This window comes from Lepisosteus platostomus, chromosome 21 (genome assembly GCF_059453375.1).
Source record: "Lepisosteus platostomus isolate fLepPlt1 chromosome 21, fLepPlt1.hap1, whole genome shotgun sequence".
Lineage (NCBI taxonomy): Eukaryota > Metazoa > Chordata > Actinopteri > Semionotiformes > Lepisosteidae > Lepisosteus > Lepisosteus platostomus.
The window spans coordinates 14,934,677-14,995,058 of record NC_142631.1 but is presented as its reverse complement, the minus strand read 5'-3'; the positions used below and the strand labels follow the sequence as shown (position 1 = coordinate 14,995,058).

Sequence of the window (60,382 nt, the reverse complement as noted above, 5' to 3'; positions counted from 1 at the left end):
CTGAAAGCACGACACAGCGCTCTGGTTTGAGAACCCAGGGGTATGGGCAGCATGAATTCTGACCCGATTACCCAACGCGGGCGTCTCGATTTCTTAAGGATGAGACGGGAGACGAAAGGGCCTGTGAGATGATGTTCGTAGTGCAGTTGAGGGGAACGAGAGAAGTGAAAGCTCACACCCGTCGAGGGGGGAGAGCTGAAAGGCAGAAGCCTATTTGTGCGAAGCACCCGAATTTGGGTCGCGGTAAGACAAGGAAAGAGCTGAAGCTGAGATCCTGTGCGGTATTTCAACCAATCTATACTTCCATAAAGCTTTTCAGAGCCCATGGGAGACTGAGTCTCCCCACTGTCGGTTCCCCACACTCACCTGTTCCACGCACAGCACAGCCCAGCCGATGGAACCGCCTGCCTCTCTCTTCCAAGACAACCATTCACCTTTCCTTTTACAGCGCTCTCATTACACTTATTTGACACCCCGGGACTCTGTTCACAGCGATAGTCAAGCGCATCAGACACCCGCAGCGTACAGGGCATGCCGCCACAATACATTTTTCCAGCCGTCTCATTCTCGAGCTTCAAACTGGCCCAAAGCCCGACCAAACTCACAGAAACCTGCTCCCCCCGTCGTCCTCCGCTGACAAGTTCCTACGTGCTTTCGTGTAGGCATACCCTAAAAAAAGATAAAAAAATCTCTAGGGGCAGCCGCTGGTGGACATGTCTGATAGGTGATAGGATAGTGAATTATTGTCTAAATAAAATATGTGTTTGAAACCAGACAGTCACTCCAAAACTAAGATGCACATATTGCTGAAACTGCCTGGGAAGTCATCGTCTCAAAATGTCAGTGAAAAGGTCAAAGTAGTGGCAGAAATCACAATATTGGGTGACTAAGCACAGCCCAAGATTGTCTGCCTTAGAGAGCTAATGTTGGAAACATTCAGATCACTGCCGATGTGACTCACCATCAACTCAGATAATCTGATCTTCCTAGTAAAGAGGAATAGTCATTGATGTGCTCCTGAGATTCCTCCATGATTGGGTGGATGGTTTTTACTGTTTGTGTTGAAGGTAGGAGAAGCTGGGCCTGGTACTCTATGTACTGGGAAGAGAGTCTTCCAAGGAATTCTGCTGTACAATAAGTGGTATTGTTGTGAGTCTCCCCTCTAGACTAGAATTTCCAAACCAGTTCCAGAGTACAATGACCGGGGTCACTGTACTGTCGAAAGAAAACTCCCTTGGATGCGAAATTAAATTAGGCTCCCAGTGTGCTTCATTTTTAAAAATCCCATGGCACTAATACTGGACTACAATAATAAAGTTGACCTAAAAATCCCCCTTAATTCAATGGTTGATGTAATTTCTCATTTCCAGACGCAATGGACTGTGCATTGTGTATCTCTGAGCCATAATGGCTGCCAAGTCATTTCAACAGTGCTGAAGCCAGCTTCCTAGTTAACATGCTGTGGAGATTCCTGAGGACCCATGATGGAATTGTGGAAGTGCTTTGGGATTCTTCCAGATAAAATATACTTTATAAATACATACCGTATGCAAGGGTATATATATATATCTTAATAGGACTTATAAAAATAGGTAATTGTACAATTCAGCTGCCTGTCTGTTGTTGGATGTGATATAATCTTGATATGTAGTTTTGGCTTTGACCTCTCACATCTGTGCACCCACCCAACTTTCCTTTTTCCGAAGTTATGTTGTTTATGATGGATCCTTTGCCTAATTTGTATGTGTCGTGGATGTAGAAGTGGACAGTAGACCAAGAAAAGGAATCAAAACATCACAGCAGTAGGTAATGCAAACACAAAAAGCAGGAACAGAGGTCGTAGGTGAAAACACAATCAGTTTCAGACTTGTGAATAATCATGCCCACTTATATCCTGAGAGCCTTCAGCAGGACCAAAATGAAATCTCAGAAATTGAACTTTCAGGTCAGAAAACAACAAAATACAGTGGCTTGAAAAAGTTTTCAGACCCTTGCACAAATGTTGGTATTTTGTTACTCTGAAACTTACACTTGGAAGAATAAACACCATATACACAAACTAAGCCAGACATTAAAAGCACAAAAACATGTAAATTGAAAAAATGGTATGAAAAGGGGAAATCTCATGATTGCTGTGGCAAACCTAAATTAATTTAGGTGCACAAAATTGCTTTAACGAGTCTCATAACCATAAAGGCTAAGTAGTTTTTAGAACAAGTCAGGGATAAAAAAAAAAACATTGCAAAGTCATTGCAAAGCACAGATCAGGAGAAGGGTAACACAATTATTGGACTTGCTGAATATCTTGGTGGGCAGTTAATTCAGTTACCAAAAACTGGAATGTTTCAAACACTGACTAGATCGGGCTGTCCCTTCGAGCAGACAGGAACAGAGGAAACTGGTGAAGTAGTCACTGTGATGCCGATAACAACTTTGAAACTTTCTCTCATTGGCTGAGATTGGAGACAATGTCTTGAGCCAACAATACAGACACTCCACAAAATTGGCCTATATACGAAAATGGCAAACCCATAAAACCTCTCATGTAATTTGCCCCAAAACATTTAAGTGACACTGAAAACATGTGGCAAACACTTTTTTGGTGAAATTTTCTAGAGTGATTGCCAAGTGTTATCCAAAACAATGCCTCACCCAGTCAACACTGTCCCTATAGTCAAGGAGTCAAGCATGATGATGGTAGTATGGGAAGGTTTCTCAGGAAGGACTGGGAAGCCTGATAGGACTGAAGGAAAAATGGACAGAGCAAAGTACAGGCAAAAACTAGAGGAAAACCCTGTTCCAATCTGTTCCAAAAGACATAAAAATGGGGTGATAAATTAACCTTTCAGGGAGACTTGAATTGGTTTTAGAATATGAAAGTGAATGTTCTAGAGTGGTGCAGTCCAAGTCCTGAATTGAGTTCCATTGACAATCTCTGGAAAGACTGTAAGGGGAACTGCTATCAATGAATTCTTTTTTTTTTACTGAAATTTAATAACCGACCTGAGAAGTTAGTTCTCCCTCAAAAAACGGCTGTTCAAAATCGATCCCCAAGAAGATTGGCAGAAATGGCACCAAACAGGTGTGCAGATTTGATAGACTTGTGACCAAAACAACTTGTGTCCAACAATTGCTGCAAAGGGAGCTTTCTCGTGTCTCTAATTGAACCAACCACTCGGGTATATTCTGGAGAAACACTTCCAAGTTGGGGGCTAAGAATATTTATTTAACTTATTGGCTCAACCAATTATTGAGTCAATTCCTGATTCGAACCATTTTCATACATTTGTAACAACATCATAATAATACCCCCTAAATTATCCTAAACCCCTGGTAACAGGGGAACATCTCATTGCTTTTTCCTTCTACAGTAATACCCCTGAAGATACACAAGGGGTATCGTTTTGCAGAGGAGCTGTTTGAATCTCCTGGAGTTAAAGAACAACTATCCAACAGTCAAGTGGGAGAGGATAAAACTAGAAAAAAGACCCCTTTAAAGAAAAGCAGGAAGGATGGATTCCTGCAAATGCTCAGTCTCACCAGTGGCAAGACCAGGGCTTTGTGACAACATGGCAACTATACAGTACTTTCAGGAACTTTAAAAATGTGTGGTTAATTCAGAATTTTTAAAGTGTTAAAAACAAACAATAGCCTAGCCATACAACAATGCATCTAAACACACACACATCTCACTCTGACCATATTACATTAATTGGATAGCTTCATACTGATAACAATCATGTTAACACAAGTTTAATAATGCACAGGGGCAAAAAGATTTCATGTATACATTTTTCTTGGCCATATGCATTCTAAAATGCCTACCTTTCATTTGTCTCTGTCACTCCCACTAAATTTTAAAAGCATTCGCAGATTTACAGTACCTATTTTGGGAACTATGTCAGAATCTCAATCATTGACAAAAATCAGGATGATTAATGGGATGAAAATGGATCTCTGCAGTACAACCATCAGTAGATCTACGCTGTTATTGTTTCGCAACTCATGTACATCAAAACAATGGTTTCTAGAGGCATTTAAATTTGAGTATTAACCATTTATAAGGGGTCTTATCAAAGTTTTTTTTTGACTTGTAAATGTATCCTGTCATACGTTTTTGTGAAGTGTTCTAAGAACTGACTTCAATAAGACCTGTTTTCGAATCTGTGCTGGGCTTTTCTTAAAACTATCAGTTTTGAAAGTGTTACGTTTCCGCAGTTTTATCAGTAGCAGAAGTACGACTCTGAGGTCTGTAGTTTCCTTCCTTTCCATCTTTTTATGAATTGCAATTCTTCAATCAGTGGGTACTTCTCCCTTCCGAAGTGAGCACTAGGGAGTGAATGAATATGTTTCCTTTGTTTTTTTGGTAAGTACAAGATCAATATCAGGCTCCAATAATCTACTAGTTTAAAATTGGCCTAGACTCTGTAGAACCTTCCAGGGACATCACTGGGCATGATGTTGACATTTGTAGTAAAAACTGGTGCGAATTAGTAATTTGGAACGTTTAGTATTCTTTTTCATGTCTTGTTATTAGATCCCTATTGTACTATAAGCTACTTCTGCTCTTGTGGTTTCTGTAGCCCTAAAAAATGCTTAGGATCATTTATTTCTGCAGAAGTCTCTTCTGTTTCCCACTTGGCAAAGTGTAATATTCTTATTTTTTTACCATATGTGCGAATTGCATTTTCACCTTTCCCATTCATGCAAGAATAAGTTCAGAAACAAATCATTTACAGCTGAAAGTTTCAAATAAGATTTAAAAAAAAAGGAAATGAGATTTTAAAATTCACGTGCATCCATGAAGGGAGGGAACCCCGGCCTTTTTGATTGAGACTGAGCTTTCTGGGAAATGAAGCTAAGTGTCGTTCTGACTGTGCCCTCCACATTTACCACAGACAACAGTGCTTTTCTTATGGGTGGTCTTGTGTTTGCGTAATGGGAAATGAATTCCTTGCCAAGAAAAAAGAGCTGAGTTTCAATACAGTTTTCCACCGAAACGACTGCAGTTTGTCGAGGTGCTATGAATAAGTGAATAAGTTACCCCACGAGACGGAAAAGATTTGTTGCTGCTCTTCTATTTTCAGCGGAAAGTATTTTCCACTTTGGATTTGTTTTGTATGTACGCGGAGGGAAAAGGCAAGCTGTATAAACTTTAAAAAATCATAAAAGAGAACCCTCCAGCATCTGTATGTTCAGCTCTGAGCTGTTGTACAACCAGCTGTTATTTCTAATTGGCATCAGGAGAAGTATGATGGAGGCCTTGGTTGGAATCATATCTATACAGAACACTTAAGCTTCTTTATCTGAGAGTGCCGTCTGGCATCGCTCTTAATTTGATTTCCGTTTCTGGTTTGTGAAGCTGACCGACATTGCTTGTGAATGTGTCGCTGGGACGTGCAGTAGCACAGTTGCGCAGTGCCGCTCATGGGTAGCTCTGATAACACATGATAACACATCACGTCCCCTGGGTCAAGTCAAGCTCAAATGCTAGTTATACGAACGCAAAGCGCTTCTTCTCAAACAGATTTTAGGAGAGTGCCAGTTGCTCGAGCAGACAACCAGAATGCAGGATTGAATCTCAGCTTTCCGGCAGACACCGCCTGTGTGAGAAGCTATTACCTGCAGATTAAAACAATGAATTCAATTAGCATGATTAGAAAAATATCCAGACAATTACACAGAATGTGCCCAGCTGAATTAAGCTGAAATATTGTCATTCGGGAGGGAAACTAACAACTTTGCTTTACTGTATATGTATATCTAACTGTGTATGTATATAGCAAACACGTCCTTTTTGCATTTTGTGTTGTATTTATCTCACCTTTGTGCCATCTTCACCTTATATCTCCACCCTGGTTAACTTCTCTCTCTTAATGGGGAGGTCAAATCTACCGTTAATATGTCCATGAGGCTACCTGTTAACTGTGCAGGTTAAGCCAAAATTGAATATACTTAAAAACTCGGTAGACATTTACCAAGCATCTGATTTTTGCTTTCGTTAGCGTTATTCCTGTTTTGATATTATAATATTTCTGTTCCAAACGGTGCTCAAGATTTACCTATGTAAAAACAAATTTATTTTTGTTTGTAAAGTGTGTTAAATGTGGAATACTGAATTGGCGGCCAGCTCTTCTGTGACAGAATGCTTTAGAAAATTCTTAAAGCAGTGTATCTACCTGCTGAACTCAAGAATGTCAAACAGTCACATTTCTCAAATGAGAAAAGAGGACAATAAAAGTCTTTATTTATACTGTGTGTCCAGAAATGGTAAATTGTGTCCGGAAAATGCATTTGGTTAGTCTCTTTTTGTGGTAGCAGTTTTTGTACAGTATAATATGCTCTGTTACAGTTCCAGTATTACACAATCAAGACATGACTCAGTATAACACAGTGCCTTTGGGAACAATTCTGAACTTTAACTGATTATTTTCCTTTAACTATTATTACTTATGTTATTTTTCAGACATCTCTCATTTTTCCACTGCAGAGACACTTCAAGGTGCAAAACCTGAGTCATAGCACTGGTTCTTTCAAGGCTCAAAAGGCTGCACTATTAAAATTACTAAAAAGAAAGCAGTTCTTCAATTGCCATTACACGCTTAACTAAAACAAGGAGAAACTCTAACTGTTAAAGTATGTGTGTAACATACAAAATAATGTGTCAAAGGCTGTTTAAAGCCTTTGCAGGATTTGTGGGTTTTGCTGCCTGCTGTCATTTTTGTTGACTGACTTTTTCTTTATTTCTAGAACTACAATATTCTTAAATATCAAATCCATTTGTTTTGAGTTGTTGACTTTATTTCCTTATCTGTGTTGTAATGGAAAATTGTTGTTTTCTTTTCTGGTTGAGGTAGGTAAAGTTTGCAGGAAATTGTGTGTTTTGTCCGTAGTTAATCTATGAAGAAGCCTGAATTGTTCTTGAAAAGCTGTTGTCTTTGAATATTTTTTAGCTCTAAAATACTTTAACAATATGTTGGCCATAGTCATTTACAGGTACCAAATTTAACAATATTAGTATACAGAGTTCATTTTTCAGAAGGCCAAAAATTACCCACACGAATCCTCATCTCTTTAATTTACATTTTGGTCAGTTTAGTTGTAGAAGTAGTAATATTAATATTATTATTACACTACCACAACTAGACTTCAATTAGCTTGATGAAAATAAGTAGGCAGACTGTAATCTATTATATTGGTACAAAAGAAAATGTTTAATTAGCTCTAGTTCTTACAGCAAGGGCCGGATTTTGGTGTTCGTAGGCCCTAGGCATTTTCATTCCGAAATGTGCAAAAAGAGGGGGAAACTCCAATTGAATTACATAGATTGACATGAGGCAAATGAATCTAGTGTTTAACCTTGTGATTGATGGAGCGAGTTGAGCAACCATCACTTTAATACTTCTAGTTTCTAGAAGAGCCACTGGATAGCGTGTGGTTTTTGATTTGGAGCACCTAGAGTCGATCACAAGCATGTTGTTTCAGCTTGTTTTTCGTTAGTCACTAGTGTTTCCCTCCTTCGTAGGCCCTAAACATTCCGTAGGCCTTAGGCACTGTGCCTGCAGTGCCTGATGGGAAATCTGGCACTGCTTTGAGCGGGGCTGTTCAATCAGATATATCAGAAATTAAGCCAGTTAAATCAGGTATAAATCAGATTTATGTGGTTCTGTTTTTCAGATGTGTTGAACAGCATTATTAAACATTTCAAACGTTGGTGAAAGAATTTTCTACATCTACAATACAAGCAAGGCATGATAAATACAATGAAGAAATGATGAAATTTCTATTATAAATAACTCAATATCCACTTGTTATGGAAAAAGGAAATCCTTCACCTATTTCATTTTGTCGCCTCCAAATCCGTCAAAAAATGGATTAAAGAATTTGAGGATCAGTGTTGGAGATCATGGCTTTAACCTGTTTGTATAATCATCTTACATACAAAAACATTGGCCCTTTAAGACATAAATTTGAAACGGGAAGGACTTGTCTAAATCAGAATTCTTTGAACAAGCAACAAAATCATACCATATGAGACATTTACGTGTCCTGAGAATTTTGAGAAGGTTAATCCTCAAACTAAGAGCTATAGAAAGCTGAGGCAATATATGCACGTGGTTTAAGAACTGCTGGGGGCGTACCCTCTGGCTGGAAGCTGCAAACAGTGGTGTACAGCAGGGATTTCAAAATAATGTTCTTTCTAATCGACAGCATATTATCCATCTAGATTGCGTCATAGTCCGCAAATGACTAAAATCTGCTGATGGTACGTGGAAGCACCAGCGATAACAACACCCAGGTGTTGAAGTGTACTGAAAGGATTAAAAAAAAAATCACAATCTGGCTTTGGGCTGACCTCCTGGCTACAGGATGATGATGCTGGGACCCCCTGCAGAGATAGGAGTGACATGCTAGGACGAGAAGTGGGTTGCGGTCAGTATTTCTAAGTTCTACGTAAAGAAATGACATCGGGGGTGATTGCAAATCACAAACAGATGAGCCTGCTTGAGTTTTGGCTGTTGTCATCCCACCCAGACTTTTGTTACAAACTCGATTAGCAGGAGTAGCAGGCAGAGACTCCGAGGCAAGGGCACTGAGGAAAGATTTTAGACAAACTTGTGGATCGGAGAGACCCCTGAATTCTAGTATTCTACCTGCCTTCTGCTTTCCTGTCTTTGTGGATCGCCCCCCACTGATTCTCACTGGAGTTTTATTTAGTGCTCTAAACTCCACGTACATGCAATTCCACACCGGATGAAAACAAACCCCAAATGAATTATTCTAACAGATGTCAGTTGGTTTATAAGACATCGTCTCTAGGATATTGTTATGGGAGGTCCTCACATTGCCTGTTTGTCAGGAGATATTTTAGGGGATGTTTACTCAGATTTTGCACTCACACTGATGTTGGAGTACATGCCTATACATGCACAGTATTACTTAATACAGAATATCCCCATCATTTCTTTCATATAATTATTGAAAGCAGAGCAGCTAAGCTGCTGACATAATTGAGGATGATATCATCACAAGTTCCCTTTTTTCCACTGAAAGTGTACAACCCAACCTGTTCAAACTTCAAAATGGGAAGTAAATGCTGAAACCTAGGCCTCAACAATAAGTGCCTTTATAATTCAAAAATGCAAACACAGAGAAACAGCAAATGAGCACACAATGCAGAAAGTGAAACTCACAACGAAGAATTCAGAAAACAACTGGGGGTCAAATCAAAGCAAGATTCAGACCCATTTTCTTTTCACCTGTGTTTTTTGTATTGTAGCAGGAGGGTCTTTACAGATATTGTACAGGCAATTCTGATTCTCTGCTTAGACAGATCTTCTCAGCATTTAAGAATCTGGGTAGTAGATGACAGCAACACTCAACCATAAAGCAGAAACAGAAACCCCGAATCTTTCACTGGTCTCCAATTTCTCTTATTTAAAACCTCCCATTGAGCATCAATTTAATAATTGGCATTTTTTTTCCACTGCGCCTTTCCTGTCCAGTGCAAGAAGAAGAAGAAGGTCAAGACTGGAGATCTGCTCTCACTTGAATGCGTTTTTCATCTCTTTGTGCCATCCGAGTTTCGTGGCCGATTTTGTCATCTTGTTACAGAAAAGATGTTGCTTCCCGGGAATCAATCTTAATGGAATATCCTACACAGGCAGGCTGAAGGCACCGACTTATTTAAGTCCTGAACAGAGAAGGATCTGAGGGGTATTCAAAAGCCTCAAAGACATTGACAACATCCCCACCTAAGAGGACCCAAGTTGGGCCTATGTGGAAGCATATTTAAAACTGAGAACAGGAGGAACTTCTTTAGTAGGCTTGAAGGACGTGTTTGTGGGAGTGTGGAACAAGCTACCCAGCCATGCTGTTGAAGCCGATACCCTGGATTTTTATGTTCTACTGCCTGCAATTACTGTACATTGGTGGCCATGCTAATTCTAGTGCACTTATCCATTGACTTTTATATAAGAAGCAGTTCATAAAAACCTCTTTCATCCCGATAGTGCTCTAACATGTGAAAAATCCCCTTGTTGTTCATCCGTGTTTAAAATCAACCTATCTGTAGTCCTCTTCTCATCTATCAGACAAATGAGATCAATGACCTTTTATCCTTGACCTTCACATCCAATGACGTCCTCTTCTGTGTTCATCCGTGCTTAAAATCAACCTGTATCTGTAGTCCTCTTCTCATCTATCAGACAAAAAGTGGAAAAAGGAAATAAATGACCTTTCATCTAAATCCAACCTGTAATCTAAACCGGATTTTAACATGAACAATGCCGTCATTCGATCAAGAACATTCCAGAAGAAATGGTGGGGGGAAAAAACAGGTTGGTTCCTCTTGAGAAGCTCTTCAGCCTTTTTCTTGAAGGAGAAATGAAAAACTACTTTTGGTGTTTATGCAGTTTTTTTTCCCCAGCTAAATCTTGCGCCATCCAACTTCCACTTTCACATCCAATCACGTCCTCTTCTGCAGGATTAGTGTGAGGAGGTTTGTGTAGACTGGCTGTGTTGTGCTGCAGAGTCTCTTGGCTGACACTAGGGGGTGTCAAACCGTGCTTCATCCGCGAACTACAGTAACACACCGAGAACAGCCTGATGTGGCCTTTTCTCCAACACCCACTCAGAGGTGTAACTGCGTAAGGGAGATGTGTGCCGCAGGCAGAATATGTATTTCTAACAATTCAGACACTTCGTTTTTGAAAGAAATGCATCAGTACAAGCAGTAGGTGCCCACGAAGCAGAATCATGAAGTGATACCTAATGAAACCCGCCTACTTGTGGTTTCTCTTAGAAACAGAGGGATTCCCATTGATTTTCACTGAGATAATTAATTTTCATTTTACAGTTAATTTACAGTGACTTCCCTCAGGATCTCACCTCACGCATCTAGAAGCATTAAATTCTCAGTGGCCTAACATTCAAATCAGGCGGTGTTTGTTTCATCTATATTGTGATGTATACTTATCATACACTTTACCCAGAAGTTTAATTAATTTTATTACGTCTGTGAACAGGTACCTACCACCTCCAACTTGCCTTCCAGCCTTTCGTTTCCAATGGGAAAGAGGTCAAATTAAATTGAGAATCGTGTGAAATGCCAACTGTTTCTCATTAGACGTTGTAGCCTTGTTAAACACTGATTGACTAATGCATACTACTTATACAGTATATGTAGGGGACAAACACACTTTAAAATTCACTTTGTGGTCATTACATTGTTCACTTAATGAAATCGGACACAAGACTAGCATATTGACATCTTGGTTTGAATGACGTTTTACACTTTCCTGTGAAGCCTCTAATCATCTACTGTGGTTCTGATGTTGAGTCCTTCTCAGCTCCAGGGATGCTGTGAATGCAAGCACCAATTTTAAGGCAGTGGTTTGATTCCGGAGACATAACTAGAAATCCCTGGCACACTACTTCATGTGAAGTGTTCCAGCTGAATACATGGGGTACAAATGTAAGTTTCTGTAGGCAAAAGTGTCAGCTAAAGCAATTGCTAAAGAAAATTAATAATATACAACTAAGTCTTTGTAAAGTGGATTAATTCCCCGAATTTACCGATCTCACAGAGGAAGGAAGACACTGCCATTGCTGAAAGAACCCTCATTAGCATTTTGTAAGAGAGGTGACTGTTACCTGCTCAGGGATGCCAAATTTGATAAGTGCGAATCTAGGATGACAGCAAAGAAGCTTGAACAATATGGAGTCACCCCCCCAGTTTCACCGTACGCGGAGTTCCCAAGCAACAGATTCTAAAGCATTGGGCCTCTCGCTGCAGGGCATCTGGCTGGGTGAGGATTTCAAATTTTGCAAACCGAATCCACGAAACTGAAACTCGGTTGCTGTCCTTCAACAAATTTCAATTTTCATTCGATATTTAGGAAAATAGGTTTGTATCCTATGCTTCTGTTTCACTATTGACTACGCAACGAGATTGTTAATTGTTTTAAGCATTCTGTGCCCTGGAGCTGTCGGATTCCAGCTCTCTTACTCCTCACTGCAAGCTGTCCAGGAAGATGGAGCTGACTTTATCATTCTCACTTAAACTGGACAGCCAGTATGTACATTTCTGTGCTTGAACCTATTTTGGGTCAACGTCCATTGAACCTTAGATCATTGTTAATTATTGCTGTTGACAATCACCATCGTAGATCCCACACTCCCTGAAAAGGCCCTGCAAGTCCTTCATTTGGAAGAAAAAAATAACTTTTGGCCCTTTGGTCCAGCAACAATCTTCAGGAAGACTGAAAGGAGTTGTGATGTGGCAAGCAGGAAGAGGAAACTGACAGGTAGAGGAAACTACAAGCTTGATTCCAGTGAAGGCTCAGAGAGAGATGATTGCAGACGGAGATTGCCAAAGCAGGTCAGAGAGAGAAGGCTGGAGGATAGGTGATAGCACATGGGTTGAGCTGTGATTTGCAGGCCATCGTGGCTATCAGGGCTGATCGGAGCAGGACAGTTGTGTCCCTGCACAGGATCGGGGGGAGGATTAGGTTCTGTGTCGCTGATCCGGTGCTTGGCTGGACAGATGGGGAGCTGACAGGCAGAGGTTCGAGACAGGCGTAGATACAATCAGGCACGATTCAGGGCTAATGTCCCTCAGGATAACTTGTCCACGTCCTTCTGGGACACGGACAAGTTATGCTGAGAACTCTGTCCTGGTCAGTGTGTAGCTCAATGACAGAGCACCGGATCAGTGTTGGATCGGGGTTGAAATATCCTGCGCCGATGGAATAATTGCCCGTTTATTAGTAGCAGGTGGCCGAGAAGGTCCTCACAGACCCAGGAGGGGTTTGTCCTCGAGCGAATGTGCCTGCTTTCTGAGGAGACTGAGGGCCGTGAGCTCGTGCTCTCCCAAGCATAACAAAAATAAAATGAATTTACATTTTAAGATTATAAGGAATTATATATCAGATATATTTGGTTGCTTTAACACTGCTACTGTTAACGCATCCAGTATTCTTTCAGATCTTTGATATTGTCAGTTATTTACATATGTTCTGATGAACGTTAGTAATGCTGTCTTCTTGGCCAGGTCTCTGAGCTTTTGGTACAAACTGGAAGTGTGATGTCAGAGGCAGTGAAAGCCTTCTTATGGGAGCAGGTGGGACCATTGGCCATGATCAAATTTTAATGCTCCTTAGTTTTAATGTGTGAAAACAAAAATGTTTGTGTTTGACAAATCTATGAATTGATCGCAACAAATGCGGATTTTAAGCGGCTTCCTGATAAATAATATTGAGGACCGATAATACAATGACAGACACAAATGTGCACTTTTAGATCACCCTGGCTGTGTTTTCAAATACATATCATGTGTTCCTCATAAATTGTGTGTGGGTAATCCATGTTAATACAAGCAAAATTTAAATGCTAGCATTGAGCCTCCAGCTAGAATCGCACACCCCCACGTATTCACAACTTGCTGAGACTGAGGCCTTGTCAAAATATGTTGGAAGGAGAATTCTTCTGATTTTCTTTCCAATACCCCAGGGACAGAAACAATTTCTGGGTCCTTCAGTGGCATTTTCTGTTTTCTGTGATTTTCCAGAACTTGGGTCTGTATATAGTATTAAGGATATAAAAGTATTATGGATTATGGGATAGGCAGGTTAATATCAGGGTTCTGAAAATCTCTTTTAAGTGTGGATTCTTCAAATGTTTTATAACTCTCTTACCTCTCATTAGAGATTTTGCCTCAGGATTAAAATAGTTGCATGACTTCAAGCTTTATTCATTTGGTTTTAGAGGTTCTTCTTCATTGACTGCCTTCTTAATTCAAAAATATAAAGGTATGGAAGATGACTATTTTTTTTTACCATTGATATGGGAATCTTCACTCAGTTTTTACTTTCATTAGAAGCAGTTGGGGATTACAAAATAAACTGTAGTAAAAAAGGGGTTACATTTTTAACAACACAAAAGGTTCAGCTGACTTAATTAATTGGAATCTCAATGCTGAAAAGCTCTCAGAAGTGTTGACTTGTGTCATCCGGATCATGTCCATCTGTTTGGAAGCAGTGGAAAATGGAAGAACATGGGAAAAACTAAGGTTGCTGCTGGAAGAGGTGTTAGTGGGGTCTGTGTGGGTCCTAATGCCCCAGTATAGTGATCGGGACACTATACTATACAAAGGCGCCACCCTTGGGATGAGACGGAAAACCGTGGTCCTGACTCTCTGTGGTCATTAAAATTCCAGGGCGTTTCTCGAAAAGAGTGGGGGTGTTACCCTGGTGTCCTGGCCAAATTTCCCCCTGGACTTTACCAGTCATGGCCTCCTAATAATCCCTATCTTTGAACTGGCTCCATTACTCTGCTCTCCTCCCCACTGATAGCTGATGTGTGGTGAGCGTTCTGGCGCACTATGGCTGCCGTCACATCATGCAGATGGGGCTGCACACTGGTGGTGGTGGAGGGGAGTCCCCATGACCTGTAAAGCGCTTTGAGTGGAGTGTCCAGAAAAGGGCTACAGAAGTGTAAGGAATTATTATCAATATCCATTATTTTTGATTCAAAGAACTGGATAAAGGGGGGAACGATAGGCTCGGTTGTTTCCTTTGCCTGTGAGTTAAACTTGTCAAACAAGTCAAACGAGTTAAAGAGTCGGAGAGTGTCCACATCACCCTGTCATTCCCTGAGCCTGCTGACTGTGCGCCTCTCACATCCTGCGCTTTCCAGGTACTCATAGCATCGTGGGGCGTCTTCCGCCTCGGCTTGGCCTGTGTTGGCGATACCAGACGCTGCCACAGAAACCTGGCGATCCAGCTGTGCTTGTGGATCGCGCAGATGCTGCCGTCACTCAGGTTATACCGATGAGGCAACTCCTGGAGGAGGAATGCTGTTATGTTATTGTCCAACGCAGTTTCACTTTCAAGCGAGAAGAACATCTTATGAGGAACCTGACACCGTAGGGATTTTCTGCACCTCTGTGGTGTGTGTTAGGCATTTTCTCTCGGCAGTGATGATGAAACTAAACCGAAAGTGACAATTCCCATACAGGTACACACAAACGTCTTCCTGGTTGTGACAGCAGCTATTTCCTTCAAGGATAACCAGAACTAGAATCAACGGTGAGAGCTAACCCGAATGGATTGACCTATAAATGAAAATATATGCTTGCGGATACTGTCACACTGGCCGTGTGTATTCCAGTATTTGGAACCCAATATACTATTTTTACAAACAGAGAACATTGGTATACCTGATGTAAAACAATATGGTATGAAACATAATTAGAAATACAAAAGTATTTCACATCCACCTGTTTAGTTTGGAATACATTTCTAATTCTTTTCCGGACTCATTACATTTAGCCATTTTCTAACTGCTTTATCTGATTCAGGCTCTCGGGGAAGTTGGAGTCTATCTTAGCAAGTAATGGGAAGGCAAGCACATAGACATACACACACTGACACTGGGGCTAACTTCCCTGGAAGCCTGATAGCCTTTGGACATAGATAGACTATGTACTAAACTATAAGTTTAGAGAGTTTTATATTCTTAGCTGTTATAGAAAAAGGTTGGCTGAATAGTTTGTGAATCAGTGGGAAAATAGTCCTGAACACACAATTGGGGTTAATTAAACCCAGATGGAAGAAGAGCTGTATTGAAAAAATGAATCCACAGGTCTTCTCCAGTTACCTTAATATAATTAGAATTATATATACAAATGCAGATTTTTGCATATTTATCTCCTTATACACTGTTCCCTTGCTCAGGTTGTGTAACAGAATGCTGCACTCTGTGCGAATGAGGATTGCTGGGATGAAAGATGCTCATGGGAAAATGTTAGCAAAATAATTCTTTCAGAGTATTTTATTTGGAGGCGATCAACACAATGCCTTCAGAATGTGTATACCTCTTTGAACAATTGCAAATATTGTCGTGTTAATGATTTTTCCCTTGATTAACACGACATAAGCGACAAATCGCAGGGGCAAAAACCTTTTTACTGTGTGACAAGAACAAGAAATATTCTCCCAAGGACACAATTTCCTCACCATGGTCTACATGCAACATGAGATGCACATAGGCTCAATCTAGAGTGACATAACAAAGGAGTTGAATATTTATCACATCAAGCCATTTCATTGTTTTCTTGAAAAGGTACGGGAAAAAAAAAACATAATTGGCATTACACTTTTGTATCATAAAGTCATTTGTGTGGAGCAGTGACAAAAAATGACATATTCATTTTTTTTTATTTAAGTTTGCAACACAAGGAAAGTTGAGGAAAAAATACACAGGGGTGAATCGTTTCTGAAGACACTGTACACTTCACGTGAATGTGTCTTAAATGTTTTTCAACTTCCTGGAAAAAAGGTTTGAGACACCCACCCGAGAATACCGCTGCACAATCAACAAATGCTGAATTTTTCCTGGCTTTAGGTATGAAATTCCAAGCATATATCTCCCTGGTGCCTTCCTTCCTGACAGACACACATTTCTACTGTATAGGTGAGTTATCATTGCATTCCATCTGATTTCAGAATAAAGCTCTTTGTCAAAGCAAGAGTTGGGGGGCTCCAATTTAGATTGTAATATGATGTAATCTATGAATGCACAGTATCACCAGACAGTTTGGTGCAGAATTTCTGAAGACTGTACATCATATACTGTATATTATCCATCTCCTACAGAGATCATGAACATTTTATTTCTTTACCCAACTGCTTCATAGCACATTTAACGGCTCACATAAAAAAACAGGTGTTGGTAAATTCTACTCGTTTGTAACATACCCTTAACAATTTCTGGTTCCGCGCTATTCAAGGACATCAGAAAAGTAGATCAAAGTTACGTCCGGTTATGAATGCTTGGAACAACTTGGCAAAAACAAAGTATTTTTAAAGGAAATTGAATGCTGCTTCTCCTACGAGCAGAAACTTTGAAATCAATGGCGCTTGTCTGGAAACGGATGAGTGTACTTATAAGTTTCCTTTGTTTCACAAATCGGAGCATGTCTGTTTACACTGCTAAAGTGTAGAAATGCCCTTTTCAGTTTCCAGTGAAGGGAACTGCAGGTGAATGAGTGCTTACGCTGTAAAATCTGTTGAAGAGTGTAACAGCCCCAGGACTTTCAAGACGTTCCTTTTGTTTTCTGTGTCCCTTTCTGACAGCGAGTAATAAATCATGAAATAACAACATAACCCAGCACCTGTGGTAATAGACCATAACAAACAGTCATTTAGAGCGGAGAAGTCTTTCAAGATATCATGTGTTACTCTGGAGTATCTTCTGCCCACTAGAAACTCTGGAAAAAACTGGCTCTGGCACATCATTTCCCTAGAAAACTTCCCTAGGAACTTGTTTGTAATAAACAACAACAGAATGGAAAGCAAAAACAATGCAGTGAAGAGCCCTACATGTCACCTCCTTCTGAGCTCCATGACGTGTTGCAGCGTGCTAAATATACTTTTCTGCAATGTGAACCTGTAATTTGAAGAAGCCTCACATTTGTTATGAAGAAATCCCGAGGGCGTGCTGCTTTGACACTTGATAGGGCGTGCTAATTTTTTTCAACTTTAAGTAAAGGAAGAAAACTGAATTGAAAAATTGCACCGATTATCGAGATTAGAGTGTGACATCAAGAAATACACTAATAAAACATATACTGAGTACTTAAAATGCGTGCAATGGGAAGGTTAAAAAACAGAACAGCTTGTTAAGAACATTTCTATACCTCATTGCTTATTTCCACTCTCAGTTGGCATTACCTCTCATATTCAGCTCTAATATCTCTCCTCTTCTGCATACAGTTTAGATGACTTTGGACCTGCCCAAATGGACCAATAAGATTATATGACCCCACGTCTCAAACCTGACTTAACTAGAAAATGATCTGCTCAATGAACGCTCTGTTGTCTAAGAACAAATAGGGGCCAAAAGATAACTGATAATCCAAGATAACAAAATGGATTCGGTTGTTACTATAAGCGGATCATGTAATTAAGGAAGCCTAGAGTAAGCCCTGTTAAACAATTCAATGTGTGTATTTCAGTAGTATTGCTATTAGTAATGCTAAGAACATAAGCAAACTGGTGTTGAGACATGTTGGAAGAGACAAGCACGCCCCCTCATTCAGCCAGACCAGGAGCAAGCACTGAGAGAAAAAGAGCTGTTTCACTGCCACTCCTCTGTTTGGTGAAACTGGAGAGAAAGTGGAGGTTGAGGAGGAGGAAACAGATGGAAAAGTGTAGCAAGAGCCATGCAGATATGGTTTCGATGGTGTCCATGAACTGGATTAACTATAAGATCATGGAGTTCCCTGCCTAGCTTGACTTCCTTGTTAAGAACAATGGGACAATTTCCAAGCTATGTTTGCCATTGAATGTGGCTAGTAGTGACCAGCTGTTGTCATTGATGATGCTGACTGCGAGTTACTGATGCATAATATCACCTGTAACTGAGTCTGGGGTATTAACTTCTGAGTCATGTCTTTGCTTGTCCATATACTGTACAGTGTAATCTATACAAAAGGGTTACATTTTGAAAGATACTTTCTCTGAATTAAAAATCATATTACTTCCTCTTATTCTGCGATGAATGAATTGCTATCTTTCAATGGATTCACAGCCATGTTTCTGAGGTGTTCTGTGTTGTAAAAGAAGCCGGAAGTCTATAAAAGTAAAAAAAAAACCCTATGAAAAACCAGCCAAAATTTAATTAAAAAAAGCTCCGTTGTTATTTACAGTATCTGACAAAACACCCATGAAATACTGTATTCCCCTGGTAATCAGTGCAGTGAAATTTAAACAATGAAAACAACAGTGGATGTAGGTGAGATGGGTGTTTTTGTGCATTTTGATCAGGAAATTAATTTTGTAGCACTTTTGTCAGGACTGTCCCAGGCATGAGAATCAGGAGCCACACATTACTTGAAAGAACTTCATTTGCATTTATTCTTTCCACGTAGTCAATAATCACGTTAATGAACGTAGTAATCTGTCCCTTTGATGAAACATACAGTAAGACAAACATTCTAATGAAAGTATAAGGATATTGCACTTTGCTGCATGAAATCATATCACATCAGTACCTGGTGCTAAATGAAGGATTTGCAAGGTGGTTTTGAAGAAAGACACAGGGACTCTTACCAGTAGCTTTGCTAGTCTTTTTTTAAACTTGTACATTGTCTTTCATCACATTGAACCTGAGGTGATTACCATAACAGAACAGGCTCCTTCATTTTTCAATTATGCTCAGAGTGCTCCAAACTAAACAAAACCCATTGACCAGTTGACTCATACACGCGTGATCTCAGGAAACCGAGCTTTGGAATTTCTAAGTAAACTATGATTATTAAATTAAGACTGACTAGATCAAATATAAAAATGCAGTCACTGCGATGACTCCCAAGACACTGACATTTGTAAGTACTCCTACTTGTTTGTGATTACTAAATGAATTCTATGTTTCTTGTATAATCTTGTTACTTATAATAATAACATACATCAGGTGGGTAGCTGCGTCAGCATGCATAGGCTGCAAAGGAACAAGTAATAGGTTTATTCCATGCTGAAAAAAAGAAGAAAGAGAACACTTATGTACATACATCTGTGTGTATGTACATAAAATAATGTTAACAGTGTTTGATTTTTTCCATTTTATATAACTGTTCAGAATAATAGTAATAATTCCTTACACTTATATAGCGCTTTTCTGGACACTCCACTCGAAAGTGTTTTTACAGGTAATAGGGACTCCACTCCACCACCAGTGAGTAGTCCCCACCTGGATGATGCGATGGCAGCCAGTACTCTCTCCACACACCAGCTCTCAGTGAGGAGGAGAGCAGAGATGAAGCCAGTTCAGAGATGGGGATTATTAGGAGGCAATGATTGGTAAAGGCCAGTGGGAACTTTGGCCAGGACGCCAGGGTTACACCCCTACTCTTTTCAAGAAACGGCCTGAGATTTTTAGTGACCACAGAGAGTCAGTTTATGGTTTTACTTCTTATCCGAAGGACGGTGCCTTTTTATAGTATAGTGTCCCCATCATTATACTAGGGCATTAGGACCCACACAGACCGCAGGGTGAGCGCCCCCTCGGGCCCCACTAACACCTCTTCCAGCAGCAGCCTTAGCTTTCCCAGGTGGTCTCCCATCCAGGTACTGACTGTGCTCACACCTGCTGAGCTTCATTGGGTCATCAGTTGTAAATTGCAGGGTGATATGCTGCCACATCTTCATCAAAGAATAAAAAAAACGTAGCTCTTCTCGTGCACAGTGCTGGCTGAATTTGAACAATTGCATAGGTTTATTTTAAGAGATTCTTTTCACTTTTCACAAAACAGTTTGTGCCCACAAATGTGTTAAGTACCTTTGCCACCATTTTATAACACTCTGCAGTCAAAGACGGCCCAGACCTTAAAGAGTTTTAAATTCGAATGATTTTCCACACTGGTTAAACAACAAATTAAACTAAGAGCTATGTGGTTATTCAACATACAGTTTTACATACAAATTTGAATGAGGTACATCAATGTCTGCATTTCCAATTAAATAGCAGCTAGAAAGAAACAATATGTGGAAAAACATGATGTTTTTCTTCACAAAATTCTACCAAATATTCAAAGTGCAAGGGGAATACATCCGAAATTCAAAGGGAAAACGGGCGAAGGAAATTCAAAGTACGTCCAACGATAAGAATTTCTTACTTTTAAAAAGTGAAACACAAAAACAAACGAGAAAGGAACTGAGAACTGTTTGTGGTAGCAGAGATGAGTCAGTTCTGACTCTGAGGGCTGAAAGGAGTCTTGTGGCCTTGGAAATTTCGTGGGGTAGCTGAGGTGCCACATTATTCTTCATCTGCGCCTTGCAGTTGAAACACTCCAAAGAAAGTTTCAGCTTCTTCTTTGGACACTGACACTGTGTCCAACTTGTAGCCTTGGAGCTCCACATAAAGCTTGTCCTCAGCAAGAAGCTCAAAGATCCCTGCCTGGAAAATGGAATCCCCTCTGTCCGAGCCGGATCTGGCTTTCATGAGCGTCACGGTATCTCTGTAGCTCTTGCTGTCCTTTCTGATGCATACCTGGACAGAGCTGGAGCTGTTTTTGATCGTGACCTGGCTGTATACAAAGTAAATACCATCTTGAGGGACTGTCAGGTTCGTCTTGTCTGGACGGTTGTTCCCATCAGCCATAAGCTTTGTGCTGAAGGCCAAGCCAACTGATTGCTCAAAGGTTAGGACTCCCCCAGTGTACCCCATGGCTGAAACAAAACAGGATAATCTTAGTCCAGCACCTTAGCGAGTTGGCATTCATGTAGCTCCCTAGATTAATGTAATCTGATGTACAAGTGAATAAATGCAAGTTGTGCAGCAGACATTTCACCGCAGAAATGTTCTAATGTGATTTGCATGCAGAGTGAACAAGAACGTTGTATTTGATGGCTGAACCGTCTCAAAGTCTAGGGGGATATTTCTGTTGGATTAAAAGAGATGGATTCACAAGCCTGCTTGGTTACAGTGTCATAGGGCCGCTTCACCTCACCGGACGTTTTGTTGCCCGGTTCTGAATATGGCGGGGCACATACCTGGAAATTTAGTCTATTCTGTGACGTTAATTGGAGGTTGAACTTGTTACCGTGTGCATTTTATTTTCATTGTGGTTTGAAATGCCCAAACTATAAAAAAATAGCCTTGCTTTTCCTCTTTAGGCACCAATGAGAAGTCAGCATGGCCTGAAGTAAACTGAAACAGCAACGCTACACCAAAAAGGTATCCCTGAACACCTCATGTGTTGGTAGTACCAAAAACACGCAAGAGCAAGAGCACATAATCGGCCAGGAGATGCAAGGGGTTGGAAGAACTTTTACTGGCCACTGTATCTTACACTTGCTAAAAACCTCAATCCCTAGCATGATCATGATGGTGAAAGCACTAAGTTCTAAGTAAATCCTTTGGTCAAGGTACTGTGTTTGACAGCTGGTTGGAATGACCAAGTGCTTCTTCTGTTCTGCGGTTCTGTTCATGCAGCCAGCTTCAACAGGTTTGTTTGATGCAATAACAGTTAATTTCGTTGAACATTATACTGAAATCACTCCCAGATTAAATAAACTTTGTGAGCTAACCCTTCAGACAAGTACAGAGCACCTGTTACACTTAAACATTGACAGAATACTTTGGTACTGATTAATCACTGTTAGGAAGACCTCTTGCACCTTTTGGTAAATAGTTCAGAATAAGAACAGAAACATTCAAGCATATGTTAAGTTACTTACAAACCTGGCAAAGCAGTATGTCTGGCAATTAATAATAATAATTAATAATTCCTTACTTATACAGGGCTATTTTGGACACTCCACTCAAAGCACTTTACAGGTAATCACACACCAGATCTTAGTGGTGAGGAAAAAAAGAGATGAAGCCAGTTCACAGATTGGTATTATTAGGAGGCCATGACTGGTAAAGTCCAGGGGGAACTCTAGTCAGAACACTGGAGTAACACCCCCACTCTTTTCGAGAAATGCCCTGGGGTTTTGAATGACCACAGAGAGTCAGGATCTCAGTTTTACATATCATCCAAAGGACAACACCTTTTTACAGTATAGTGTCCCCGTCGCTATACAGGGGCAATAGGACCCACACAGGCTGCAGGATGAGCACTCCCTGCTGGCCCCACTAACACCTCTTCCAGCAGCAACCTTAGCTTTCCCATGAGGTCTCCCCTCCAGGTACTGACCAGGCTCACACTGAGCTTCAGTGATTGCAGGGCGATAAGGCAGATGGCATAATCTACACCTCCGACATAAAATTGAAACGATAGTGTGTGTTCGCGTATTTCCTCTTGTTTTAATGTTCCTGTTTCCTGTTCTAATTCATATGATACTCAAGGAGAGCACTAATGGTATGAATCGTTTGAGCCAATCAATAAAAAGACCTTTTGGTCCTGCTAAATTTGCACAGTATTATTAACTATAACTATAACTATGGTACATTACCATGACTTACCATAATAAACAGCCATGACTATGCTGACAGTCTCACAGTCTTTTTAGTATGTCTTCACAATTGTAATTCTTAGTATAGTCATAGTCATAGACTATAATCATGGTCATTGCCTATAAGCATGGTCAGTTTACTGCAGTAAACCCTATTTCAAGCAGTGCAAAACAAAAAGTATGGTTGTATTGGGAAATGTTGGATCAATGTATGATATTTTATCGTAGTGAATTTTTACAAGTGTTCGTTTTTAAACACTTCACAATTAGATTACTTTAATTATTTCAGCTGCATCTATTATTCCTGATGAGGGCTGCAGCCACACTGAGCACACCATAGAAGAATGAAGAGGGGTTTCATGTGCAATTGCCTCTTGTACATGTAAACAGTAAATCAGTATTACATATCACAAAGCTGCTTTTTAAAACTTGTAATTCGATCTTTTCTTCACCCGCATTGTTCTTTTAAAAGTGATCCTGCCAACTCTGTAATCGAAGACAATGAGAAGAGAGAAAACTTTGTTAACACTGTTACTGAACTACCGAAGAAAGTGGATTTTTACTTACCAGACGAAGCTGTAAAATGTGCAATGTACCGGTTAAGAATACCATACACAGGGCCACCAGCTGCTGAAAAGAATTTTAAAATGAAGGCAGTTTTTACAAGTGTCTGCTCCTGAGTTTCAGAGCTCTGTGCCGGACAGTATTGGAATCTCAAGAATGAGATTTTTTCTATTTTTTTCTTGGGTGTGACTAATTTTCTGTTATTTAAAAGAAATCGGTTACTAATGTGTTTAGGCAATCTCATTCTCACAAAATGCAAAAATATAATTTTAATAGCCAGTGTCAAAGCTTTAAAGTGTAAACATTTTCAGCCATTAGGTTTTAGTTACACCTCGGTCCAGTATTGTTTTTATTGTCGAGATACCCTTTATAATTTCCGAATTGTAACAAAAGCACTTTTGCTAATCTGATTGAATATTATGCTCACAAGCCCCATCAGTGAGGCTCTAATCTCAGTGTTTTATCATTCTGATGCTGTGAATGCTTCATCTACACAAAGCTTCACTGCTGGCTGATGTAGGAAAAAACTTCTTACTTTTTAAAAGAAGAAACACAACCTTAGACACAAAAAGATTTAACAAACAAACAAACTGAGAGCTAACGAGTTAGTGCTGGCTTCTACACTAGAAATCGTACTAACACCTGAAATTACAAATTTATCAGTATGAACTTTCAATTGCACTCTTTTTCAATAAACAATGCAACAATGTGCATGATCCTTATCTAATCAGAAAAAAAAACATTAATCTGAAGGATTTGGTATTTTCTGTTACGTTTCATCATTTGTTTTCCTGTGATTATGCTATGCATGTTGTAATAAATAACACATTAACATACTGCAGTAAGCCTGTGTGAATTGTTTTCACAGGGAAAGAAGAGAAAATTAAACAGCATAACACAGGGTGCAGACTTACAGGAGGAGTTGAGCTTTGTAGCTATCAGTTCCACTTGCTTCTGAATATCCTTTAACAACAAAGTGCAGAAAATTAAAAAAATGTGATAACGCTGGTCTATTTTTAGTACATTTTTTATTCTGTTGCTTGTTCTGTGGTAAGCCCTTTCTTCCTTATAATGTTTTCTACTTAATTGTGGACATTTTTCGTCCAGCTTTTGCTTTTATATTAATACCAGCTCCAGAACTTCCAATTGTCAGAACGCACAGAGCAGATTTGACGTTTGTCCGTAATGTGTCAAAAAAAAAGTCCATCACAGACCCGAGTACATAATTCAGCTTGCCCTGAGTGTTTGTTAGATAAAGCTCCAGTTTTTATCCCACAGTCCTCACACATGCTAGTAGGTTCATTGGCCTATGTGGAAATTTAATCTTGTGTGTGTTTGTGTCTGTATGTGATCTCAGAGGGACTGACGTCCCATCCAGAGTGTACCCTGCCTTGTGTTCTTGTTTTCCAGGATAGACTCCAGCTCCCCCATGCGACCCTGTACTGCATAAATTGGTTTCGATTATCTCTTACCATCTGTTTTTTAACAAAAGCCCTTTTATACTTATTGGCTCAGTTTAGCACTTATTCCTAGCACATACTACAGGTTCAGGAACATGAAAAAGTTCACGTCAGTCACACATGCAAGGATCATGAGGAACGAGCTGTCTCTTTTCTTCACGGTAGATACAAAATTAAGATTAATTTTCCTTGTGCTCTAAAACACAGTTCTTCAGAAATCCTTTAAAACTGCTTTTTAAAATAATTCCTGAACCAAGAGAAGCCTCCAATAATAATTTAAAGATTTTGATTTTACATATCAAGTTCAAGTTCAAGTTTCAAGTTTCAAGTTTCAAGTTTATTGTCATTACACTCATATACATGGTATATGGTATAACGAAATTCTATTTAGCTAGCTCTCGGACATAAGTAGTACAAAGAGAAAAAACAACAACAACAACAACAACAATACAATTGTGTAGCAAAAGAAAGACAGAGACAACAGGCAGTGTGCAAAAAACAATAACAGACGATGTGCAAAAAAACAACATCAGGCAATGTGCAAAAAAAAACAACAACAGGCAATGTGCAAAACAAATATAATACCATTATGGGCACTTTGACTTCCGAATCTAGTAACTATTTTCCAATAGGTAGATTATAACAGCCATATGGTTGGTATCAGTCAGTATATTACAGTATACAGTGGGCATTTGGCTTTCTGAGCTCAGTCCGAGCAATTTGGATAACTCCAGCTGAGTGCAAGTTTTTGACCATTTACTTGATTTGAAAGTAAAAAAAGGTGTTCAGCTCCCCCAGCCTTCAAAAAAAGAACCTACCTGCTTGTGAGCTTCTGTGTAGAGATAAATGAAGCTGCTTAGTCCTACCACTACCAACCACTGCAGAGCCACGCCCAAAAACAACACCGAGTGGCACCCCTGGGCCCTGGGTCTCTGGGTGTCCATGAGGAAAGCTTAAAATCCGACTCCTTATCGTTATCTGCGCAGAGCCACACTCTACTTGGATGGAGTGTTTCCAGAATGGGAGAAGTCTTGAGACGAGGCTGTATTTGAAATGCAGCTAGGGTCAGCTGGTCTGTGACATAGTGAAAGGCCTTTTTTTGCGTGGATTGAATTCGTCCCCCGAGACAGACATTTCAGTCTGATTAAGTGATTGTGTTATCTCATCCTACTTGCCAGCATAACGTAAAGCTCCTCGGTGATAAAATCTCTCAGCCAACCCTCAGTTTCCTGCTGCTAGGCCCTCTAGCCCTGTGTACACACAGTCCGAACTACAGATGTAAAATGTCACTCGAGGTAACGATAAGCAGCACTGTCCGGTACTTTCTGGCGTTTTTTTTTTTTAGAATTTGTCTAAACCGTCGGCTCATTCCTGCTCTGCGGTCTCCACAGGACACTGAACAATGAAGTGTAACAAAGTAATCTGCTTATGCATGAAATTAGAATTTCTTCAAAGAGTGAGGTGGTTGGGTCCTCAAAAGCCATGGAGCCCAGTTCAGCAGGCCGTAAGATAATGGATTCACCACTGTATCTCCACTCAATATAGACAGTGGGATAGTATTGGTGAAACAAGTCATCTGATTCTTGTGGACTCTGTTTTTCCCCCTTCATGTTCACTTTATCATTGGGATACAATTATGCTTAAAAATTGCTCAGTTCTGATAGAGTGAGACACCTCATCCTCCTCATCTATGTTGCTGTGCACTCGAGGCATTCTTGAAGCTTCTGGAACATTCTCAGAGGATTGAAGTGTCCCTGATGTCCCTGAGGCTCAATTCAAAGGTTTAGTTTTTTTCTGGAGCCCAGTGAGAAGAATCTTTAGTGGTCTCCAGTGTGATTCCCTGCTTATGGAGAGCAAGCAACCAATGGACTTTTACTTCAGTCCGTTGGTCTGGTTAGAGAAAGGGCGACAACTCTGTTACACTGGAAAGAAATAGCATATTGATAAGCAAGGGTCTAAACGACAGAAGATGATAATGATTGAGTAACTTGCTTTAAAATTCAATTCGTTTTCAAATAATATAGCTGTCACGAAAACGTTCTTTCAGGACCCTATGCAGACGACACGATCCGGGGTAGAGTGAGGAAAACACGGGGGAAAAAGCATGCGGGAGTCGGGAATGAAAACAGGGGCCGTGTCCATGGTGCGCTGGTGATCGGGGAAGGTGCGGCCGAGGCAAACAGTCCAGAACCGAGTCCAAGGGAGAATCCAAGAGGAGGCAAAAGTCCAAAGCCGAGCAGTCCATCCAAGACAAACGGGGTTAAAAACAGGAACCGGAACAGGAACAGGAACAGGAACAGGAACAGGAACAGGAACAGGAACAGGAACAGGAACAGGAACAAAAAACTTGACGGGACCAGGCGCTTCCAGGTCCCGGACTCGCCTGGTACAGAAACCAATGCAGAGCCCGGAAGAAAGTGAGCGCCTGGCTTTTAAGGAGAACTGAAAAGGGGGCTAGAACAGGGAGCAGGTGCGGTGGATGAGTAGAAAACAAGGAAGGGCTGGAGCGTCCTTAAGAGGAGGGGTTTACAAACGTGACAATAGTATGTTCACTAGAGGACACTGATAATTGAGAAAGGTTACAATTAACAAACCACAGAATTTCAAGTACTCACTATTGGCTTCTCAGGTTTTCAATCCCTGATCCCACGTGTAGCCTTATTAAGAATTCTTTTACATGTTCTTCTGGGCAATAACAGAGCAGCTGTTATAACGTCCTTCTGTTTGAAAACGGGGCAAACAAATTTGAATGGAAACAAATGGAAAGAGCCCACGTGACTAAAGATTAGGGTTGTGCCACTATGATACGATTTCACATTTTCACGAGAGATTTCTGGGAGCTGAATTTAGAAATGAAATGATGGAAATGATGGAGATGGGCAAAACCTACAACTGAACAGCCTTTTGAGATATTTGAGGATAAGCAGGGCATTTTTATATGCCACCTATATTTCTGGCAAACTGCACTGATGTGATCTACGTTACAGCTGAACTCAAGTGCACTCCCTTGTGTATGTACATAGGACAAATGTGAAGAGTCAGTCGAGCAATTCTAATTGAGTTTAAAGGTAACTAATATGCTGTAATAGAATTGGTGAAGCAGGCACACAGGGGACTGCCTTTGAATATTTTTTAAACAGATGGATATAATTTTAACAAAGGGGATACAAGAAAGTTTATTATTGCTAAAGGAGAGTGATCTGTTTTTCCTGCAGTTTCCAACTGTGTGTGGCGTTTTCAGTCCTGCTCCTGTGCTGGGTGAATAGCAACATTTTTCTTCATTCAGATGCTGATTGCCTGTCATGTTGTATCCCACTGTACACTCAAACACTGGTCTGTGTCTTTCTGTTTTATGAATAGCAGAGATTAATTAGGTACAGCGCTGTGAAGCCCAACAGATAAGTGAAATTATTGATTTATTCTAGATAAAAATAAAAAGATGACAGCACAGGGGGAATATTGCAGGGGATTAAAATCCACTTTATGAAAAGGAATTTGCTTGATATATATTCCTTCATTATCAGGCGCATAAACTGGAATCTTGATAAGCATTCAAGCATTCACAATGAGGCGATGTCGTGAATGTACTGTTTGCCTTCTAGATAGTTACCATACAGCAGTTTACATGCCAGCTTATGCTCAATGGTGGTAGATAAAAATACAGACTAAATGCATGGTGGAGGTGGCAATGTTTTTAGAGGGTCTAAGAGATTTTATTTTAGATTCTGTACTTTAGCTCATAGTTTAGGCGCCCGGCGAGATTAAATGAAATAATTCCAATGCAGATTCTGGGTAATATCCTAACTCCTCAACTCATTCCTTTTCACAATTAAGAAGAAATTCAAAACGACGAATAATGATAAATAATGCCAGAATTATTTTCGAGACAAAAACTAAAGCAGACTCTCAGATCAACAACTCCATCAGGAGCTTTGTCAGAGACACTATTCAATTATTCAAAGCAAAATTAACCCCTACAGAAAAATGTTCATTATTGCAGACTGGCAATTGTGGACAAAAAGTTTCCCTATGGCTTTGGAGACCCCCTAGTCTGTATCAGTGGTGTGAAGAACCATGACTTTCAGGGGATAATTTAATAGGCTTAACAAATACAATCTTTCAAAAGTTCAAATATTTTAATAAAAAAACACCTACAGCAATCTACCTAATGTGGAAAGTTACTATGTCAAAATGTGTTAGGAATAGGTACCTCATTATAAAACATATATATATACTTATTTACTTATACTGTACATATGCATCATTAATATAATAGAAAAGGTCATCAGCATCCCTTAAAAGCAAAAGTTTACAGGAACTGCTTCAAACGGCAAGTAATTTTGCTCCAAATATGACTTTCAATGTCACATCAATGATTTGTGTATTTTATCTCCTGGGACACTATTTGAACACGTGTATCTGGGGCTTTTTAATGTGGGCCGCTGAAAATCCCCCACTGTCAACTTGGAAGCGGGGCAGAACAAGTGCTGTGATCAGTGGAATGAACATGAGCCCAGGGCTGGAGTTTTACCGGACAACTGATAGCACACCGAGAGTCTCTTGCTTCTCTTATCAGCACGAGGGAGCGCGCTGATAGAGGTGATAATGAGGCCTTGTTTTGCTTTTACCAAACCTCCAGTGGAAATGACTGCAGGCTCAATGTGTGAAGCAGAAGGCGTTTGCCGGACAGATATGTGTGAGACATACAGACAGGTAGAAGTGGTCATCTCCTGCCTAAGGCGAGCAGTGCCATCATTCGGCCGTGCCTGAGCTCCTCTGCAGAGTTGCTGCTAATTTCTCCTGCTGCTATTTTACCCTCGTAGTACGAACTGGTAATCTGCAGAATTCCTGTTTAGGAAAATAGAAAGGGTTATAAATGAGGGGGTGGGGTTGTCGGGCATTTAACTTATTGTGCCCAGTTTCTGGAAACTTATTAGTCAGTTGACTCAACTTGAAGACGTTGCCCCCCCAAATAAATGCTTGCTGGGTTCTTCGAAGGTTTTACTTATCCACTAGCTAGAGAAAAAACGGGAATGGAACCTGGCTCTGTTCGTCTCAGGAGCAGACATTGAATGAGCGTCCATATTTGTTCTGTAAGATGCTCATCCTTTGATAAAGCACAGTGAAAGGCTTATTTCAAACAGGAGGTTAAAGGAGATACAGTAGATATAATGCGTGGTTTTGGGGAACTACAAGTCCCAGAATTCTTAGCACACAGAAGAGGAAATGAGCCCAGCTCTACTGACATATTTATGCAAATACATCGGCACGGGCAGATAAGGTCACCTAACAAAAGCAGCGTTTGATATACAGCAGAGATTACACACATTTCCTGGAGGGCTGTAGCTCTGCAGGCCTTCATCCCAGCAAGACTCTTAATGTTTGTTACAATTGGGACAGAAAAAGAAAAATTCCATCAAATAATATGAAATTATTATACGGTAACAGAGCTTCTTTATATATTCTGAATATGTGATCTCATACATTTTTTATACTGCCATTCATAACCAGAAAATGACTGTGTGCATTGATTCAAGCTGAGAGAAATTAAAATTGAGCCACGCGGTCAGTTTCTTCCTTACCACATGAAATCAGCGTGAAATATTCACTTAATTTATTAGCCAAATCTGTTAGTGGTTTACCAATGGCCTTATTGATTTCTTTGAAAACCTTAGGATATACTCCGTTTAGAGACAGTGCTTCGCTTTCTTACATTATTTTTTAATTTGTCTGACACTTCAGTCTCTGCTTTTTCAAAGTTTTTACCTGCAGTATACAGTATCGGTGTCTCTATGGACAAATCCGTGATGTTTTTATTCCGCCTCCTGGTACAGATCCTGCTGCCTGGGTTTGACCTGTCCTGGCTTCGAGTTTCTTCTGACCTTCCAAATCCAGGAATCTGCTGTTCACGTGAGGGTCATTTGTAATTCATTCCCAAGAGGTTGACGAAAATGTAACCCTGGCAAGGAATCTGCCTGTTTCTTTTTGACTTTCAATGGCATAGGGTGGCCTACGGCACAGAGCAACAGGGGTGGCACTGACGTTGAAGTGATGAGCGATCCTTTATTAGCAAGGTGTAGGAAGTCAATCGATGGCTCGATCGTTAGGGGGAACTAATGAGAGCTGTTACGTGACTTCCCGGCCCTAAAAGACCGCCGTAATTTACGGGAATTTACGTTCGCTGATATTGATTTGTCACACCTTGCCATGCTATGATTTTCTGCCGGGAAGAAGTGGTTGTTTGCGAGACAACAGTCAACGTGGAACGTGATACGAGCAGTAGAGCCAGAGGCAGGAAAGAGAGGGTTTCTGCAGGAGTAGCAGAAAAGGGCGCACGTCCAGACTTTATTCGGCCACAAAATCCCCCTCCCTCTTTGGGGAGTAGGATATTTTGCGTCCCAGATCCTTATGCTCCCAGATGAGACTCCGAGCCACAGTTCGGTATTTTCGAGACAGAAAGGCTATGCTGTAAGTTGCTTACAATCTCCGACCAGAGCAGCATGGAGATAACAAGCCGATGGTGTGGGTGAGTGGAGTTCGGTACTGGAAGAGTCAGGTGGGTGGTACTGTGAGCTGTCAGCGTGATTCTATATTGACTCTGTTCTGCTCCTATCTTCTGCTTCCAAGCCTGTTTTAGATCTAAGATAAGATAAGAGAAGATAAGATCACTTTATTAGCCATATACAATTTCTTGCATTGGGAATTTGTCTTTTCGCGTACCCCAGCTTGCTCTCCATGAGGCACACAGGCACACAGACGGGGAGAGGGAAGCTTGGGGTCAGAGCACAGGGTCTGCTAGTAGTGACAAAAGAAAGGGGGAAGCCTTTTAGTTTGGGGGCAGATTCATGTGATGCTTTAATTTACATTTTATTCGTTGCATTTCTTCATTTTTTTCTGCGCATGTGATTTGAGGGCGTTTGAAGAAGCCTTTGTGGTTTAGAAGCATGTGAGTAATAAAGCTTTGCTCAAACATCTGTTATCACTATGATTACAAGAGCCCTGGGCATACCCTGAGTCTTTAACTCACCCATACAGCACAAGTTATTTCAATTCTAATCACAGTATAATTTTTTTTTTCAGGTGCACAAAGTGATTAATTTCCTTAGGCTTCCATCGTGCTGCTGTGTCCTACTCTACTAACAGCTTGAGCTCAGTTTGGAACCAGGGAGGTACACAGATCATTTCATTTTTCAGTTCAAAGACGGTTACGTGTTTGAACTGGAATTTGCAAGGCTGGTCTGCTGAGGGGGCTGTTCAACAAACAACCTGCCACTTGCGACTCTAAGGTGTCTAGAATTTATGAGTAGGCCCAGAGGGTGGTAAATATTTAATTGTTGTGATTACCGTTGATGGTTAAGTCAGTGTCATCAGTACTCCTTCAGGGATAAAAGTGATATTGGTTGGGACTTTGGTAACATTCTGGGGAGGCTGGGAAGAAATCTTTTAGTTGCATAAGCTTCCCGTTTCTGCATTAAAGGTGTCCTGCACCATCCAGTATCACCTTTGTGGGTCTGATGTCCTCAGATCCCCAGAGTCTATTTATGTAACTGAATGGTCTCTCATAGATTTCAGACTGTCTCCTGATCTGCTTTTGGTCCTGTGCTGCTGTAATTCTCATAAATTGAACAATAATACAGTTTAATTTTATTTTGCGCCTGTTTGTTTTGTTTTATGCTTTGAAATCCACACACATCGATATATCCTTCTTTTCGATGGAACAGGGGAGAACAGTGTGTTCAGTGAGAGATATTTGTTAGATTTACGTGCTGGACAACTGCATGATTATCTTGACACAATAAGAGAGTGTTAAAAATTCTAAGGTAAGGAGTTATGACATTGAAATTAAATCATGACTCCAGTTTGCAGTATAAGTGAATTCTGAAATCAGAAATACTGAGTGTATCACAACACATTACTTCTTTATTCTCTGGCACAGGTTGGTAATGGAGTAATAACTAGACAGCAAGTTTGATACAACAGACAAATATGTACCATATTGCAATATGTAAGTTATCATACATATCTGTAAATATTAGTTGTGAAAGTGCCTCTGAAATTGGATACTAGAAATTAATCTGAACCATTTTTGTCTGTACCAGTTTCTCCAAATGATTAATTACTAAATGTGGAGACATGACGTTTATCCTGTAGTTTCCACAATAGAGGAAATCAGAATTACTGTACGTACAAGGCAGCACAGCCCTTCATGAAGAGTATTGTTCTCTTCCATAGTTCAGATTTCTTGGACAAATTCTGTCTTCTAGTCTACTGTAGGCAAACACTCCCACAGTTCAATATTTCCCTCTTCCTTCTGCTGATGACATCTCCTCCCTTTTTACTTCCTTCATTTGTCTTGTGCTCACCTTACCTCGAGTCCAGCTTTGTCCCCTGACCCATCCTCATTGAATACTAAATTAATGGTTAACTTAATGACTAACTTAATACTCACTATAAAATGTTAAATACGTATTTTCTTAGAAGCCTGATTTAATGATTACAGAGGATTAGTTTAGCCTGATGTGGTACTGTTGCACCTTCCAGCAAAACCAGAAACAGACACCACTGCAGCCAGTACCTTATCCTGATTTTGCATGAGCAGAACTTGACATTGACTTGACATTTGGCAGTGCACCTTTGGATTGCTGCTTTACTCTAAGTCTGATAGATCCCTACAGTAAATGGCCAGAACCTGCATTTACACTACCTCTCAAGTTACACCTGCCACTGTGGTTACATTCCTCCCAACAGTTTCCAGCGGATAAGGAAATCCTAAAGAATTTTTTTCCGACAATGCCTCTCATTTTCTTTTAGTGGAATTTGATGCTTTCTTCAGAGAGACAAAAATATTGAGCTTAGAAATTCTTCATTGTATTAAACACAATCAAACGGGAAAATTGAGCGATTCAACAGATGCCTGAAAAAAAAACACCACAAACTGCTAGGAAAACCCCACAAAACTTTCATTACAGAGTTTTTGCATATTGTTGGAGAAACTAGCCTTGCAACTACCTGTCACGGTCCAAATGAGACTACTGGCTCCTCTACCACATGTTAATAATGGTTATTGTCTAACCCTGGAGGAGAGGGTACAGTAGCTATCAGACGTGGACTCCCAGAGGTTTCCTGACAGTTAAATGAGGTTTTTCCTCCCCCCTTTGCTGTGCAGCTTATTCTCGTGTGGTACTTGTTCGTTCGATATCCAGCCCCTAGAGGGAGCCCCACTTCTTTCCTGTTCCTAGTTCCGTGTGATTATTCATGTCCTTCCGGTGTGTCTGGTTTCGGTTTCCTATTTAGCCCCTGTGTCTCCAGTGTTCCTGGCTCAGCATTAGGGTATGGTTGTCATGAGGCCCGCCTAGCACCAGGTCACCCCACGTCCGTGTCCTGAGGGCATAGGCCTCATCCCCGACATCGCCTCAGCAACCCGGAGCTCTGTGTTTGTACCATTTGTGCCACTACGCATTGGGTCTCATCTGCTTTTCTGTTCATTCCATGACTGGCCTTTATGGCATTTGATGTCCCCTGCAGAATTGCTTCATGATAAACAAATGTTTACTGAGCTACATAACTGCCAACTTGAAAACTATACAAAAAACCTGATGTACTGAAAATGCCTTTTGCACATATTCTGTACTGTAGCTAAACAACAGCAGGAGAAATGTAAATCATACAAAAACAGAAAGTGAGGAACTAGAGAAGGTAATTTCAAGAGTGGGTCTTTCCTCAGAGGCAAGAAACCTGGCTTATAGAAGAAAAGACAATACAAGTGCACTAATCCATTTGAAGTGATGAAAAGGACTGTACAGTATGTGTTTTACAGTATATGAAATGTGTGATGGACAGAGATGGAATGCAATTCACATTGCACCTGCTTGGTAAGACCAAGGAGAAAAGCATGTTGAAAAGGGATATTTAAAGTACCCGTTTCTGATGTTTTCAGAAAACTACGTCTGAGTCAACAGAGCCTGCCACTGAAAGAGACCACCTGTGCGGTTTGAAAAGTATGATGGCTTGTTTATTGATTATGTGCATTGAAGTCTTATTAATGTGGAACAATATGAGTTAAGTAGTACCTTGCAAGAAAGCTTTCTTTACTAACGGGGGAACAGGAGGTGGTGTTACCCTGTGCCACTAGGTGTTGCTGTGCCCAATGCTTTAGGTCAGTTGGCAGGGGGGTTGGGTTGTGTAATGTAATTTGTGTGTTGTAAACTATGTTGGATATGTTTTGTCTGGCTTCAACACACAGCACCTGAGTTAACAGTGTTACTCGTTTGATCATCTAGACCTTTGCCCATGTTTACTGACTCGGGGCACAGGACAGCTGCATAAACACATGGGACAAATTACTAAAGCCAGCAGCCTTTATTTACCCCTGAGCAGTGACAGTGCCTTACCCTTAGTTGCCCCTGACCTTGGTACGTGCCCCTTTCCTGCCCAGTACCAATTATAACACATTAGGATTTCAAAGTTTTTCCTGACATTACAATTAGAGTAATACAGTTACTGAACAGTGTACAGGGATCCATAGTTGGACCACTGCTGTTCCTGACCTATATCAAGTATCTACATTCTGGTCTTTAAGGTTAACTGGTCAAATGCGCAAATTTGGGATGATTGGCAAGCACTGCATAAGCAGCAAAGGGAATTCAAAAAGATTTAGATAAAATTCAAAATTGGCCAAAGACCTCGGTCACAACATTTAATGTAGGCAAATGGAGGGATTTACATGCAGATAATAAAAACTATAATTGCAAAATGGGGTATGCTGACTTAGAAGGGGCTGTTTATGAAAAAGTCACACTGTAGGTGTTTGTGTTGAAACACCCTTTATGTCTTCTAAATAATGGAAGTAATTAAAAGGCAAAACATATATAATCCTAAGGGCAGAATTTAAACACAATTATATTATTATTATTATTATTATTATTATTATTATTATTATTATTATTATTATTATAAAACTGTATAATGCACTAATAAGGACTCATTTAGAATATTGTGTACAATTTTGGCAACTATATTATTGAAAAGTAAAAGTCTGCTCTGGAATCAGTCCGGAGATGAGTAGCCAGATATATTCTTGGTCTTAAGGGGATCTCCTCCACTAACAGACCGAAGGAATGGGACTGTTTTACTCTTTAATAGTGAATTGTGTAAGGGGATTTGATACCAAATCCTCAAAGGTATTGACAGAGTCAACCGAGTGGACTTTTTCAGAATGTGCAGTGAAGCACAAACAGAGGACAAATGGGGAAAGTGCATTTAAAACTGAGGACAGGAAGTATTTTTCTACTCAGTGGAAGTATGGAACACAGTACACAGACGTGCTTGAAGCCGATAACCGGACTTCTTTCAGACCTTAGGATCATTTAGCTACTAACTACCATGGCAGAGATGTCCTGAAAGCGATTCTTGTCAAACCGCTCTATGAGGTAGTGAGAGTTGCCTTTGAGAGAGAGAGAGAGAGAGAGAAAAATGAATGGATTGAGTAATTAGCTCTCAGAAAGAATGAAATTTCACATGACGGAAAGGAGGCTGTCAGGATAAGGAAGAGTGGGAGTTCTAGTGAGGGAGCACTGAGCCTGGTGTCACGATCGTCATCCCTCTTCTTAAGGGTGCTCCGACCCTTTCGTATTGTAGTTGATTCTGTGCACCCGCCCCCTGTTTAGTTTGTCATTATTTAAGCCTGGCACTCTCGCTATTCCTGGCTCAGCATTGGAAGACGGACGTCTGGAGGCCCGCCTAGCATCAAGTTGCCCTACAGTACATCTGCAGCTTGAGGGCTTCTGTTTCCGTTCTGACCTAGCTGAGTCCGGGGCTCGGAGCGCCTGGCCTCGTCATTCTGTTTTTAACCTCCTTTTCCTGTTCCGGATCCCACTCTGGATTTTAACCCTGTCTTGACTCGAATGGATCCTCTGGTTCCTGGGCTCTGGACTGCTCCCCAGATTCCCCCTGTCTGGATTCGTTTGCCTTCGCCACACCCCTATCTGTCAACTTGTCCTGATCCTCTACGTCTTTTCCCTGTTGTCCTTCTCCACTTCCGGATTATACCGTCTGCATAGGGTCCTGAACTACACTTACAGCTGGCTTAAAGAACTCTTCCAGGGGGCTTGAAAGAATACAGCCCAGGCCATCACAGGTGGACAAGTTGGCTCTGTGGCAGTTCATATGCCAGGTTCAATGGGGTAGAATGCAGTTTTGGACTCCTGAACCAGGATTGATTGGAGGTGTTGGAAACTTGAGGGTGTGGGTCAGGGCTCGGCATGGTAGAAGTGTACCTTGGTAGAAGAGAAGGAAGTCTAGATAACATGGGTTTGAGTTCTCCCTGGGCCATCCTAGCAGCCAATGGATTGGTGGTCTCCAGGAGTGTGAGAATAAAAGGAGTTCCTGGCCAAACAGGATCAGCAGAGGAAAACCTGGTAATAAGAAGGAACAAGTAAAAGTTTGTTCTGTGCTGAAAAGAGAAGAAATGAGACATGTTTCAGCTGTGGCCCCTTCTTCTGGTGTGGTGATAAGAAGTTAATAGGTGTTTGCTTAGTGAAGAGTAAAGGCGAAAGTTGAGTTAAAGTGATTTGCAATGAAGTCAGAGTGCAGAGTTACAAACGGAAACTGTGATGCATTAAAATCGACATCACGGGAAATGCACAGCTGGGAAGACTTGTAACTTGTCTCAGCAGAGGCAAGTGAAGCCCAACCTTTCAAGGAAGAGGGCCATGCCATCTTCACCAAGGTGGGAGCACTCTAGTTTGAAAGAACTAGAATCCCAGAGGGGGCGTGAAAGATGAAAGGCAGACTGCTTAAAACATCAAACAAAACATTGCAGTTGACACGCAGGCTGAGTGTGCTGGTGTCGTGGCACCCTGACAGTAATGTCAGCTTCTGAGTTCTTGGGGAGATGGAAGTGTTGTTCAGTATTTGCATCCCTTTAGGATATAGATTACGTATGCCTAGACTGAAGGTCCGTCACCACACTATTTGATGTAAGAATAAGAGGTAAATAATAATTTGTCTCCTCCTGAATGGCTGATTTATCAATATATTGTAAATCAAGTTGCCCTTTGCAGAGGGTGTGTCATCCGATTGTACAGTACTGCTATCCTTTAATAAACACTACTTGTTTGTTTAGCCCTGTTTGTCTGAGTGGGCAGGAATGTTTGATCTACAAACTGGAAGCCAGGCAGCCTTAAAATCCAGAGCCCTGAAAAGGCACAACTCAGTAAACAGAAGCATTTTTCCCGTTGAACTCCATTTCTTACCCACCTTAAATACAATAGCTATTGGTTTACAACTATAGTTTTATTTTTTTTATGATCATAATCCTAAAATATATATCCAATATTATTATTTATATGAAGAATGCAGTTCATGTTGTCATTGTTCCTGGCATTTTGTCTGTGTATGCTCTCCCCATTTTCTTCCAGGTGTACTGGTTTCCCAACTTGTCCAAAGACAAGCTGATGGGTTAATTGGCTTCTGGGGAAATTGGCCCTGGTGTGAGAGTGGGTCTGCGTGTGTTTGCTCTGTGATGGACTGGAGTCCTGTGCAGGTGACCATCGCTTGCTGGGACAGTCTCTTAGTCCCCAGCGACTCTTAATAGAATGAAGAAGTTAGAAAAGGGATGGATGAATATTAGTTCTGAAACAAAAGCATCTAGTCTAATGGACCAGTGTAATGCATTGTGTTCTGGGGCTCAAAACAACATTTGTACCGGCACATTGTAGGGATGCAAGTAGTCTCATGCAGCTCAGTGAAGGGTTGAAATAATTTTAATGGAGGAGCAAAAAAACAGAGATACAAATGTGTCTCCAGCTGTGCTTAAAATACAATCATTCTTGAAATCCATTTCAAAATTTCAATTCTGGCTAACCTCTCGTTACTATAAATGTCAAGACAGGGACAAAACATACAGTATTTGGCCACGTATTTAAACCATCTAAACTCGTTTTTCAGTATTGATTCCTCTCCTAGAGAGCCCCTACCTCGCCTTTGTTTGAAACCCCTCTTGCGATACTTCTCCTGGCTACTCAACTTCCTTTTGCTTTTTGACCAAGAACTTGCCTCACGCTTTGGAGTGCACACCTGTCTCTGTATTATTCAGCTTCTGATCTTCCTTTTGCCTTTTGACCACGTTCGAGTAACGTTTTGGAGTGTACGCCTGTTTCAGTATCTTCCCTCTCCTTCGTCTGCCTAGGATCCTCAAACCTCATCCTTGGGATTTGTGACCACATGCACTGGTTCATCGATAAATGCACAATTTCTAGCATATTTTTATACTGCAGGGCTTTTCGTTAACTGGAAGACAGATGCAGGTCTAAAAGTCCTGGAAACTCACAAGGCCTGAAAAGTCTCACAAATCCCACCTGCAGTTTTCTAATGAAGCAGTGCTTATATGAGCCAACATATCTCAACTTTTGAATTCACTTTATGCTCCAAGCAGGCAAATTGAATTGGTTATTAACATAACCCTTCCTCTCAAGCTTTGGGTATTATTTACACTAACGTAATATCCATCTATAAAGATATTGGCAAAATCAAATGAAATTATTACAGACTATGATGTCTTAATTCCATTACAAATTAGAGCTAAACTAGATCATTTTTTTGTATCAAAATAAACTTTATTTCACGAACAACATTTCACAATACGTACACACTCGTAACAAATGATCCAACTCACATCAAATACGAACTTTCTAAATCACGTGATTGTCCATTATCAATCAGTGCAGGTGGATGATGGGGCTGGATTTGCACAATGAAAAGTCCCTCCAAGCCCCACCACCTGCTTTTGTACATTTCCCTGTCTCTGCTGGCTCTGAAACTATGGTTGTCCGGTCCTCCGCAGGACCTCAGGGGACCAGGGATTTCTGCTTTAGTCCCTGTGCAGGGCCCAAGTGATAGAGAAACCTCCAGTGTCCATCATGGGCACTAGAAGTTCACTTATCGGATTTATAGGCAATAAGATTTTATGGGGTAGTCAACAGTGTTTAGAAAGGGAAGGTTGGTCTTGCTTTATTATCTTGTTAGAGGTATTTGAACAAGCAACAGCAGTGAATAGAAGCAGAGCATATGGTTTATTTACATTTTCTGAAGACTTTCTTGTAAAAACAAATTGTTCTTGTGAGCAGCAGGCATGTATTTGGATAAACAACTGGTGAATGCACAGGAAATAGAGAGATAGATAAGGGATAACAGCTAAACATTGGAGTGATGCAATCTGTGAAGTGTGGGAAAGTAGTTTGCACATTAACTGGAGAATAGGAGGTCTTCCCTTTGTGGGAGAGGGGAACAAGCTATTGAGCCGTGTTGTCAAAGCTGATACCCTGGCTTTCAAGAAACTGCTGGATGCGATCCTGAGATCAATGATCTGCTTGTCAAGGATGTAGTTCAGCAATCCGAACCTAGGTTTGTTGTAAGAGGCAGAATCCGGAAGAGACAGGAGGCGGACTTCAGGGAAGACTTTACTGGTTTACTGGTGATGCTAGTGAACAGTAACAGTACGTGAACAGGTGCACAAGGGAATGATCAAAGGCAACCAAGTCCAAGCAGGTCCACACAAAGGTCAGGGCACAGTCCAAAACTCCGATACCGGGAGATCCGTCCAGAGACAAGGACAAGGCTAAAATCCCCAGGAGGGGGGAACACCAACACAGGAACGTCAAGGGATCACAGGGCGACGTCCTCCAGCCCCCGGCTCAGAGATCAGGGATGTCGCGGATGAGGCCTATGCCCTCAGGCAAGCCGTAGCCTGGTAGTACACTGACTCACACTGACTCGCCTTAGCAAGTGGGAGTCAGGAATTCTAGTGTGTTAATTGATAAACAACGTATGATTGTTGTGCATCTGTACAGAAGCTTCGGGACAAATCACCTGACAGGATGGAAAGTTTCAGATGACGAGACCATGCACAAATGCAAGGCCCGGAGGCCTTATCCAGGCCTTGCTGCAGGTGTTTCTTTTAAATAGAGGGGTAATGGAACTTACCTTCCATAGTATGACCACAAAAAGATTCCGCAGATTGTCAGGGTCCCTCCTGTATTGAGTCTGCATGTTTGCTGCCTGTCTGCTGCCAGTCTACAGAAATGACTCTCTGTTTCTCCAACAGCAGCACCCTGGTAAATTTCCCTATTGTATCAGACAGGCAGGTTTTTTCCCTCATTTTACTCGACAGAGAATCATGATTTCATGATTCGTGGCTTTTAAGAGTCCTTAATCAATGTTGTCCATTTGATAACAACAGTTCTGTTTCAGATTACATATCGAATTATAAACTCCAGTTCACGCATCCTTCTTAAAACAGTCTCAGCTTCTTGGCTGCGGAGTAATATTTTAGGTGATAGTCTTGTTGCCTTGGGCCAAGGCAATTTGCATCATTAACAGCAAAAGCTCTTATACATACAGAGAGTTAAAGTTGTTTTAATTTACTGTTAAATGTTTTGAAATGGGAGCATTTTCATTGTAAAGTTCCAACTTATGCCAGTCATTTTAGATTGAAAAAGATAAATGACTTACAGTATTAATTTTATTTAGTATTTCACGTGTAAAATTAAAAGACAAAGACAGGTCTTTATACTATGAGAGACAACAGTAGGTATTCATGAAGCAAACTGAATACTGCTCATGAAATCACAGCTGGGCTTTTGTCTCTGTTTTAAATCTGTCACGCATAAGGAATACCTAGGAATTACAAAGTTCAGAATCCCCATTGCTGAACATGAATTTCACTTTCTGTAATGATATCTGAGATAATATAAATATTAACCACAACAAGATGCAGATAACATTTCACATTAACATTGTGGTATTTAAATACACAGGTGTTTAATCACACTTTTAGCTTTTCCTTTTTGTTTCTGGGGTTCTGGCAAAGTTATTGTCACGTGCTGTACAACTAGAGGGCGCTCTTCTTCTGTCCTGTTCCTAGTTCGCTGTGATTATTCACGCCTTTCCAGTGTGTCTTGTTATGGAGCCTATTTACTTCCTGTGTCTGCTCTGCTCCTGGCTCAGCATTGAGGGTACGGATGTCGTGAGACCCGCCTAGCACCAGGGCGCCCCACGTCCGTGGCCTGAGGGCATAGGTTTCTATACTGACATCGTCCGACCCCCTGAGCCTGGGCTAGCCTCCATGTTGCCCCTTTTGCCTCTACGCACAGGGTCTCCACTGCTCTCCTTGTCATTCCACGGCATGCCCTTCCGACATCTGTGACAGTTGTGATACGTGAGTTTTAAAAAGTATCAAAGAGCTGCTATGAAAATGTTTTAAAGGCTGACGATCTGCGTCAAGTCACATGCTAGTGATGCAATTTGTTTTCAGAGCCATAATTGGAATGTATGTTTTGTGTCTGAAATGTACTTTAATAGGCTTTGTGTGTTTTTAACTTTGGACTTCTGCTGCCTTATGTACAGTAACTAAAACTACCTCCAAGATTCTTAAATGTCAAAACAGCACCCCCACTGCTGCTTCCCTTGTAAGGTCTAAGGAAAGTCAGAAATGACTTTGGCTCCTTAGTTGAATTGTTTGGCTACGTGCACAAAACAGAATCTTTCAGCTGTAGGGTTAGAGAGATAGGCATTTAGGTTTGAGCCAATAAAAGCTGAGGGCCAGAGCTTGAGAAAGTCTATGGAACTAAACCAAATGAAGATGAAGTGGCTTGTGTAGTTTTCTATTGTGTGTAGAATTCTCATTTCTGCAATGAACTCTTTTTGATATTTAAAATGCAAAGTATCTCATTCAACTCTTTACAATTTGTCAGGAATATAGAGTTACTGATTGAGCCCCTCAGGAGCCTGAACATCTTTACTATTCACTGATCATTCAAAGGAAAACCCTCCATTTTTCACATGGATATGTATTTCAAAGTACACCGTTTTGCCCATTCTCAGTACTTGCTGTGTTTGTGTACGCATGCAAGTCACACCAGAAGTCAGTCTTTAATCTTCAGAGCACTTGGCCTTATTGCACACACGTACTGTATGCATTACAGAGGAAGTAAAAATATTAAATGTGGCTTTGCAAGCAATAAAATTATTTTAGCAGTGCAATTCGCTGGGTTTTGACATAATTAAACTGATTTATTTTCATGACAAATATGGCAAACGTTTCTAAGTCACATTTTTGTGTGTTCTAAAATCTCTGACTCTATTGGCAGTGTTCAGCATGGGTTCAGACCTGTACAATGCATTTCCTCTCTTGCTTCTTCAGTCACACTGCAGAGCTCAGACGAAACCCAGTACAACCAGGGTGCTTGGTCACTGGGGTGAAGCTCACTCTGACAATGATATTTTTATGCTCAATGCAACTCAGAATATTCTTTCCCTTTTTGGTGTTTCTCCTTTGAAGAAACGTGCATTAGAAAACAAAAACAGAACGCTACATTTTTGTGCGACAGGGGCATGAAGGATTGCTCAAAGAACCTCTCACATCTTGAACTCATTTGGCAACTTAGCTTGTTGGATTACATTTCTTCCTGTCACACCACGCATGCCTGCTTACACAAGCAGATCCAGAGTCAACGGAGCTGAAATGTGGACCGTAAGTTTGATGTCTTTGTTAACGCAGAGCGGGCTGGGAATGAAGGGAAGACTTGAAAGAGCAAGACTGTGCTGCTTTAGTCAGAGCCCTGTGTTGCAATCTCATTCTCACTTCACTGGAGCCAAATATGAAAATTCCATTTCACAACAGGAAAAGCGAAAACGAATAACAATGCTCAGGGAACTTAGCATGGAAAAAGTGCGTATGCAGTTTCATCAGAGGGAAATCGGCAAAGAGTTGTGACACCCACCCACAGACTCTCTCTCTTTCACGGGGGACACTGGCAAACAATTGAACTTTCTTGCATGTTAGCAATCTAATGGGCCTCAGGCATTCTCAAGATCCAGCATGCCCTTTTGCAATCGCTTTTGACAACTGTCTGCAGCTGTTCTCTGTTTTTCAACCCATGTGCAATTGCATCTCATGTTCTACACCTGGAAATAAGTTCAGCCTATTAGTATATCGGCAGAACAGAAATATTTCCTTCACACCCTCCAGTTTTAGGTCTAAGAGACACTTTAAAATGAAGGGGAATCAAGCTTATATTGCTTACGTAACGGGAAGTGATGTGGAGGACTGGGCAGTTTCTGGACTGGAAAAGTGGGAATTCAAATCCCAACTGAGACACTGCTGAAGTACTCTTGACCACCTCGTTCCAGTACAATACCTGGCTGTACTGCATGAATGTAAGTTGCTTTGGATACCAGCACCAGCCAAATAAATGTTGAGTTATCTCTCTAATAGAAAATGATGTACAATATTCTCAATGGCCAAATCTGCGTTATTTTTGTTTTCCAATAATTCTAATACAGAATCCCAAAGGGAACCGTCTCCCAAATTTAATCTGCATGACTGCCCTCTGTGCCCTGCCTGTCTCCCAATGGCTTCACCATGCTGCTGAGGATCTCCAGCCCTGCTCCTGGAGATTTCCAATCCAGCAGCTTTTACAGGACTAAGCCAGCTTGATGTAAAAACGGAGTGGGGGGAGGGTCACGGAACTCATAAACTCCACAGGAAACCAAAACAGCCGAAAGGATAAAAGAATGTTCATTTCCTTAAGTGCTAGACAATAGAAGCTCGATGAAAGTGTAGCTTTGCAGGAAATGCACACCTAACAATTGTTTTTTATCAGTCTGTGAAGAAAAACAAATCTGAGGAACAGTACGCAGACAGTGGTAGGGAATTTTACAACCAAATTAAACTCCCCAAATTAAATGAGACTTCCCCATGGTGTGTACAGGCAAGACTCCATTTAGACCAGAGGTGAGATGGTCAGGGTCCATATCCCAACATAACGTGCAGCAGTAGAACAGACGGGAGATGATAAACACAGCAATGACGATGATTGTGGATCCACAACAACAGGTGTTATGCACAGCAAAAGTCTGTAAATGTACATCCGAAATGTGTAGCAGAGCACTGTTCAACCCAGAAAGTGTGCAACAGTCTGGGGCAGTTGATGAATCCTAGTACAGTTAAAAGCTGAACTTGTGTACGTCGATCGGCAGGCAAGTAAAGATTCGTAGCAGAGATCGCAGTCAGGCACACGGCAGAAGTGGAGTGAGGCGTAAGCACCAGAGAAGACCCAAAGGGATATTTGTGCAGATGAAGGGGTCGTAGCGCTGGAGAGTTCACCAAGGTCAGGCAAAAAAAAGGCGAGGGAGGTGAATACTTTCTGAAGGCACTGTATGTACGTCATATGCTCAGTGTACTCCAAGGAGTCCAAGAAACTAGTTTTTCAAAAAGCCGCGTAACAGGAAGAGTGAGCGAAAGGCACTTTTTGAAAAACAAACATCGAGAGGTAGATGGAAAACCAGAGAATGCCTATGGTATCGTAAAATATTACCCAATGAATTACCATACAGGAGAACAAAAGACAGAGGAAGTACAGTAATACAGCTGCTGCCTTCACTACAAATGCCGCTGGTGCAAATATTTGTTTTCCACATAGACTTTGGAGCAATTAGACAATGTGGGCGGAAGGCCTCCGTGCTCTGCTATCGAAGCTACAGCGGGTTAGACCCTGACGTCCGGAAGTGATTCGATAAGATGCCCCAGTGTCGTCTTATACATTGCACATTTTATTGCCCTGCAGCAGCAGCTGCCAAACTGAAACAAATAGGTCGATAACCGAACAGAGAAAAAGAGATACAAGAACCGCGTAACACATATTTTCCCTCAAGGACCTTTGTTTGCCATTTTGTGGATTGCGTAGTTGACTGCCTTTTCTGCAGGTGAAGGTCCATGCGGTGCCACCTAAGAGTGTGCAAACGTTGTTTGTCAGATAGGAAACTGCCGAATATGGAAAACCCCCTGGCAGGGATGTGCAGAGGAAGTTGTCGATGAACCTTCACTGCCTGAAATGTTTCCGTTTGCCGAGTGTAGCTTCCAGTCAGTGTAAACACAAGCAACGTAGCTACTGCAGTGCCTGCAGAAGCACTGTTGGTAGCAGGAATGACAGGAAAGTGACCTAATTCCTTGCATTCTGATAGTACTTCCAAAGGAGTCCAAACACTCTTCACACAGGAGAGGGGATCTGCTAACATCCTCCCCTGGGGAGGAGAAGCCAGCTGCCTGACACACAGCAGCCATTATATACCAGAAGCTCACCTGTCAAGCCGATCAAGGGGAATTCTCAAGCCCAGATTTCTGAAGGATTAACGCTTTCCAGGGTTCTCAGTTTGAGAAGGTTTTCCATCTGTTAAAGTTGTCACACAACCTCAGTTGAGGTCTTTTCATAAGCTTTCGTAAGCCCAATTCACCTTTTCTTCCGGGAAGTCATTTTCTTACGTATCTTTGTATTTATATCTTATTTGTATTCTAAGAAAGTAGAGTTTATTTAATGTATGTTTTGGCTTTCGCTTAGATTTGCAGATCCACAACTTTTTTCTGTTCTTTCATTTTGTATCGGGGTTACAGATCCTGCCTCCTCTCTGGTTTAAAGGGGAGCTGCAGTCCCAATATCTCAGACCGGTTATTAAATCATGGTAACAAAATACAGTCATTGATGTTATAGAAAAAATGTACGAATTTCGAGTTAAGCACAAAAACTTTGTGAAAGTGCTCTAAGTCACCATGTTGCCAGAGACTTGCATTTGAGTTCCCACAAATTTGGACGTGATGCAGCCCTTCCCTCTCACTAGTCACTGCAATGGTTGAGCGAATACGTACAGGATGTGCAGCAGACGTTTCACTGTAGAAATGGTTCAATGTGACCTGCATGCAGAGCTAACAAGTCTGTAGCATTTTTCTGCAAAACCTGCAAAAACAAGCCTGTTTGTTTGCAACGTAATAGTTCCTCTTCATGTCACTGGAATTTGGGTTGCCACACTCTGAATTGCAGAATATGACGCTGCACAGACCTGGAAATCTAATCTGTTTTGTGACGTAAATTGTACACGTTTCTGTGTAATATTTAATTTTTTAAAATGCACTGATCACTGCTGATTCTTTTTAACCCCCAAATATAAAAATAGTGTTGCAGTTCTGCTTAAAATGAGAGCTTACCTGTCCATGAGGAGGAGCCTAGTGAGGGGTTTAGGATATTTAACCTGTCACTCTGGTGTACAGTAGTACTTTAGTTTTGTCCAGTATCCTTGTCTGCATATTGGTACACAGCCTGAGAAATGGAAGGCCTGTTGTTTTGAAACCACTGGTAAGAAATTTCACTGAGTTTATTTTTTGTTGAATAGTTTCTTGTACGGATATTTTTTTTGCACAGGAGGACTGTTAGCAAATGGACACTACGTTGCACTAGTGTTTTGAATGGCCCATATTTTGTATGGGCCAACCTGTCAGGTGGTTTAGTCAGACCCTAGTTCATCAGAATTTTAATTTGACAAAAAGAATTATAGGAACGAAAGAATTTCGAGTGTTGGTGCTACTGTACGAGCACCTTCAACAAACATCTAAATTACTAATTAAGCACAATATTAGACATACGCATGTGCAGTGTTTTCAAGGGACATACTTGTGTGCCTCTAATTTGACAGTTATTCCCAAATCAAGTCACAGAACGATTTGCAAACCTACAAGACGCGTCTTGTCAGTCTTATTGATCTAAGAGCCTGCATGAAGATTATTTTCAATAGCATGTCACAAAACACACATCCACAGTGGAATATTTTAATATTATTATTTTATTAAATAACAAATATAATCATAAATGATAGAATCCTACCACACAAAACAATTACTCCACATTTACATAGTAATATTATTGCAATTGGGCACAGTACATTGTACTGTACTCTACAACTGTTTTAATATAAAACGTGACTTACATCTAAGCATTAAACATTGAATGTAAATTAATCAAACTATTACATAATTGTGGCCACCACAGCACTTGACACCTAATGTCAGGCATTACAGACATTGTCATCATATCAACATACCACCTAGTACAGCAGCTGCATTCTCATAAATGTTTTTTCAGATGTGGAAGGATGGCACGTGCAAAATTTAAAATGAGGTCCTCTAAAGTTTAGAAGGTAGTTCACTCAGTAGAACATGAATATGTATAGCTATATGTATCCAAATATATGGAGGATATCTGTGTGTGCACATTTATTCCAAATCATTTAAGTGCATTCAAAGAGACTGTTCATTACATGTGGAACCACAATCAAGGCTTCTCGGCTCAAGCCACATCTCTGCCACAGACAACACACAATGTCACAGCACTGGCCTGTGCAAACGGGTTTCCAGAAAGCACAACTGTCTCTCCTCTTCTGGACCCACATTTTATGATGTGCAAATTTTAAATTCAGGACACTGAGTAGTCTCAGGCAAAGTGCTGAATTACGCAGGGAGAATTAGGTTGTGCAGATATCATTAAACTACTGCATTAGTCATTGTTATCATACTTTCAAAATGGACTGGAGTCAGTTACAGAACAAATATGAATAGGGAGTAGTTATCTTCCTATAAATATCTCCACATTTATATCCCTCCCAAATTCCTGTAATAATAAAGTCACAAACATTATGCAACCAAACTGCTGCTATGTTTTCCTTACATGCATCTACTTTACTTTTTTTTACATATCTATGTACACAATCGTCAACTCAACAAATACTTTAATACTCAATAAATACTATTTTTAAAAAAGAGAACCTTTCTAACTACTGGCTGGGTTTTCTGTCACATTCATTTTATGACTCGACCGGTAAGAAACATCTCTGTCCTCTCTTCTCTGCAAGAGCGACACTCAGGTCTTTCTGTTGGGAAGTCTACTACAAGTCTACTACAAAGACTCTGTCTGCAATGTTGCCCTTCAAACTCCTGGCAATACATATAAGCAGTAGTCATCAATCCTGAGAGATTTCTGCTGTGGGACTGCCAAGAGACAGAGATAATGGTAAAAGTCAAAGTTCATTCCTAGGCTAACAGAACAGGGCGTCCTGTACCCTAGTTGCTCCAGTCCGCTCAGAATTTCTGGGGGTCATCCCTGCAGAGAAGGGGACGCATGTGCTTTCTTGTCCACTTAACATCCTGGAAACCAGAATAAGCTCTAGCCTTCTAGCTCTGTGGCTCAGATATGGAGATGACCTACTAACAGAACGGTCTAACAGCACTAGAATCATTTTTTTTGCATATTAAATAGCAAACAAACCATCACAAAGATTGATATATGCGCAAATTAAGATACTTATCTTCTTAAATAGAGTATGCTATTGCTAGACAAGTACCAGGGTTCTTCTTCTAGGTCAAAAGAATCTTGAAATCTAGTGTCATGATACAAGGACTAGATTGGCTATTTTGCTTTTAGGTTTATTTTGATTTTTTTTTCTAGCAATTTATAAGCCAGGGACAAACATTCGATGTGTCAATTTGCTGATCCATGGAATGTTGTTTTTCAGCCTCTAATAACCCGGGTACTTGTATAGTTATTGAATAAATAGTCCCACGTCCCACAGTAATGCTTCACCTAACGCCCCTTGGGTGCAGTGTATATTGCATATATGTAGAATAAAAACCACATTCTGGCATCAAAGGTTCGACATCGACATCAAAAAGGTTTTTTCGCTGAAAACGAGAAAATACGTTTTGATAACAAAACATGCGATAGAAACCTGCATGAACCCTGTTTTGCTGTACCCCTCTGGAAAGAAGTGAATTCAATTGGCATTCTGTTGAATCACACGTAATAGCTCAGGGGATCAGCCCAAATCATACATATGAAGAGCTGCCAACTTTGGCTATGACTTTCTACACGTCAGCTGCCTCTAGTGCAAACTGAACCCATCCGTTTTTAGTGCGGATTTTCCCAAATTAATCCCAAATTGCAATTTTATATGACACTTTTCAATCTCAAGTGTTTTGCATGCAGGGGGCAACTCACTCCATCCACCCTCTGAACTGCGGCACTAGTCTGGGTGATGCACAGTGCTCACACTTCCCAGCAGATCAGATGGGTAGCTGAGAAGCCATTCCCTTAGTTTTCTGTAGGTAGATCAGAGTTTACGAGCCCAGAGTGGGCTAAAACCCTTACTCTTTCGAACAGTACCACGTGATCTTTAACGACCAAGTAGTCAGGACCTTGGTTTGCCATCTCATTTGAAGGATGACACCTCCTGCAGTACAGTGTCCCTCATCACCTTACTGGTGCATTAGTTTTGGAAATTCTGATCCAGAGGGAGGGCTGGTACAACAACACCACTTCAAGCAACCATCAGGCCTTCCTAGTATTTGACCAGGCCCAGCCTTCACCTGACTGTGTTACACTGAACAAAATATAAAATATTAGAAGAATCAGGATCACATGAATTACTGTGCCAGGATACTAAAAATTGTACCAATCTTTTATTTTGTTTTTAAGCACCGCATGCAGTCCATCGGGTTTACATGGGCTTGTAAATATGCCACATTGTAGCAAAATACTACCTTGGAAAATCTGGTAATAAATCTGATCATCTGATCATTTTGACTGAAATGTCCAATGTACAGACTATATCCCTGTAATCTCAGATCACAGGCCTCATTTTTGGTAATGTAAGGAAGGCGAAGCTCTTGCCCGTCTTGTTAAAGTGTTGTCCTAACAGAAAATGCAGTGGTTTTGTATCCTCCTTAAGCCTCCTACCCCACCCCCCAAAAAATAAATAAAAGACATCATGAAATACCCTAACCGTTTTCACATTGAACCCCCTCCTTATCCCACCCCTAAGCTGACTTAAAGCAAGTAAGCCCCAAAGAAGGTTTTCTTTTCATCAGTGAAGTCGACCAAGGTGATATTGTTGACGAGCACCATCAGCTTATCACCTTTTTCCAGTAAGAACACAGCTCCAGAATACAGGCTCTTCATCCACGTGTCGCTGCCACATTCCACAGTCTTAAAAGAAGTGATGAGATCTGAAGGTGTAGGGTATCCATTGGTCATCTTGCTGATGGTCTGACTCAACCTCACCGGCTCACAGCCCCTCTTCCCATGATCGTGCATCAGGGCTCTGAAGGTGACTTGAGCGTAGACGAAGTACCGTCCCGATTCAGGGATGAGCAGGGCGTTGTCGGTGTACGCAAAGCCGCTGTCCGTGAAGGCATTGCCCAGGTTCGATTCCCACGGCAGGATGTTCTCCAGTTTGGCGGTCGTCTCCATTTTGGCTGCGGAGAGAGAGAAGGGCCCAAGCAGGGGGGACGTCAGAAACTGAAACCGAGCGCGGGGCTCCCGGGACTGGAGACCGCCACTGGCCGGGACGCTCGGCCGAAAAGCATTAGGAGGTGCGTGCGTGCGTGGGATTATAAAAAACAAGCTAGAAAGAAAACGTTTTAATTTCCCGTGGGGAAAGAAGTGATTGAGAGATGTCAGGCTACATCAGAGAATGATAAGAATACTAGGCTCAAATCTAAGTATTGTAACAGCTCTTTTACGAGGTAAACCATGCAATGTTTTTTTGTGTGTAAACTTCTACCTCTTACAGTACAAACGGCATATTTTTTTATTTGATGTTTTCTTTATTCTCGGGGGGTGCCTTGCATACGATCTGGCCCGAGGGAAACGCTCCCGTTTTTCAAAGCAGAAAGAATTTGATCGAATCCTCCTGAGTTAAACCACAAATCAGCTCCACGGAGCTCTGTTTACTTCACACAACCCACAGGCTCCACCACATTACTCACCGGCCCTACTGGCTGTTGCTGTAGGTGAATCTGAGGTCACTCTTACAGGGTGTGGTTTACACACCAAAGAAAAGGCTGCATTATTAGTGGCGCAATAAACTTTCCCAATGCTATTCTATACGCTCCTGATCTTCCTGTCTAAGGATCAGAGGATCACATGCAGCCTGTTGCTGCCAGAGAAGGAGGAATAAACAAATAGCGCTTCCTGAAGAAGGAGGGTCAGCCACTTCCTAGCCTACACAGTAAGCCAAAAAGCCATGACCTTGCCTATATACTGTACAAATAATCAAGTGCCGAACTGACATCTACAAATTCCCGATCTCTTCTGTCAATCTCCCTTTCAATCCACTGGCAATTTCGTTTTGCAGCTTGCTGCTAGAAGCGTGCCAGACCCTTTATCAACGGTGCTTGTACCTCTTTGGCTTGTAATGTTCTGTTTTTAAAAAGCAATGCCACATTTTCCAAAGCTTTAATGTTCGGCTTGGATTCTTTGAGGGCCGGGAGGCAATTTTGTGACAAAGCAATAGCCACAGTAAACCCTTATGTGGTTATCTAGATGGTTTGCCAACAAAAGGATTAATTAATTCAAACATCCTTAATTGTCTATTCGCATATAGTTTCACCTATAGCATATAGTGTTCCCCTATAGATACTCTTAGGTAAATTCTAGGGAAAATTTGAATTTTTATTGACATACTCATCCATGCTGATTTTTTCTTTTGGCTTTCTCAAACTGTTCAGTTTTTTGAGTTTTTTACACCTGTCCGAACACCTGATACCCAGGGAAACTAGTACAAGTCCTGATGCATTGCTTTTTTTGTCTGAAGAACATAACACTAAATAATTCTCAATCGTTGCTTTAATTTCTTTGTGTGTAGCTCTTATCGGTAACAACAATGAGAATGGATGCATTTTGCCACATTAAAATTAACCAGTTTGACAAAACATGTTGCCAGACAGGCTGGGTCATGAATTAATTATGTTCACTATCGCACTTCAAGAAGGCGTGGAATTCATTCGATCTATTTTAATGTCTTCTGTGATTAGCGATCTTGTTTCTGAGAGTTAACAAATAAGAAGGAAACGAGAGGTTTTTAAAAAATATTTTCACGTGCATATTCCATTTTTTTTTCTGGAACTGGAAATGTCGACTAAAACTGTGCAATGTCTTTTTCAGAAGAGATGATGGTGATGACTTGCAAACTGCAGACAGTGCACCTTTCGAACTGTGCAATCTCTCAAATGTCATACTTTACTTAGTGTTCTGTTTCTAAGATGTAACAGACAGGCCCCCATTACATAACAACACCTAAACCCTAACAGCCACATATTTCAGACTCTAAAACTTGACAACAGTTTCCACTGGCTGAGGAGGAGAAGGTCTTGATTAATCTTGAGCTGTATAGAACAGTCAAGCTCAGCCTCTTAGTGGAGTTGCTGAAAATCAGAATGTATTTAATTGTGTAGATATAAACCTGTGTACAAACAGGGTTTAGTATACCGTTTCAAAGAATACTGAAGGAATTAGAGCACATTGCCAAGATGAAATATTCCCTGCTCATATCACATGGCTCACAAATTTTTAAGACTGTTGTACTTACCAGTCAGGTGAGCTTTTGGCATAGATCTCTTAGGAGATGGAGTCAATAAGGCCATTTGTTGTGAAGGACCTTTTTGAAGGGGAAAAAAAACATTTATTGGCACAGAATCTCATTTTCATTTAGACTAGTTTGCTGCTTTATTCAGGTCGATGCCTCAATTGTAAACCAATATACATACTGTATACAGCTCTTTTTTTTACAACGCTTTTTGTAAGGTAGCTCTTATGCTTTGCCACTGCTATGCCTGTTGATTGCACCGAGAATACAATTTTCTCTGTACAAATCTATGTTCTCTAAGGCTGTCCTAGAAAACATAATGTTACTCTTAGTTGAAATCAGAACAGAACCTTTCAAATCAATCCTAATGTGGACATTTTCTCCAAAAGGAAAACGTTAAACCCCCACCACCAAAATATTTGTTTATTCAGAAAAGAATTATTTTAAACTGTTTAAGCAAATCAATTCTTAATTCTTACACACTGTAAAAACGCATACTTGACTTTGAGTGGAAGTGGTTTATTTATTGTTCTCTAAGCAAATACGACAAACGTCTGAAATCGAAACCTCATATTTCACACGGAATTCATAAAGACCGATCGTCTTCTATCTTCAGCTGTGTCCCTATCAATGAATTTTGTCAGACAAATCTGAAATACGCGATTTTAGACAAAAGCCCAGGACGCATTTTTCTGACCCTTGCCGAAAAGATTTCAGACAAGTGAAAATAATACTAGAATAACCAGAAAAATAAACTAAAAATTGCAACAGAATACCATTCAATTGTCTTCCAGCAATATTTACTACTGCCACAGTAACTTTTATTAAGCACGCCTCGTGACTGCTATGAGAAACTATAATCATGTTCATCATTTCATTTTTTACATTAAATTTGTTCTCCTTTTGGAAAAAACAACAACATAGGTGTGATTGGTTTTAAAAAGAAAAACACCGATTTATGCTGCCAAAATACAGGTTTACGCTATTTACTCATTTTCTATATAAAAATAGTCAGAGAATCTTACCTTGCGAAACTTGCGCAGCTGTCTGTAAAAAGAGAGAATACAGTTAGACTGGTTGAGCACGCGTGTTTTATCTGTTAATTGGGATAAAAGATTTTAATCAGCTCCAGGGGTGTGTGAAGAATGAAAGTGTTTCATGAGCTCCCCACACGCCCCCTCAAGTTTAGAGTTAGAGTTAAGTGTCAGTATATCTTTTGCCTTTGAGAGGCACACCGGTCAGCACAATCTCTCATGAGCCTTTCTCGTACTGTACATACTGTAGTGTCCTGAAACCGTACTGTACAGTACATCGCTGCTGACTGGACGCTACCCACCTGGTGATCAGAGGGTTCCCTCTGAGTTGCGTGATAGAAGAGCAGGAAAGCCGCACAAGAGATGAACAGAAAGCCCAAGGAAAAACGAGAGACACAATCCCTCCTCTTCATCTCGTTGCAGGTATTTATTATCACGGCCACAGATCTTTCGTGCTCCAAGATCTGCAGTTTCGTCTCCTCCGACACGTCAGCCCCGCGATCCATAGTTTCTCCGTATCAGCAGCAGCCCAAGCCGAGAGCAATAGCACGTACTGTATCTCAGTCTTGAATGTGTTGATGCGCGATATCCTCTTCATCGAACCGAGCCCCTCTTTATACTAATTAGATCCCCCGCGTTCTTTGTTTAGCACCGCCTACGAACACGAACCAGAATATTCATTTTTGTTTTTCGGCGATGGGCGATGTAGAATCGGAAAGTCCCAGAGGGCGACCCTAATAAAAGTCGCTTTGCGCATTACACAACGGCACAGGATCTCAACTGGATGAGCGAAAGGGGGTGTTACCGCGGAGACTTTACAAGGAAAGTGCGGTTCTAACAGCGCATGATTCACTCGGCACCCTCTGAGGAACCTCCTCTCGTTTCTTTCCGCAGCCCTTTTCCCTTTCGGGTTTCTGTCGAGGCTGGCGAGCAGGATTTGCGCCGCTGGAGGTCCCTGCTGCCTCACAGCTGCTTTCACAACGCAGCGCGCCGAGAAGTTCCTCTTCCAACGTGAAAACAGCATTCCTTCGCCAACGAGGAATCTGTCTTTCCGCGTACACGACTAGATCAATTTGGGTGACCGGAGAATAAGTTACAGAATAATGACATTACGGCCATAACCTTCAAATTATTAGTAGTTGCAAAGAATTTACTTGGCTGAAGCGTATATCCAACATAGCCCCGGTACCCACTGTAGCTGGGCATCTAACTTAAAGCTGAGTGCAGGGTATGGCAGAAGTATCCCCAGCCAAACCCTGGTGTCACGTCTCTCCTCTAACTAGCCCAGAGCCCCAGCCGCTGTCCCACGGCCGCAGCTGGTGTACTTCACAAGACAGGGAGCACCATTCTGTACTGTGACAAGGAACAGACGAGAAAAACACCAGCCCCTTAAGTGGTGCAGAGATGGTGGCACGGGTGGTTGTGACTGGAAACAGCCCGTTTTGCATTTGTTTGGGCTAATTCGCGTTTAGTTAACGGGTTACATTAGAGGCAGAGATTGTTAGGCGAAAAGATGCGCTTTTACGCATAGACCGTCACTGGTCGCAAATGAACGCCCTCCCTCGTCGTTGAATGTACTTAGAAATCTACGTTGGAAAACCACGGAAATACAGTTTTGTATTGTACACATAACGTTTTTTTTATTTCATTTGTTAAATTATAGGGAATTGTATATAGGGAACAGCTGATGGTTACGTTGTAGATAATGATGGAAAAACCGGCGTCTTCTTCCGAGTACGTTTTTGGCAACTACGGGCTCGGAGAGGCCCGGAGACGCAGTTTGGTTAAGAACAAGTATCCGTACTTTCGAACAGTGCCTCTTCAGCTGAAAAAAAAAAAACAACAGTTACCACAGTTATTTCTGGTAGTTGTAAATTTCACATCTAGAGTTATTACAAAATATTTGGAATGTATTCATTCTCTTTTTTTGCCGGAATTTACTGAATCATACTTCTTAATGATCCCACTTCCAACTCTAAACCCAGGGTGTTCTTCCGAACGGAAAACTGCAGACTCGATTCCAGAAAGTCCAAATGCTTCAAGAAATTATTACTTTAAGCTGTTTTGAGCAAATCAGTCCGTCATTCTAAAACACTAAAAGTCACAAACTTCACTTCAGGTTGAAAGTGGGATTATTTATTTTCAGTACTTCAAGCAAAAATAACAAATTTCTCAACACACGGAATTCATCTGGACTGGTCGGTTTTATAGCAGGGAGAGGAAAAGTGTTTTTTTTTCTTGAACTATTTTTGCCAATGAAAGCGGTACACAAAGAGGTTGAGCGCTTTTCAGACTCTTGTCCAAATAATTTTACGTGGAATACCGTCTCTGTACTACGCTTAAAAATGGCTATTTTGTTATGTGTGGGATTTAGGTATTTAGAGTAATCTTGTGTTACTGCAGGGAACTTTTTCAAAGTGAGCAGGCCCAGATTTCGTGAGATGGCATTGCGAAATAAATTCTGGGGGATAAAAATGCAGACTGAAGGTACACTTCATCATGCCAATGAGTTACATCAAACATCTGTTATGCTAACATTAATAGTAAAAATCCCAAATACAAAATTTAAGCAATTCTGTTATAATTAAAACAATAAGAAAAAATCAAAAAGTAATGAGTTCCAAACCATATTTGTCAGCACAACACGCAAAAGCAGGAGAGCACCTTAAGCACTGTGAAGGAGCTTGAGTAATCTATAGGAAATTAATAATAATAATAATTGCTTACACTTATATAGCGCTTTTCTGGACACTCCACTCAAAGCGCTTTACAGGTAATGGGGTCTCCCCTCCACCACCACCAATGTGCAGCCCCACCTGGATGATGCGACGGCAGCCATAGTACACCAGAACGCTCCCCACACACCAGCTCTCAGTGGGGAGGAGAGCAGAGAGAGTAATGAAGCCAATTCATAGATGGGGATTATTAGGAGGCCATGATTGGTTAAGGCCAATGGGAAATTTGGCCAGGATGCCGGGGTTACACCCCTACTCTTTTCGAGAAACGCCCTGGGATTTTTTAATGACCACATAGAGTCAGGACCTCGGTTTTACGTCTCATCCGAAGGACGGCACCTGTTTACAGTATAGTGTCCCCATCACTATACTGGGGCATTAGGACCCACATGGACCACAGGGTGAGCGCCCCCTGCTGGCCCCACTAACACCTCTTCCAGCAGCAACCTTAGTTTTTCCCAGGAGTCTCCCATCCAGGTACTGACCAGGCTCACACCTGCTTAGCTTCAGTGGGTTGCCAGTTGTGAGTTGCAGGGTGACATGGCTGCTGGCCAATCAATTAGTGTGATACCATGTCTGGAATTAATTGGGTGAGGTTTTCAAGAGAAACAGGTAGAAAGTCAGATTGTGCTCCGAGAAACAGGTGATGACCAGCTATGGGCTTAAAAATCGTTGCTACAACATGACGTGTACATCTGAAATCAGTTTTAGTGTGACAGAATGATGGGGCATCTTCACTACCTTGGTTTCCTGAAAATGGAATACAGTCATCACCAACGGGGAACTGTCTTGTAACCACATTAGGCCAGTGGGGACTAGATCTGGAGTTCTTCCCTGTCTCTGGCTGGTGAGATTCACTTACTCACTAATTTACTATTAATGGTTTGCATTAAGGGTTGTGGGAGTATGGAACAGGTTACCCAGACACGCTATTGAATCCAATGCCCTGGCTTATTAATGACAAGACCATTGGGTCAGTTAGCAGCTATCAGGAAAATAATTCATGGGTCGGATCTCGCTCTCAATAAATAACAAATCCAATCACAGTATTCACGCTTCTGCCAGAATCGGAACAGCTTCAAATCCCACTGAATGCAGGGAAAGGAAACTCAATAGAACAGCAGCCCAGTATGTGATTTCCTTATTATTATTATTATTATTATTATTATTATTATTATTATTAGTAGTAGTAGTAGTAGTAGTAGTAGTAGTAGCAGTAGTAGTAGTAGTAGTAGTATAAATGTTATGTATTGCTATGTGTGTGTTGCTGTCATTATTAATAAATATTTGTTTAACCCAGTTTGCCTGATGTTTAACTTCTTCAACCGAGCAGTGCCAGAGAATAACGATCTCACGTGCCTCTAAGTATTCAAGCTGCTAAGGGTACATTCTTGGTACCTCTTTCAAATTTGAGGGGGCTGTGTGTTTATTTTACTTCATTTTTGCTTATCCTGCTCTGTGATTTCTATTTTTGTAATGTTCTGTTTGCACAAAATTTGGATTAATTGGCCCAAACGTCCATAAACAGGAGCTGTATGGTGAAAAGCATTTCAAGGACAAGTTTTTGTTTAACTTGGGATATATTTTTAAATTATAGAATTGAAATCAAAGGGGTTGTTATGTCAAAAGTATGGTCACCTCATTACGAAAAAAGAAATTACTCCTCTGAAATCAGAGAAGAGTGACCATTTACATTTTATGGGGTTAAAGAAATGCCCCACACTGACTGAAACAACTGGACCTTTTTAGTCTTGAACAGAGAAGCGTGTGTGTGGGCGACCTATCTAACTATTTGAAATAGGACATCGACAAAGTTAACCCTTTATTTTTTTATAAACAACAGTAATGGTTTTCTCCATCTGAATCCCCTTGACTACATATTAGAGCTCCTGAATATTATCAGATTGACTATTATTTTGCTACAACGGATTAACTATAAATCTCTTACTGTTTCACATTGTCGTAAACCAAATCAGTCTCAACAGACTTCTAATTCCACTTAATAGTTTAAAGGAATAAAAGAATTTGATTACACAATGCTGAAAACAGTCTAAATAGACTTGTCATTTTGTAGTTCATCTTAATATACAGTATATAAAGTCAAATTAAGCAGTCAGCTGTTTAGTCCTCTTCTAGGCTCATCTATGGGACACAGTTAACTATGAACTGGAAAAAAGACATATACAGTATATTCATATTTGATAGAACATCTTTCAACATTGTGTATTGTGCATTTTAGTGGCAACTAGTTAATATGAATTTTGGGAAATAATGTTTTTACTTGAATTCTAATTGAACAATGATTTATTAATTAGGAACAGATTGATCTGTTACCGCTTCAGGTAGTAACAGAGGTTTACATTTGGCTTCAGATATTCAGCAATAGCTTTAAAACATTAAAGTGTACCTGATTATTTGCTAAATTAAGAGTTCAATTGAAATAAATACAGCTGGATTAAACTCAATACATTGAGCAGTACGATTAAGCATGAAAGAACACTGGGGATAACACTTCTAGTCTTATGAAGAGTGCAAAGGGTTCTTTAGTGACCGTGTGGTCAGGACCTCTGTTTAACATCCCATCTGAAGGACATCTGTCACGATCGTAACCCCTCCTCTTAAGGGGGCTCCGGCTCTTTCACATTTTGCTGATTCGGTACACCTGCCCTCAATCCTGCCCCTCCTTATTTAAGCCCGGCGCTCTCGCTACTCCGGGCTCTGCACTGGAAGACGGACGCCCAGAGGCCCGCCTACCACCAAGTCGCCCTAGGTCCGCGGCTTGAAGGCGTAGGCCTCCTATTGGCGCCCTGCCCCAGCTGAGTCCAGGGCCCAGAGCGCCTGGCCTCGTGTTCCTGCTTTTATTCCCCGTCCCTGCACCGGATCCCGTTCAGGTTTTTAGCGGTGTTTTATTTCGTCTCGTTTGGATCACCCGGATCTCTGGACTTTTGGACATCACCCTGGATTTTCCCTTGGACTCCTTCGGACTAGTTCACCATGGCCACGCCCCTCCCGAGCACCAGTGCACACTCGTCACGCCCCCCTGTTTGTCGTCATCTCCTCCCCGTGTCTGTTTCCACTTCGATCCGGATGACACCGTCTGCACAGGGTCCTGACCTACGCGCCGTAACAGACATCTCCTTCCGCACAGTAGTCCGGGTTGTTATACTGGGTTTGGAAATAATGGACCGAGGGAAGACTGCCACCTACTGGTCCACCAACCCACCTTTGAAAACCAACAGCCTGGTTTAGGTCTATCTTCCCTATTGCTACCCAGGCCCAGCCTTGTTTATCTCCTAATAGAAGATCAAAACATGGTTATATCTCTGGCATAGGAGCAGGAATCCCTGCCAAATACTACTGACTTTCTCAGTTCTGTATACTTGCAG

The 60,382-nt window shown here is 41.1% G+C and overlaps 2 protein-coding genes and 1 long non-coding RNA gene across 4 annotated transcripts; 1 reads left to right on the top strand and 2 right to left on the bottom strand.

Annotated features, from left to right (window-relative positions):
• Nucleotides 1-18,896: 18,896 nt before the first annotated feature.
• Nucleotides 18,897-26,014, bottom strand: LOC148644064 (tumor necrosis factor ligand superfamily member 15-like). Of its 2 annotated transcripts, none has more exons than XR_015928916.1 (4): nt 25,804-26,014; nt 24,440-24,488; nt 23,529-23,591; nt 18,897-21,230 (listed from the first exon to the last, which is right to left on the bottom strand). XR_015928916.1 is itself a non-coding variant. In XM_088615131.1 (4 exons), exons 1-4 carry the CDS (start codon nt 25,927-25,929, stop codon nt 20,818-20,820), a joined length of 648 nt encoding a protein of 215 aa, XP_088471257.1. In that variant the 5' UTR covers nt 25,930-26,014; the 3' UTR covers nt 18,897-20,817. The 2 variants fall into 2 exon arrangements, 1 of the variants encoding a protein (XP_088471257.1); XM_088615131.1 differs by having other exon boundaries at nt 23,529-23,588.
• A 21,621-nt stretch (nt 26,015-47,635) lies between these two features.
• Nucleotides 47,636-55,123, bottom strand: LOC148644063 (tumor necrosis factor ligand superfamily member 15). Its single transcript, XM_088614605.1, has 4 exons — nt 54,564-55,123; nt 54,253-54,274; nt 53,231-53,299; nt 47,636-51,116 (listed from the first exon to the last, which is right to left on the bottom strand). Exons 1-4 carry the CDS (start codon nt 54,765-54,767, stop codon nt 50,689-50,691), a joined length of 723 nt encoding a protein of 240 aa, XP_088470731.1. The 5' UTR covers nt 54,768-55,123; the 3' UTR covers nt 47,636-50,688.
• LOC148644062 (uncharacterized) lies at nt 54,547-58,295 on the top strand. Its single transcript, XR_015928792.1, has 2 exons — nt 54,547-54,684; nt 55,156-58,295. It is a non-coding gene; the product is annotated as an uncharacterized LOC148644062 (long non-coding RNA).
• Nucleotides 58,296-60,382: the final 2,087 nt, after the last annotated feature.

Bases quoted from the DNA above. Each gene is read 5' to 3' on its own strand.
- LOC148644063 (XM_088614605.1), bottom strand. From the start codon at position 54,767: ATGGATCGCGGGGCTGACGTGTCGGAGGAGACGAAACTGCAGATCTTG. The intron at 54,275-54,563 runs GTGGGTAGCGTC...CTCTTTTTACAG, and splicing joins GGGAACCCTCTGATCACCAG to ACAGCTGCGCAAGTTTCGCA. The intron at 51,117-53,230 runs GTAAGTACAACA...CTCTCTCCGCAG, and splicing joins GCCAAAAGCTCACCTGACTG to CCAAAATGGAGACGACCGCC.
- LOC148644064 (XM_088615131.1), bottom strand. From the start codon at position 25,929: ATGGACACCCAGAGACCCAGGGCCCAGGGGTGCCACTCGGTGTTGTTT. The intron at 24,489-25,803 runs GTAGGTTCTTTT...TTGTTGTTAAAG, and splicing joins ACACAGAAGCTCACAAGCAG to GATATTCAGAAGCAAGTGGA. The intron at 21,231-23,528 runs GTAAGTAAAAAT...GTTTTGTTTCAG, and splicing joins ACATTTTACAGCTTCGTCTG to CCATGGGGTACACTGGGGGA.